Source organism: Plutella xylostella, chromosome 13 (genome assembly GCF_932276165.1).
Source record: "Plutella xylostella chromosome 13, ilPluXylo3.1, whole genome shotgun sequence".
In the NCBI taxonomy this organism is placed as follows: domain Eukaryota; kingdom Metazoa; phylum Arthropoda; class Insecta; order Lepidoptera; family Plutellidae; genus Plutella; species Plutella xylostella.
This window is the reverse complement of record NC_063993.1, coordinates 10,094,716-10,166,804: the sequence shown is the minus strand read 5'-3', so window position 1 is coordinate 10,166,804 and position 72,089 is coordinate 10,094,716. Positions and strand designations below refer to the sequence as shown.

The 72,089-nt window shown below is 40.6% G+C and overlaps 2 protein-coding genes across 2 annotated transcripts; both read right to left on the bottom strand.

Annotated features, from left to right (window-relative positions):
- Positions 1–18,123: 18,123 nt before the first annotated feature.
- LOC125489356 lies at positions 18,124–18,972 on the bottom strand. The gene has a single exon (XM_048625051.1). The coding sequence runs from the start codon at positions 18,970–18,972 to the stop codon at positions 18,124–18,126; it is 849 nt and encodes a 282-aa protein (XP_048481008.1).
- A 3,770-nt stretch (positions 18,973–22,742) lies between these two features.
- On the bottom strand, positions 22,743–69,871 carry LOC105385244 (LIM domain only protein 3). The gene is made up of 7 exons (XM_011555593.3): positions 69,494–69,871; positions 37,378–37,460; positions 29,803–30,034; positions 28,444–28,569; positions 27,791–27,932; positions 25,504–25,677; positions 22,743–24,206 (listed from the first exon to the last, which is right to left on the bottom strand). Exons 2-6 carry the CDS (start codon positions 37,421–37,423, stop codon positions 25,534–25,536), a joined length of 690 nt encoding a protein of 229 aa, XP_011553895.1. The 5' UTR covers positions 37,424–37,460; positions 69,494–69,871; the 3' UTR covers positions 22,743–24,206; positions 25,504–25,533.
- Between the last annotated feature and the right edge of the window lie 2,218 nt (positions 69,872–72,089).

Below are 72,089 nucleotides of genomic sequence, written 5' to 3'. Positions count from 1 at the left end.
TTATTTCTCGTGTGTACTTTTGGAACAGCCTGTAGCTATTATCTGTGCTTAAGGCTAGAAGTCAACGGAAATGGCGGCAAATTGCGCAATTTATTATAATCCTCCCGTGTTTAGATGTCGGTCAACCGGCTGCACATATTATTATGATATGGATGGATAGAATAACATAAACTTGTGTGGAGCTCCACAAACTATAGTGCACCTCACATCAGTTGGTGCGTTGCGAAGCGCTACGTCACGTGCGTCGTCCCAAAGGATGAGATGATGATAACATAATTTTTGAGCGGCTAAGCCGACTTTAATAGAATACTTGGGATAACATTAGGTACCTATGCCTATGACCCAAAAAAAGGAATCGATAATCGGTTCAGCAGTTTGGAAGCCATGATGATAATAATATTGTTGACCAAAGTGTCCCCTTTCTTTTGACATTACCTACCTTATAGTAACAGTGGCGGAAGTGCCGACATCTGCCGACGATGTCATCAACAAAAGTAATTAAACTTTACATGTTATTTTAAAGGTACTTTTACTGAATTATTATCAAGCAAATTACGGTTCTTACGTCCAGTTTATAAATGACTCTCATGTACATACATATTATTATGTGGTCTGTGCATCTTACAAATAATACAGAATGATTCTTTTATAGGTGCACACTGCACATCCTAAAACAAGTCACCGAACTTTTCATTCTAAAAATGATAATGGAAAGAAAATTATCAAAAGTTGAAAGTGCACTTTTACAGTGCTTTTAATCGAAGTCAGAAGACTAAGGTTACCGACATCTCTGTCAAAATATGCAAGCTGAAGTGGTAGTGGGCTGGTCATATGTGCCGAAGAACCGATAACCGTTGGGGTGGATGAGTTCTTGAGTGGAGACCACGAACAGGCAAACGCACCGTGGGACGCCCTCTTCCCCGCTGGACTGACGACCTTAGGCGGGTAGCCGGTAGTGGTTGGATGAGGGAGGCCGAGGACCGAGTGTTGTGGTGCTCCTTGGGAGAGGCCTATGTCCAGCAGTGGATGATTATTGGCTGATGATGAATCGAAGTTATAATATGCACGTCATTTAATATAATTATTATAAACATTACCCAAGTCACGGTCGGAGCTTATTTCAGCGCGACCTTTAACGAGAGCTTAAAGCTACATTAATACTAAGTACCATAATTATAAGCGGATAATAAATCCATCGGTAATGAGTTTAGCATGCGAGTCGGTACTAACTCGACTAGCTCTCACCATCGCACAATCCTATTTATACAGGGTGGCTTTTATCTGTGACTTAACCATTTAGCAGGTGACTCTACCATTAAACTTTACGCAACTTTCATTATAGGAGCAATCCTGTAGCCGCGAAAAACAATCCTAATCCTAACTTATATTACAAATGCAAAAGTAACTGTGTCTGTCTGTCTGTTACTCTTTCACGCCAAAACTACTGATCGGATTTTAATGACATTTGGTATACATAAATGGTCTAGACCCTGAGAAAGAACATAGGCTACTTTTTATCCCGAAATTCCCACGGGAAAACTTTTTAAGGCGAAGCGAAGCTCGCGGGAACAGCTAGTAAATAATAAAGAGGTGGTGGTGGCTCCGTATGACGGATACATTCACCAGCGGGTCTATCACTGATAAAACCTCACTCTGTATATCCCGTCTCATTCCCAGAAACCAAACACTGCGACGAGTATATCTAATTGATTGTTATTATCCGAGTTTGCTTAATTAAACAGACACTAGACGCGTAATGCTAATTAAGGAAGGGGGGGGGGGGGGGGGCACGAAAAAGAGGCTCTCGTGTCGGGTAGCCGGTATTATTACGGCCTTAGATTAACAATATACAGATAAGATGGAGTGTTGTGTCAAAGAAACGTCTCGATAAATAATACCCCACTTATACCACTGAGCTTTCATTTTGAATTAGTTCGGTTAAAAGCTTCGTGACTTAATACATTGCATGGTACAATCATTTTCATTACGTTGAACTTAAAACGGTTTGACAGTAAACAAATGCGGACAGTCTTTAGCTTAGCCTTTGCACTGACACACCATCCAGTCCGTACATTCTTAATCTAAGACCACGGCAAAGGTAAACAGAGTGGGGCGCTCTCAAGTTTCGCGTTTAATTAGACAGACGCGGCCGCGGACGGGCCCTTATTAGTATTGTCTACGGGGGCCCAATTAGCGCCCCCACAGGGCCGGCTTTCATAATCCGCGCACTCGTTCTCAGAATAATGACGCCCACCGTATCAGAAAAGAGTTATTTATCGTTATTGTAACTGAATTCTTTAGAATAATTTAAGTACTTACAATTAGGTATATCACATGCTCTTACGGTGAAGGAAAACATCGTGAGGAAACCTGCACATCTAGATACTTACTAGATTGTGTACCCTAAGTGCATTTTACTCATTCAAAAACAGCGATACGGCTCGCTACCTATCACGTGAGTACAGAATTTACAGCGAAAAGCGGTTGGCTTGCTTGCGAGAGTTGCGAGTCACCACTGACTACCCTTTCGGGGATTACCGTCGTGAGCAAAATGTATGTAAGTATGTAACTGAAGTTTTTTCAAATATTGAGTCAAAGATCTATTCATTTTGCTCTTGGAGCTATACAATAGGATTTTATTAAGTTACCGTGTTACATAAATTGTGAAATATGGAGGTTGTGTGTGTATTTATATTTATAGTTCATGCTGCAATTAATTAGTTCCGGCTAATATGCAGTGCCCAGGCACCTGGCAGGTCGTGTGGGGCTGCTGGGGGCGGAACATCATAAAATTCGCATTAGCAAAACGCCCTCGCACTAGTTCGCCCATTACTGAACATTGTTGCAAACGCTGTAATTAAAATTATGTCTAATGGACTGTAATTATAAGAGAACCCGGTTGTTTACTGATGTCAACACAAACGATAAAGAAACTTAAAGGACAACAACATAATATTTACGCTTATTTAATTTACCTGCATACAGTATACAAAAAAAAACTGAAAAAAAACCGCTGCATTGTTCTGAGCACTTGAGGAGGGTGCACTCTCTCTTTGACCCAGAAAATTGCGTATGAAAATGCAAACGCATGCGCCGCCGCCGCGACTTCGCGGCACTAATAACTTTTTCTTGAAACACTAATGAATAGCTTGTTCCTTATTACGGGGCACGTTTCACCACTTGAAGGCCGGCGGGGGCGCGGGGCGCGGGGGGGCGCGGGGCGCGGGGGGCGCGCCCGGCTTACAACTTACCATTAAGTAATTTTCATCAAGATTCATGTTTTACTTAATGAACTTCTGTTGCGAGAGCGAAGAGAATGGCGTTTTCTGGAGAAACGCTGGCTGTGCACCGGCGGAATTAAACGCGGGACCGCGCCGCGATCAAATTAAACTTTCATTGCGATCTGTCGCGGAAATATTCAATTACATTTTCTAATTAAAAAGTGTCATTGCGATTAAGGTGACATGCGACCGTTACCGGATGCCTGCTCGCCGTATGGGCTCCCGGCGTCGCCCGCGCCCGCCGCTAATGAAGTTTTTCTGCTCAAGTTCTAACAACTAATTGTTTCTTATCACCGCTCAATAGGCATTCTACCGCTCGTTTATACTGAAAACGCTATGCACATGACATTTAATTATAGAACTTCGCTGTACATTTTGTACTTAACGATATACGTATAAGGAATTAATGTAATTGACACCAGTTTAATGGTGCATTTATACGGGGCGGGTGATTACGGCGGCTACAAGAAGTGCTGCAGTCGAGTCGGTACTGCGCGGAGCCAATTTAAACTCGTCCTGATCTGGATTAAGCGGGCCGACTCCACCACGCTAATAATGACGTCCTCCCGGACAGCTGTCATTGATCAATACATCAACGAACCCTTAAGAAGTCCACGCGCTTTCTTGTGCATCGATTTTTTGTGAACCACTTATTTTTTTAAAGCTGTTCTTCATTAATGTTACAGCTTGCAGAAGCAGGCTTAAATCTATATCGCATTTAGATAAGAGCTCCCAATGTTGAATACCATCGGAATAAATTAAAACGAACTTAATTCATTTCAACTAATTAATTGCGGAATAAAAGTGTTGATGATATTTTTATGTGGCAACAAAATGTCACAGAAACGTGACGCTTCCACGAACGAACGGGAGACGCGCAAATTACTTCGCGTAAACATTTCTATGTAAAAATAATGGCCAACTAGCGATAATAAGGGCTTTTTATATTGCCATAAATTGGTGGTGCGCGGACGCTTATAAAATTTAACGACGAGACTGTAGGCTAGTTGCGTCGCGGCCAACGTATGTGTTCCGCCACTCGCTGTCAGTTAACGGGCTTTTTGCATTTATTAATGGCGCTATCGCCATTTATGGTGGCCCAAATCGACTGTGATTATCGTAACATTATAATATGCGATGTGGATATTGTTATCTGCGATTCCGTTTCGAGTGATTTAATTTGTGATTCGAGATAAAGTTTATGTCTTGACAGCGTCACGAGTTAACGAAGTGACTGGGCCACGTTGCGAGCGTGTCGGGTGGATTGTTTAATGCCCAGTGGGAGGCGTCGTGACAGTATCTCGCCATTCCTTCATTACACCTATCAGCGCATTCACTCGAGGAAATGCTGCACTGAATTTGTTAGGTGTTGTCTGACGCGGGAAGAACGCGGCGTAATAAACTCGCTAGTAGGTTAAAGTTTACACTTTAATACAACATAATATTGTCTGAAGAATTCGAATTAGACGCCGGCAGGCTGCGAGGTAGGCGTGGAGTAGCTTAATAACCCAAGTTTGTCGCGGACCCCACACCGTGTTAAAATTCCTCCAGGAACTACCGCCAGCTCGTAATTACGCCGGATACCGACATTATGAACTTAATTAAAACTGTAAACGCGGATGCTATTGTTAAAGTTTTTTAATTAAATGACGAAAGGAATTTTCATTTGAAAACTAGTGCCGGGTGCGAACGATTTCAGCTAGCCGCCGCCATGTTGATTCAAAAAGCAATTTCGAATCGCCACATTCTAAATTTGAATTATGTTTCACATCCCGCAACTGTCATCTGTTATGTAACTGGCTGTAGCTGAACTTTCATAACGTTTTTTAAATATTTAATTAAAATTTACTTACCTACCTACTTACAAAGTCTAAATGATGAGGACAGACCGTCTCATAATCAGCATGAACATTATACAGAGATAAGTAAATGACACTTCTCTGAAATTAAAAGCGATAATAATATCTTATCGTTATCGACAAAACTAATGGTATCTGTATGTAAAAGCTACTGGAAATGCTTTTAATATTTATTACCAAACTAACAGGTTTTCATTTTAAATTAGAATATCGAAATATTTTACTAAATATTAGTAGACAGGCGATTCTCAAAAGGATTTGCGTAAAAAATGCTTTTATTTTTTGTTTACTGAAAAGTGAAAACCAACTAATGGACGTGGTCTTGCTACATTAAAAATATCCTTCTAATCTGTGAGTCGATGTATCTAAAACATTCCCGATGCGACCCGCGGGACGGGAAATGGGACGTCTCGCCCACTTATGACGAGGGCCGACTGCACCAACGCTGGCTAAACTAGATTTGTAAAAACGCATGTTATTATTTTAACCCGCACTAGGCCAGCGTGGTAGACTAGGCCTAAACCCTTTCTTCATTGGAAGGAGACCCGTGCTTCAGCAGTGGGAAGGTGATGGGTCGTGATGATGTTATTTTTTGTAGGAATGATCAGTATTGCATCATCTATAGTTTTTAAAGGAATTATCTTTAGCCTAGTGATGAATATAGTTTAGATGATTTTCATTAATTTCATTATCAACGCTCCGACACTCCTACCAGTACAAGTAAGTAGCACTGCTTTGTAGTCATCGCCGCGATTCTTTATGTAAGTAGGTCATAAATGTTGGTTACAAAATTCTGTAAAATTTTGTTTTAAGTGTGGGTACTAAAATATGGATCGTAATAAAATTAATTGATTTTTTATTATGCCTATAAAAATACTCTTGCATTTTACGGTATTTGCAGTGACACTTTCCAAGAAATAATAAAGGGCCCTGAAATTATTTTATTTTTACAATTTATACCGCTCATTAAGTTCCTTTATTGTTGATTGCAACATTATAAGCACCTTACATGTCGTATTTTTAAATAATTTACAGTTAATCGATACCAATAAAACCTAAAAGACCACTCTTAAAGAAACTTATTATAAAACCACCACATACATTTTTATAATACTCACGAACCATAGAATTGTTCAGTAAAAGAACATAATTTGCCATGAACAGACGCGAATATGGAGCCAAAACCTTAACCTCGGTTTAAGTAACTGCTCAATCAGACCCGGTGAAGTCGGGCCTGCGAGCGGGGGGTGAATGGTATTTATTCAGCATTAGAAAGCAGGCACTCACCGCTTGATGCGCCACTGACATATCCGTTAATGCTTTTTCCATTTCCACTATACTCGCCCTTTCCGAGTCCCTGGGGGGTTACTCTATATTGACGAAAAACGGACGGGAGTTGTCGAGCAATCGGCACGTTTAATACCTACAACGAGATAGAGTCGTGGCTAGAGCAACGCTCCGAAACTTAGTTTTTCGTCATATAGAGTGACCCCCTGGTAGTCCCTGCTGGTCCGAGTGGCTTGATCCATGTGAGTAGAGTAGGCATTAAATATTACTTTCTCTGCAGAGGGTGTTATAAGTTTTACGTTTTTGTATTGGAGATTTAATGAACTAGGTTGGGGTTACTAAAATATTGTGTTTACTTGGGAAAGTTTAGTGCTAGGTGTGGTGCGACAAAAAGTTTCAGCGTGAGAAAATTGTGTAAAAAAGAAAACAGAATTGATCATACAATTTTATTTATTTGATACTTTATTGCACAAATATAACATAAGTGTACAATAGGTGGACTGAATTCTAAAAGCATTTATCTTCTTCGTCTTCAGCTTAAAGCAGTCCACTACTGGACGTAGGCCTCTACGCTTCTGGATATGATCTAAGTGAATTTCTAACGTAAGCGTCCTATCGTACCTACGTATCGGCCCAAACGGATTGTCATAATTGTATGGCAAACGTTTTTCTAGGACTCATGTGTGAATTTCTACGAATACAAAGATTCCTCATTGCAATGCGACCGTTGCGTACGATTTCGAAAAGTGGACGCTAACCTCTAATAGGTAGGTACTATTTCATGTGACTTAAATTAAAAATGTAATGAGTCTTCAACGACTTATGAAAAACTCGTATCACTACAACACACCCCGTACTAGCTCGAGCACGTTGTTTATAGTTTAATTAAGCTGGGAAAGTTTTTAATTCCGACACTTCGGATAAACAAAGTCGAGTTAAGCGTTCGAGTGCACCCAAATTACACCGGTACTGTGTATCAAAGCAATCAAAACTGTGTTTGGAAAAAAGTAGCGCCCCCTTTTACCCCCTGAGTACCTCCCTGCACCGGCGGGCGCCTGTTGCCTTTTTGATTGTGCATTCACATAATTCGCCCCTGTTTATAGGGTAACGTAACGTACCTAGGGACACTTTCGACTACCCCAACTTTGAATGAAGATATCGCAGCGTACAACTAAGATATTAATGTGAAATTTACTTTATTCCGTAGGATATATAATCTATTATCACTAGTATTTTTGCTGGAGCTTTGGTGTGGCCAGATTTTTTTAAATTAAGATAAAAGAAAAAATGCTTGTTTTGACCCAAGGTACGTTACACGTTTGTACCTTGGGACACTTTTAAGTGTACTTTGGGACAAATTGATCTATTATATTTTTGGTACAAAAAGTCTTGTAATCATAGTTATTTTATAACTACATTGACATCAAATTATCATTAGTTTTTAACGAAATTATAGTTTGCGATTATGTATGAATCTTATGTTACAAAATTTAACATTCACTTTATAGGAATATTTTCTCCTTCTCTTACTTTATGTACTGCTTGTTTCAAACGATCCAGACTTACTGCAACTCTCTTATTTCCAGTTTTACTCTGCCACTAATAAGAACAGAGATTTATGGCGTTATTTAGAAGTTAACAGTCTCCATAGTATAAAACCATAGGATACAGTGTCCCAAGGTACAATTATTATCGTGTCCCAAGGTACAAAAAAGCAATATTTAACAAAAATTTCAATATCTTTATTTTTATGTTAGGAATCTTTTAAATAATTTCCGTGACATAAAATTAAATAACTAAAAATATATACGTGACATCCATGTCTCTATTTTGAGCATGCCTCAATGAGATAAAGAAACTCAAAAAACTATACAAAAGCAAATTTTGACTCTAAAAAACTTTATATTGTCTTCACCACACACTCAAAACCGGTATGATCACGAGACTTACTAGTTTTGCCAAGCGAGTAAAATACTATGCCTATGGTAGAATTTTAATGTGCTTATTTGTCCGGTTTTTTAAATAAAATCAATGTCCCGAGGTACAAGCGTCCCAAGGTACGTTACGTTACCCTACAGTTAGATCGCTGCCTAGATTGTTGCTATTGTGCCGTTTTTTTATTCGCGCGGTTTCGAAGGGAGCTTTAATTAAAAGTGGCCGGCAAAGGTTGTTCCGAAGGTTTCAACTACTCGCGTGCTGGGTGCGAGTATTGCACGCTTTTCATTCCCAATTTTATCGCCCCGAAGTTATTATTAAGGGCACATAAATAAACATCGAAATGTCGGTATCAATATCTTTGTTATGACGCCCGGAAAGCTATAAAAGCGATGGGTAGGTAATGAAATAACTTTGTTATTGGGCCCGTTGTGTAATATCTTATTTAAAAGTTTCACCTTATTCGAAAATTCTCGTTAGCCCTCCCGCCGCGCGACTATTCATCTCCCCAGCGCATTTAATACATTACTCACGGCTCAAGTATCCGATTATATAACACGCAAAATTTCAATTACAACTTGTAATTAGTTTTTCGAGAGTTTTTCTTTCAGGAAAGGGGAGTGTAGACGGAGGAGCGAGCGAGAGAGGCGACGTGCTGTCTCGCTCGCGCCTGCAGCTGCGGTGCTGAGTAATGTCCACGGCACTTATTTGATTATTTTTATGCAATCTGCGCGGGAAAATGAAGGATTTATTCACTGCATGCCGCCGGTGTTAATTAATTTTACGAAGTCCGAGCTGTTTTCCATCTAGTTCATTACTAGATTAACACTTCCAGTGAGATTAGGTGGGAAGGACAGTTTAATTTGCGAAAGTTTTTAATTAAAATTGATGGGATTTTCTTAATCCTTTTCTTCTCATTTCCTGGTAGTAAAGTGCGTGTGTCGAAGGGCAGCGGGCGCGTCCGTTCCACAGTGGACGCAGATTGGCAGCGCCGCTAATGCACGGAAGTGAGGGCACGCGAATTAATGGCAAGAATAATGGCGATCCCATTATGGATTGCCGCCAACATACTTTAGCCATGAAAAGAACCGAAAGTTACATTTGCGATACTCTGAATACTGAGCACCCCCCCCCCCCCCCCCCCTCCACCCCTCGGGGGAGGAACAGCGTATACGTGGAGCCGGTAAGTGGGTTCACAAATAGTTTATGTGATTTATTATTTCTTGAATAAATGCGCCGCGTGGCTTATGAGTAGGTTATTTTAGTTTTGCATTGAGTACATTTCTATCTAGAATATTCTATAGGTATAGGTACGTATACATAGCCACTGCATCTGGGCCTATTGCATTTCATAGGTTTTGCATAGTTAGGAAATATAATTATTATCATCTACATAACATAAGTTACATTATCACGTCTCATTGAGACCAATATATCATTGATAGTAAAAAAAAAATGTGTATGTAATTATATCGCAGTGTTAACAATACCAAGCTAAACTAGACTTCTCTATGATTACAATATCATCTACAAAACAGAGCCTTAATCCATTTCCAAACATAAATAAGCAGATCTAAATTTTAAAGGTGTAAGACGTCTCTACCCCACTTCTGTTCCTTTGTCACCGCTCCATGTGAAAGTTTCAGAATGGAAAAGTCTTTTTAAACTGCTTTCAAGAAAATTAAAGCATTAATGGCTGCTGTGTCTAGAAGCAATCTTAGGTATGTTCACTTGTACTTACTCATTTATATCTCCATAAAACGAAGAAGGAGATGGTGGGACGACCTGGACAATTTTAGCACGGAATGGTGTGAGGAGGCCCAAGAAAGGGATATGTGGAAAGTTCAAGGAGAGACCTTTTCCCAGCAGTGGGACACTAGAGGTTGAGAAAAAAAAATTGTTCGCGACAATCGATAGATAGAGTAGATAACTCGCGAAGGTTCTGGAAAATTCTATCACTTTCCAGTAGTTTCGATAAAGTTCTAGAAGGATTAGTATGGGTGCAATAGTCTACAAGAGTCTGGAAGCTTCTAGAACAATAGTTAGGGAATGTTCCACAACGTCCGCGAACTTTCTAGATGCTAAGTTAGGTACTTATAGTTACTAGATAAGAATGGAATGTTTATACCTACTTAGTAATAATAATAATAAATAGTGTGACCTCGGGTATCTCTGGAACTTTCGGGAAGATCGCTCGCCGGCCTATATAAAGCGAGGTGTCCGGCGCACATTAAGTTCAGTTTAATAGTAAGACTCAAACAGTAAACATCAAGCTCGAATAGTGAACTTCTCCAGAGATCCTCGAAGTGAATAGTGAAAGTAATACTGGTGTTTTCTTTTAAGTTCGTACCATCCGGCATTCGTTATAGTTGTGAGTCGTGTCGAAGGGGCTCACATTTATGGTCCTTCTGAGCCGGATAGTTATAGTTGAGCCGGCATTCGTATTAGTTCGTGAAATGACCTTACATTTATGGTCCTTTGTGCATCCGGATTGGAAGAAAAGAAGATGCCTGTAACGAGGTCTCAGAAGTCGTACGCAGTGAAGAGGACTACGGACGAGAAATCTGCCGTCTCCACGACGAGGTCTGCAGATGTAACGGAGTACGCATCGGCATTGGGTGCAACCACAGGAGGTACACCAGGTCCACAACCGCCGTCAGAGCCGACGACGGAGACGCTGCACCCTCCATTGTTGCCACCCTCCCCTATAGTCGTTGCCGGTGTCACAACTGCCGTTACCCCCACCGCCGCAGTCAGCGCTGCCATAGATAGTGTCGAGTCAACATCGACAAATCAAGGAAGATCACGTATTTCGTGTTCATCGCACTCCACTGCTTCTCGTGCACGGCGAAAAGAATTGGCCCAGGCTCGATTGGAACTTCTCGAGCGACGAAAAGTGGCGGCCATTGCTAAAGCTGAGGCAGCTATGTTTGATGTCGAATTGGCTGCAGCCAAGGTTGCCGTGCTAGAAGATGACTCGGAAGAGGAGCAGATAGAAGAAGAGGATGAAACCATCAAAGTGGCGCGCACATCCGAGTGGGTGCGGAGAAGTACGCCCGCACTCTCACCGCAAGACGTCGTCGCGTGCCAAGTCCTGCCTGAGCCTGCGGGACCACGATGCTATGCTGCACAAGCAGCCATGATTGAAGAACGAGGAAGCGCATATCATGCGCCAGATATGCCCACTAGCGTGAAGGCTAACGAACCTTTTGTGGTGAAGCACGACTATGAGGAGCTCGCTGCTGCCATAGGTTCTGCTGTTGCACGTTCCATGCAGCATACAAGTTCGAGAATAGTGGAACTGCCATACTTTAATGGTGCATCAACAGATTGGTTGCCATTTAAAAGAGCCTTTGAGGAATCTGAGTATCAACTCAGTGAACAGGAGAACCTGGCAAGATTGCGAAGGAGTTTGCGAGGCCTTGCTAAAGAGGCAGTGCATTGTCTCTTTGTTGGAGCAACAACTGCGCGTGAAGTCATGGAGCTTTTAGAACTTAGATTCGGCCGTCCAGAAGCAATCGCCATGGCTGAATTGAATAAGCTGCGCAGCTTACCGAAATTATCCGCAAATCCAAGTGATATCTGCGTGTTCGCCTCGAAAATTATGAACGTGACGGCAACTATACGAGCACTTGAGAAGCCCCATCATTTGTATAACGCGGAAGTCGTGCGGGCAGTCGTCGAAAAGATGCCGACTGCTTTACAGTTTGAATACTACAGGTTCAACAAAGAACAACCAAAAGACCAGCCGAACCTAATCACGTTAACCAACTTCTTCAAAGTTGTATCCAGTGAAGTTGGTGAATTTGCTTCAGCTGAAATAGTTACTGCTGAAGACCGGCGGGAGTTACATTTGAGAAAACCACAGCGAAGTTATCATGACACAGACACATCGACGGCGTCTAATGCAACCACTACGTGTCCGATCTGCAAACGGGACCACAGCATCACCGATTGCTACATGATGAAGAGAGCCAGCTTACAGGAAAGATGGGAGCTGGCCAAAGCACATAAGCTTTGCTTCCGCTGTCTTAAAGTTCGACGGTACGGCCACGTATGCAAGTTTAAGCCATATGATAAAAATGGGTGCCAATCATCGCATCACCCAATGTTACACACGGACACAGTAAAGACTACACACAGTGTAACATCGCAAGTAAACACAGTGCGAGTAAAGGCAACCACAGAAAAAGTGAACCATGTGTCAGGAGACTTATCCTTTGACCCTGAATCGGAAGAAGTCATTGTCAGCCAACCTGTGGTGGAAATCTTGCCCTGCCTTCTCCCGCCTGAACCTGTGGAAAACGTCGTCGCAAGCAGAGTTACGCCTGAACCTGCGGAAGTAGTCGTGGCCGGTGAAAACCGGCGGGAGCCACAGCGGAACAAACCGCTGCAGGGAAATAGAGTGGCTCCTGTAAATAGTGTCACATCGACAAGTGAGCCAGTCAGTGTTGAAAGTAAGGGGCCTACACTGCCGCCCCCAGCTGAAGTCATCGGAGCACACACACCATCCATAGACACGGCCAAAGATCTTAGTCTAAAGAATCGTGAGATGAGTGTGAGGGCCATGGAAAGGGTGAATCTCTCCCAAGAATTCGATAGTCCGACAGATAGTGAGATAGATCGGCATGCGCTGCCGTTTCTGGCGGACAAACCTAAGGGTTTACCGGCGGGAGAGACCGAACTGCTTTGGAAAGTAGTCTCCAACAGCAAGTGTGACTTGGCAGTTAGAAGACTGGATCTCATAGACAAGAGATTAACGGACAAGTATTGGGCACGATGGATGGAGAAGTATGTGCGAGATTCTCAGCAGCAAGGAGACGTTATGAATCCTGCGGGCGCCTACCATAGAGATGACCGAGGAGCTGCCCATTGACGAAGATGTCGCGACCGCGGATAGTTCAGCTACAAGAGCTGCGGCGGGAGTAATGTTCGCGACAATCGATAGATAGAGTAGATAACTCGCGAAGGTTCTGGAAAATTCTATCACTTTCCAGTAGTTTCGATAAAGTTCTAGAAGGATTAGTATGGGTGCAATAGTCTACAAGAGTCTGGAAGCTTCTAGAACAATAGTTAGGGAATGTTCCACAACGTCCGCGAACTTTCTAGATGCTAAGTTAGGTACTTATAGTTACTAGATAAGAATGGAATGTTTATACCTACTTAGTAATAATAATAATAAATAGTGTGACCTCGGGTATCTCTGGAACTTTCGGGAAGATCGCTCGCCGGCCTATATAAAGCGAGGTGTCCGGCGCACATTAAGTTCAGTTTAATAGTAAGACTCAAACAGTAAACATCAAGCTCGAATAGTGAACTTCTCCAGAGATCCTCGAAGTGAATAGTGAAAGTAATACTGGTGTTTTCTTTTAAGTTCGTACCATCCGGCATTCGTTATAGTTGTGAGTCGTGTCGAAGGGGCTCACAAAAATGAAGGTAGATATATTTGTTGAGTTACAAGTGGGTGACTACAGGATCATGATAAATAACGAATGCAGGATTTCTTCCGGCCAAACTATTTACTGAATTTCCAAATTACATTTTACAAGTGTGTTATAAGTGACGGGCGCGAGACGATTAGCATCTACACATTGATGAAGTTACCAAAAGGCTTACAATGCAAAACGTGACCAAAACATGTGTCGCTACATATTTATCTCCAATTCGCCTGCCGGGTATGGAGATTATGTAACAGACGCCGCATTAAAAAGGATTATACCTAACAACTGCTTTTCTGTCAGGCTGTGGTGGAAAGGTAGATACATAATTAGGTAGGTGGTGGATATAGGTAGCCTGTACCTACTAACTTACTAACTATGTCTAAATACCGACTGTTATGGCAAGAGATCTATGACTAGAAAAGGCCAATTTTTGTTTACCGACGGTAATGATCATGAACCAAGAACTAAGACTAAAATAATACATCGTTCAAATACAATCCAATAAACCAATATGAGTAACCCAACTTCAACATACAGGTACAGTCGAAGCCAAGCAACATCCCACCGCATTATCCATTAGCAGCGTTCTTAAACCTTTGTCAGAAGAGTTATATCTGCACTGACGGTTTATATTTAAGATGGCGTCAGCTGTATACCAATTTCTTTATATTCCCGAAGATACCCCCTCCCCCCTCCCCGCAGAGGCAGCACTAATTGGCAATTTGTACCATCCTCAGGTCTACATAATGATGCGTTCGTTTATTTAAATGATTCGACGGAAACACCGAGTTGTAGGGTGCAAATTGGCGGCTGACGACATGACGTGGAAGGAAACGACGTATCGCAAGTTGCAACGTCACTACTGATTTATATATATATAGGGTGTTGCAAAAATGGTTATTATTATTATTATTATTATTATTATTATTATTCATTATACTAAGTCGAAAGGAAGTGGGGGTGACTAAGGGGTTCATTGTATACAACTTTTGTTCTACGACTGTTAGAAATTTGCAAGCAAACTATCGCTTTTCCATAGTATGACCAACAAAGTAGGTGTCTAGGAAATTTTTAAAATACTAAATTTTATTTGCAATGCCCTCTTGATTCGAATCCACCCCTTTCAGCTTAGTATAGCATTTTTGGAACATGTATTTCTATTGAGCCAGTCAGCGACATTTTGTTCCATGCGACGTTTTTTTGTGATTCAAGTTATAGCGAACCGTATGTGCTATCGAATCTGCGTAATCGCTGTAACCTCATGACGGCCGCCGCCAGATGGCACCTTTAGGAGTTAAATCAAACTGTAATGGTGCATTCGATGCTCGGTCCTTAGGTTCGTCGACTCAGGCGGTGTAGGAACCCTATTAGTGTATCTAGAATTTTAACTGACTTGCTGGATTTATAATAGGGAATTTGGGCTTTTTAGGGTTCCATCAGTTTCGTCAAAGTATAAAATATATAAAATATAAAATATTAAGGTCTAAAATATTCGAAATTTCATAAAGACAATGCATGTTTAGAAATATTTTCGCGACTATCAGGTTGTTGAGACTCGGGGATTGGGTTGCGAATAATAGATTATAAGTCCACGTAACTATATATTTATTTAGCACTTGAAATATGGTTAAAAGTTAATTGGTATGCGACCACTCACAACCCGGCCAACCCGAGACTGACTTAGATTACTAAGGTGCAAAGTAAGCTGAACTATATCGTGCTAGGTATACATTGTAATGCTAATTGCATTATGCTAATTGCACTAGCATTATTCGCGCCATTTTGGGCGATGATAATTTCCTCTGACTTGCTGTATGATTTACCCATTGTATAGGTATTGTTAATTTGGACAATAAGTACTGCGAGTAATCAATCCGTGATACAATAAAAATATTTGCAAAGACTTATGTATATAAAGTGTATTAATGCTTATACGTAACCTACTTATTCTAACTGTAAAGGTGCTATCATACTACTAAGCGATACGTAGCTATGCTAGCTGTTACATTGATTGTTAACTAAATTAAAGGTATATCGCGTCGCTTAATATTATCGTAGCTTTCACTGGACGAAATAATAAAACTAAAATTCTTAGTAAGATAGTGCATGTTATAACAATATAATCGAATATCATCAAAAATACAAATATGAAATACAAATACAAGGTATTCTTATTACTTATAGTCCATTGACTAACATCGCGATTCATACTTGGCCAATAAAAACGATCTTGTACCAATTTTCGTGTAGTCCTGGTTCCAGGGTGACTTAAATTATGTACTGTATCAAAAGCTATACGTCGAAACTTCTCAGGTAAGTACGGTCTAATTCTGTCATTACTAATATTGCAAAAAATAAATGAACTACTACCAGGTAGTATTATTTTTTTAACTGCAACGTCAGTGTCATCAGAATTCAACACTTGTAAGATATAGGTATCTTGTTGTTGTTCCCTAGCGAGTTCCTCGTAGTCTATAACCGTGGGACAGCTAATAGTTGCGACGCGTGATAACGTGTCCGCAACAACATTGTCTTGCCCACTCACATGTCTGATATCTGTGGTGAACTCACTGATAAACATTAGGTGACGTGTACGTCTAGGTAACTCTTTCTCGCTATTTATTTTACTAAACGCGAACGTAATAGGTTTATGATCTGTATAAACTGTCAGCATTCGTCCCTCGACCATATTCCGAAAATGACGAATGGCTAAGTAGATACCTAACAACTCTCTATCATACGTGCTATACTTCCGTTCCGTCTTAGACAAACTTTTTGAGAAGTAACCTAAAGGTAACCAAGCGTTATCAACACGTTGTTGCAACACTGCACCCACGCAGGTGTCCGAAGAGTCGGTCATAAGTGCGAGCGGTGCATCCGCTACCGGGTGAGACAGCATGACCGCATCGCACAAGCTCGCCTTACATTCCTCAAATGCTAGCTCAGCGTCTGGCGTCCAAGCAATAGGTGTTTTGTCCTTCTTTTTAGAGCCATGAATGAAACTAGTAAGTATCGATTGAGATGAAACTGCATTTGGTATATGAGACCTATAAAAATTAACCATGCCCAAAAATCGTCGCAATTCATCGATGTTGTTGGGCCGCGGAAATTCGTTAACGGCTTTAACTTTATCATCCAGTGGACGAATCCCATCTGATGTGACATGATAGCCTAAAAAATCTATCTCTGCCTTTCCAAACACACATTTTGTCATATTTATAGTAAGATTATACCTTTCGAACTGCTTAAATAATGACTCTAGATGCTTACGATGTGTAGCTTCGTCAGGCGATGCTAAAATGACGTCATCGATATAGGAAAAGATACTATTTTTACAATCAACGTCCAGATCCTGAAAAACAGTATGGTGCATGAATCGCTGGAACGTTTGCGCGGCGTTACGCAACCCAAACGTCATGCGCGGGAATTCAAACAAACCAAACGGCGTGATTATTGCAGTTTTCTCTATATCTTCTGGTGCAGTGCTAATACAGTGATAAGCCCTATTTATATCAATCTTAGAAAATACTTTCTTACCCGTTAGTATGTACGTAAAGTCAGATAAACGAGGTATCGGGTATCTGTCCGGCTTGGTAATAGAGTTTAGTTTCCTATAATCCCCACATGGACGTAACTCCCCATTTTTCTTGGGTACCACATGAAGTGGACTGGCCCAAGGGCTCTTTGAAGGCCTACATATACCTGTTTCCTGCATAAAACGAAACTCCTCTTGTACTTTCTTATATCTAGATAGTGGTAACGGTCTAGCTCGAGCGTATACTGGAGGTCCAGTTGTTTCGATGTGGTGAAAAACACCGTGTGTAGGTACTTCCTTATACGATGCAGGTTTAGTAATATTTACGTACTTACATAACAAATCATGAAATGGGTGCGTATCCTCCACTGTTGTCACGGTGGGTTGATCCACCTCCACTATACTGGCAATAGATTTCAATTTTGTCAAATCATCAATTAACCTAGAGGAAGATAAATCCACAATCAAACCGTGGTGAGCCAAGAAATCTGCTCCTAATATTGGTTGCGTTACCTCCGCTATAATAAATGTCCATTTATACGGTCGACGTAAACAAAAGTCCAATATCATTGTTTTTGTACCGAATGTCTTTATCACACTACCATTTGCTGCATATAGCTTATATTCACTACAATCACTCGCGAAATGGTTATACTTCGACACAGGTAACACAGATACGTTAGCACCGGTATCCACCAAAAATTTTAGTCCACTTTTTTTATCTCTAATACACAGGCGTTTGCTGATTATACCGGTACAGCTGCTCGCCTCTGGCTGCACCGAATCTAGTTTTTTCCTGCTTCTGACTCCTGCTGCTTCTGCCATGCGCAAGGCTGAATGCACTTGTTGGCCTTTCCTTTGTACCGGAAGTGGTAGAAGCACATCCAGTTAGGGTCTCCTCTCCTTACGCGTTCAGACCGGTCGCGACTTCGTGACGCAGAGCGATGACTCTTCCATCCGTTACGACCAACTGACCTGCCTCTTGACCTCGACGTCTCCATGTTGTCCAAGCGCCGCGTGAGCTGAGCTATCTGCTCAACGAGGGTAGCCTGCGTGGCTGATGAACTGGGTACGGCACTGCTCCGCATACATGACAGCTCCTGGATCTCAGCAAATCGGGTCGTTTCGACTACCTTATCTGCCATGCCAGCCAGTTTCTCTAGATCTTTCACTTCACTCACCGTCAGAATTGCCTGTACTGCTGATGGTAGATGCCCCATCCACAGCATATTTAATGTTTCATCATTGAATTTTTTCTTTGCCAGGTCTCGCATCCTCCTGAGTAGTTGGGAGGGTTTCTGGTCGCCTAGCTCCAGTTCCTTCAGCAGCTTCTGGACCTGTCGAACTTCAGACTCCTCATAAACAACGAGAAGTCGAGTTTTAAGCGCTTCGTATTTCTTTGTGTCAGGATGTGTTAATACAATATCACTGACCTGCTCGACGTGCTCGCGGCTTAGCTTTGCTATCACTAAGTTATAGCGTGATTCGTCGGCCAGCTTCTGATTGGCCACCACCGCCTCGAATTGGGCAAACCACAGGCGTGGGGACTCCTTCCAGAAGTCCGGTATCCTGCTGGACACCGTGATCTGCGCCAAAGCGTTTTCACCGGCCGGAAGTGACGGAGAAGGGTTCATGATTGCACTTTATCGATCGCGGTTCACTTCAATCGTCGGGGTCACCAATGTTGAGACTCGGGGATTGGGTTGCGAATAATAGATTATAAGTCCACGTAACTATATATTTATTTAGCACTTGAAATATGGTTAAAAGTTAATTGGTATGCGACCACTCACAACCCGGCCAACCCGAGACTGACTTAGATTACTAAGGTGCAAAGTAAGCTGAACTATATCGTGCTAGGTATACATTGTAATGTCGTCCCTACAAGGTGAAAGTACTATAATTTATTATGTCATTTTATACGTGCTTCAAGCGGCCAGTAGGTTAACAGTATTTTTTCATCATTGTGTAGACTACATTGTATAGAGTATAAGTAATATTAACTACTGTACTTATGTAGGTGCATATAATAATTTTTATAAAAAAATACACACAATTAAAACAAAAATGATTCGTCACAGACGCGCTCTTGGCCAGTTATTTTATTGGTTTAATTGACTTTCATGTTTTGTAATTGATTTTAAATCTGACAATAGCCGATGCCTATCTCAGCTCCTTTAATTAAACTCACTTGCCATTAAAATGGCAAGACATCCATTAGCGTGTGAAGCCAATTATTCTGTTGTCAATTAATTATGCCATCGATGACGTGTTTACAGAAACCGGCCGTTGGATTCATTAAATTAATTAACCTCAACTTAATATTGTGCATTTAATTAAAATTACTTCGTTTAGTTAATATAGGTCAAATTAATGAATAGGTTATTGTATAGATGCATAGGCTGGGTATTCCACCAGATAGAATGTTTAATTATTTAACAAAATGCGGTAAAACGTATGTATTTGTCAACTGCGTAAGAGTTCATTGTAGTGGCAAAAATTTACGACTTTATGTATTACTAGCTGTTCCCGCGAGCTTCGCTTCGCCTTAAAAAGTTTTCCCGTGGGAATTCCGGTATAAAAAGTAGCCTATGTTTTTTCTCAGGGTCTACCATATGTATACCAAATTTCATTCAAAGCCGTTCAGTAGTTTAGGCGTGAAAGAGTAACAGACACAGTTACTTTCGCATTTATAATATCAGTTAGGATAGAACATATATACATAAGTATATTGCACTCATTGAAGTAAAATTTTACAATCCTAACTAAAATAATGTGTGTTATGAGATTATGTAAAGTAGGTATTAAGTATATTAGCGAGATATCTGCTTCCTGGCCAGCTATGGCCCGGGACACAGGTATGATGCTGGCCAAGTAGCTTTGAAGAGTTGGAAAACACCACTTTAACTACAATTATGTCGAGTCATGGTTTTTATTTAATATTTATTATGAAATATGCCTCAGTAACTGTATTATGGTGAAAATACTAGCAAAGGTCGCCTAAAACCAGAAATAGATTTTGAACTTTGAAGGTTTTTTAATTGAACTTTCTTCTCGATTGGGGTCGATCTATTTCAAAGTTCTCTTGAAGCAACTTCGTCCCGCCCGGTCCGACTCGGAGGGTTACTCTATACTGACGAAAAACGAACGCGCAATCGGCTCGTTTAATACAACGATATAGAATCGTGGCTCGTGCAGCAGTGCTCCGAAGCTTCGTTTTTCGTCATATAGAGTGGCCCCCGGCGGCGACGCGTCACGGCGTGAAAGTCGATTACCGCGGTCATTAGTCACCACTGCGACTAATTAATACAACGTTTTGAATAAAGCCGGATAAGGCGAAGAAAAATCAGAAATTTAATTAAAAAAGTTTAAGTGAGTTTTCACGGGAGAGCGTACGCGGCCGGCTTCCTAACTCGACCAATCCGCGCCGGGGATTCTTTGTACGCTGTTCTGAACGTGATATTAATTGCATGCTACAATTGTACCGACTATTTCTTAAATAAGTTTCAGTAATTATCAAATAAATGTCTCTAATGGTCAGGTTCTCACTTGAGAATGCCAAGTTAAACCCAACTTAAGTTTGGGATGCGCCTCTGGGGTTTGCTGAATTGTCGCTAAGAAATACTTACATATTATTATATGTACCTACTTACCTAGATTTTCTTAAGTGGGAATTTGGCCTAAGCGTGCTAATTGTTCCTATGATTTCAAAATATTGTGAAGGGATCTTCACAAGCAACCAGATAACTCAAGTTAGTTAGGTACTGACATAAGAAATAAACAAACATTGAAACACAACGCAACAAGCGACGAATTATAAACGAACATAGTCACTGTCAATAATTTATGATCCCGAGAGGTCTTGCCCTTCTATTCCTGCATAATGCTACAAGTTTACAATGTCATTAATTGTAAATTATGCATAATCTGACCCCACTTGATCATGCGTGCATTTTATGCTATAAAGTTTCCTGTTCAGCTGTGTAATTAAAGTTACTATGTATAAGTAATTGAAATTGTTGCATTTCTTTTCACGAATTTCCAAACTTCGTAGAAAAATAGTTGTTAACAATGATTCCGACAACCTGTCAGTTTTCTTTATCCTGTTTTTAACACCCAGTATATTCATCAAAGCTTTAATATAAAATAAAACCCAATACCTACTTAGTTAATTCACGGCAGTTTCTTTGTCCTGACGCTGTAACAAAGCTAAGTAACCACAAGAACTAAGCCAAATAAGGGAGAGTAAACATTTCAAGGGCAACGAAACCAGATCGTCCTGTTTTTAACAAACCATACATTGTGGAGAACTGGCGAAATCCCTCTTCGTCGCTTCGAAACACCATTAAGGATGCCTTAAAGGGATTCACACCCTTCATTAGTCAGATTTGGTTCAGCTACTGTGGAGTGAGTGGGCCAGTTGTCGCTTCTTTTAAGACGAGTGTGTGGGTAGGTATAAGCGGTTTAAACGTACGCAACGGACGCATCGCATTCAATGCTCTTTATACAGGGTGTTGCAAAATTGGTATACTAAAATCGATCGCGAATTTTCAAATTCTGATTTCAGTTTCGGGCTTAGATATACCATGCTGCACATGTAGGTTTCGGCTTAGTATACCCTTTTTGCAACACCCTGTATTTATAGAAATACACAAAAATACTTCCACTTCATCGGCATTGCCGACGCCGTTTCTCAGATTCTGTTTGTTCCCATACGTACGATAGGTGGACGCTTACCTTTAACGACGCGTATACATAGGTATACATAGCTGTCAAAATATGCAAGCTGAAGTGGCAGTGGGCTGGTCATATCTGCCGAAGAACCGATAACCGTTGGGGTAGACTAGTTCTCGAGTAGAGACCACGAACAGGCAAACGCAGCGTGGGACGCCCTCCTGCCCGCTGGACTGACGACCTTAGGCGGGTGGCGGGTAGTGGTTGGATGAGGAAGGCCGAGGACCGAGTGTTGTGGCGCTCCTTGGGAGAGGCCTGGACATAGGCCTCTGTGTGTGTGAACGAAATGTGTTTGTTTGTCAATTAGCACTTCGTGTAGCCATTCTTTCACTAGCCTTACGAGGGGATAGGTTCAAAAATGAATCAGGATTAATCTTCTAACATGGCCTCTAGTACGGGATTTTATTGAAAACTAAAAAAGTTTGCGTTTTCTCCTGTCATCTGCATACATTATCTATCAAAAGTTTCCTGTAGAGGCGCCACTTAGTATGTGAGAAAACGTAAACTTTTATAGTTTTCGCCAAACCATCAAACCTGTACTAGACCCCCAAACTGAGCTTTCCTTTGCATGATATATTTAGAAGTTACCGCCCCCGTCATAAAATAATTAACACTAATTTGTGTAAGGCAATTTAATAGGTGGTTTTAAGTAAATGAAATAAAAAACAAGTTTGAATCATTAAATAAATATATTTATTTACACAAGTATAACGATCAAATGATGAAGCGTGTTATGTAATTCTGTCGATTTCGATGAAAGGTTCAAACGTACATATTTTACAATAATTTCGTTCCTAATTACAGTTCAAATTTTTACATATAAATACATCATTTTATAGTAGAAACTTTTATTTTACAGCGTCTTAAAAGTAGGAGAATTATAGCATCTTCTTATACTTACAACTAGATTTAATTTTATTATCTTTTAATAGAAATAACGTATTTAGCACGAGTTTGAATTAAGATCGGATAGAAGTTGTGGTCGTATCCATACTATCCATATCCAAGTGATCCAAGCTATGGCCGAGAAACATAAATATACGCGCAGTTAACAAGTTTATGTCTCTATCATGTTATTAACTAACCATTGCACCTCATCCATGTACCAATATTACTAACTACCCACTATCTACAAACTGAGCGCGACAGACAACACTAGATGGCGACACTCACGCCGCCAACTGAACAAAACACGGCGTCTGTGTAACCACAACTGAACAATTCAACGAAAAAAATCATCTTTGGTACAAATAACATAAAAAAACACTAACCGATCCAAAAAACAGCGCTCAAAGTTCATACCTTGTATGATAACAATAATTATCTTCACTAACTGTACATTTTTCACAACAATGAGATCGAATTCACTTACAATAAACAATAGAATTTAGTGTCTGGACTTGAATCGTTGCATCAGAGAATTTAGGCAACGAATTTGTAAACAACAACTTAAAAAGGAAATATAAATTTACATTAGTGTTATCATTATCACTTTAATTTAAACTGCAGAAGTAAAGATAGAGTGAGACTATTTGCAGATAGCAGCTGGAGTGTGTGCCGGCGCGCTATCTCAAAATGTAAACAAGTTTTCAAATCGTATACATAATGGAAATATCATGTTCTGACACCGGTATCGCAATCCGTCCGGACATTCTAAAGTGCCCACATTATACCCAGAGCTAAAATAAAGCCTGATACACATCTAACCACCGACTCGGAAATAGCCTCAGCCACGTAACCACGCGATAGAGATTTATAGCATTAAGATATTGAAACTTGAAAAAAACATAATAAACTTTGATAACTATGGGATAGGCCTATGTCTAAAAGTGGATGATTACGGGCTGAAGATCAATACAAGGTCATACTTGACTTCGGATTTTAAGTTTTGAAAGCTGTTTATTCATTATTATTTTAATCTTCAGGATTCGGTGGTTAGACATGCATCAGAAGTGTTTAGAGCGAATCATGAATAAGATAATCTTGGCTAGCCGTAAATAAATTCGGTGTAGATTTGTGGTTTAAATTGAAGCTATCGTTATAGTGGAGATGGTGAATGCGTGATGATGAAGTATTGTGGCGCCCGTCAACTCCCGACCGCCTGCGGGCCGCGGCCCTTCTAGTGAGGCTTTACCTGTGGACAAACAAAATTACTTAGACAAGTCCATAATGAAGTTATTGAAGACTGGATACATTCTGCGCTGAATAAATTAAGTAACTAAAAGTAAAATAAAAACAGAATTTTATTTTGACATGCAGGGATTGCAGGGCTTGATTTGTTATTGAGAAGGAAACATCTGTAAAATTTCATCAAATATGAACATTTTGAAGTCGACACTCTAAACTAATTCTTGCCGTTAATTTTAATGCAATATAGAATTCCTTTATCCGATAGGTATTATTGAAAAGTCACGACGCACACGATCACGCGGTCGACAGTTTTATCTCGAGATAACGGAACTGGGCGTCGTATTTTCATCCGGAGCTGCTTACCATAGACCATAAAGTTGGTTTTTGCCGCCCGGACTCCGGACTTTCAAGGCAGTTACGGCAATTTATTAACATGAGCATACATGGAAATGAACCCTTCCCAGGTTTGGAAAGTAGCCAGCTAATGATGAAATTGGTCAGGATGCGTCTATAGAGTTGGCAAGACCACTTTATACGGACTAGTATTATCCCAGTTTTATTGCCACCGATGAGATTGCTTCAGCTTCTTTAACAGATCTCTACATTTTATATTCGTCAATAAAATCAATACGCATTTAATTATTGCGAGACAGAGAGATCATCAGATCAGCAGGAAGTAGACTCTGATTTCGAATCTTTATGCGGTATAGCACCTATTGACCTGTCGAGAAGTTGTAAATGTATGATTTCAAATCCATAAGATAAAGTGACAAGTCAACATGGAGAAAGCGGTTGGTATATGAGATACTCGTATTTAATTAGAACTTCTCCTAACGTCTTCCGATTGATCATTTCAAAGAAACCCTTCAGAAATCTTCAACTAGTTGATACTTATTGCGTAAGGGATTTTGAGTTAGTGATTAGTTATAAATACAACGTCTTCTAACTCATGGATATTGTTATTAAGTCCCATGAATATCATTAACACATCTGAGCTTTTTTGCCACCATAAGGAAGCTGGAGATAATTTTTGCCTATAAACAATCCTTCCTCTTCTTCAAGTGCCTCTCGGTAGTACAAGTAGTGTTGGAGGTTGGCGGTCAGCTCTGCATACTCCTCTCTATTCTTCGCCAAGTGCATCAGCTGTTCTACGCTGGCCACTCCAATCCATTCTCTTATGTTGCGGAGCCACGATTTCCTCCTTCTGCCCACGCATCTTTTCCCCTCTACCCTGCCCATAACAATGACCTGAAGAAGTCGGTATCGATCGTGTCGAGGTAATAAAAATAGTAAATGCTTACCGAAGCGAGAAGTCGGCGCGGCAGTGTCGGTCATCGCGCGGCGTCGCACACGTCGGGGTCGGGCGGGCTGCCGTAGCCGCTGGACGCGTCGTCTGCGCCCGCGCACCCGCCGCCGTCCTTGTCCGCCGCCGCCGCGCCGCCCGCGCACGCTGCGTTGTAGCCGCCGCTTGGGGACTGAGGGGGAGAGAGGGGGGTTAGATTTGATCATTGTTACTGAGCACTTGGAGAGGCATAGGCCGCTTAGGTCCAGCAGAAAGCTTGCAACAGTTTTCTAGCTCAAATTACCTAATGAGGGATGCTTAAACGTTTAAATTGAATGGGTAGACAATAAAAAAACCTTCAGAACCATCTTGTGTAAAGCTCTGCTCAAATTTTGACTATGTAACCTCACGTAAATGGTTTCCATTATTTATATGAAGGACCTGTCTTGTACAACAAAAGCACAAAGCTATATTGAGGAGTAACGAACCAATCTTCCTACCAAGAAAACAACCGATGTAATAAGTAAGGCAAGTTTAATGGTGTAAGCGCAGAAGGGAGCGTAAGACAGTCCACATTAGCGGGCCGTCAGCGGCCGGGAAACGCAATCAAAAAGTCGATTAGAAATGTCGTGCGGTTGAATGGGCTCCTTCAGTCGCGCGACTCATAAAATGAAATAGATTCCCCCACATTCGCATTCCGACAAGCGTTCGTACGAGAAAGATTAATGATCTTATACAAAAGAAACATAATAAAGTACAGATAGAATCTCCCACTAACAGTGTCCTTGTGGGAGTTATTTACTTCGCAGATACGACTTTTTCACGTCGCCTTTATTTGGCATGGGGCGTTTTGAGAAACGAATGGACTCGGGGAGGCCTTCGTCGTAATAAATACGTAATTGCGGGGTAAAAAAGCCATTGCCGTGTACTTTCGTGTAAAGTGTTGTTTTGTTGCTAACAGGCGTGTGTACTGGTAATGAGCGAGTCCGTATTAAATCGATAAATATGTAATGGTGTAAACGGTGGTCTGGGCCGCAGTTTGCGGTGTCGTGACTGAGTAATGAAGTAATGGACACCGGGCGCTGGATGGTCACTTTATGAAATGATATTTCGGTGCCCTACATCGCTAACTACAACTCTATCTGGTTGCATTAAACATGCTGATGCCATGTGTCAGGTCTCCGAAACTTCATAAAGCAAGAGGAGCTATTGTTAATGCTCGCATTGGACCACGTGGCCCACGGCTTATAATACGTGGTCCAATAGCAGCCAGAGGCGCTCTCTGGGCCACGTTGTGGGAACCAGCAATGTGGACAAGACTTGGTAATTGTCGGTCTCGCCAAAGGCCTCTAATTTATGTACAAAGGGATTTTTAAACGGCCTAACAGCTGTCTTTCCGCTTCTAAATGTCATATTAATGAGTGAGCGAAGACGGATCGAAAGACTGTGGTTAGACAAGTTTTTTTGTCCTTCGGATTGTACTTTTATACTTACTTTTAAATAGGTACCTACTGAATGAATTTTAAATATTTCATAGAAACTAAATACGTCATTTCAGAAACCGGAAATAGGACAAAGGCTGCCAATTATAATCTCCGGTGGTAGTCACATGAACCAGTGTATTCTCGTGTGAATATGCTATTAATAATAATCCCTCATATTTAAAATAGACAAGATAGGATCGATATAACCAGTCTAGACTGATTGCAGGCTACGAATAGCGATATGACCTAAAAACATTTAGGACACGAATAGGAACAAATAAATAACTCAATTCTGGTAAAGCAATAACATAATTGTGTCATTATAATAATTTACTATAATTAAGCTTCGTTTGTAAGATTATTGTAAGTAGGTATATACGAGTAGGATATATATAGTTAAGCTTTATTCCTACATGCCGTCGATCTTAGAACGCGAGAGTAGAACGATGCGTTGCAGTATCCCTGAATGAAGTCAGCAGATAGCCTATTCCTGGTGCTCTCATGCTTGACTCTTCTGTCCTACATGAGAAACAACACCTGACCTGCCTTCTAGCCAAATAATTATAGCACTTGGGCCCTCTAGTCTGAGATTACACGTCATTAAGACTTGCCAAACCTCGTATATCTAACAGTTTTTAAGTGATGCGCTTTACAGATTACATTTCTCTGCATAGCCCCACATCACTCCCAACTTTGGTCCTTCAGCCCTTCTCTACCCAATCCCCATAAAGGTGAGTACACACCTGCAGTCCTTCCCTCCCAACCTTGGTCCTCTCATTCTTAAGAATCTTAAGTATATCCCCATAAAGGTCTCGTACACACCTGCAGGCCGCTGACCTGGCGGCGGATGTGCGCCAGGCCGCTCGGGTTGGCGGCCATGCTGGCGAACACCAGCCGCTCCTCGTAGTCGTACTCGCACAGGATCTTGTTGTCGCACAGGTAGAACCTGTCGCCTACGCAAAACCTGTGAGCGGATAGGGAGGCGTTAGAATTGAGTGTGTGCAGCTTCCGCTACACGGGTTCGTTATTGACGTAGGTAAACGTCACTATATCGCGATTCGCCATAATATATACGATGATGTGATTATTGAAACGCACATTAAACAAATTAAACGAGTTTATCAAAGCCGATAACGAAAGATGGTGCAAGGGAATTGGATGTTGTTCATTTGTTTTAAAGATTTTGAGAGTTGTTGGTATTATTTTGTCGAACGGTATAGCATTAGGTCGTGGATGTGATAACTAGCAGCTGAAGGCTTTGCTGTACTAAACGGTATCGGTATAGAAATAAATATGGACACTAGACAGTACAAAATTAAATGTCAACTTTGCAGCTAATGAAGATAAAACGCAGATATTTCCAGCTAATAAATCCGAACGCTCTTTTACAGAAACCTATTAAAATATACCACATGCAAATTGAGACTCAGCTATCGGCAAAGTACCATTTATAGAGCTAATTGCAATTTACGGACCTGTGATTGCACTGTTGGCAGGCGAAGCACTCCAGATGATAGACGAAGCTTTTCGCCCTCATCACCATCTCGAACGCCGGTATCACCTTGTTGCACGCCACACAGTTGCCGGTGGCGCCGAATAACCTGGTAACAATCACAATAATTAATAAAAATAAGTATACATTATGCTCAGAAGGGAGTAGTAATATATGTGGGGACATCTCAGTATCTCACACGCCACCCGAGGCCTAGCTAGGCAGAGCCAGTGTTATGGGTATCGGACAGCTGATATACAAACACCAAATTTTAATACCCGAGTACAATTTATCTATCTTTAAACAAATGAACCCCGGACCTTCGACATGCCAATAATAATAGGTGTACCTAGTGGATAGTGACTCACTAACTACTACACCATTCGGTCGTCGAATTATTACTCATAGTTACAGTAACTAGTTATATTTATTATTATTAATCGTATACCATAAAGCATGGGAAGCAGTAAGGCTTTACGTAAATTGCGATTGAGTGTGGCAAATTGGCTTTATGGCGGTTTCTCACATGCTAGCGGTTGAGGGAAGTCTAATTTAGATTAGGCGGTAAGGCTTGTGGGAATCTATTAGCAGTAAAATATGTTGGTAGTTAATGCTTTTTATGGCTGACCCACATCTCAGATAAGGATCCTAGTAATACAGATGCTATCATAATAATCCCTATTTTTATTAAGTAAGTAAAGTATCCAATAAGATGAACTTGTAGTGGGGGTTAGAACCATTTAAAGAAACATTTTGCAGTATCTTTAACGTTGAAAATTTAATTTCAGCTTTCTAAATACCCACAGGATACCGAAAACTGCAAAACGGGTCGAAATGTCTCAGCGGAAATGCTAAGAAAATTGCAACGACTATTCAACTTACCTTTGCCATTAAAGACCTTTGCCGTACTTGAAACAACTCTATTGACTTTGGTTCCACGCTTGGGGGATTTTAGCTACCGTTTTCGTTCTTAATAAGATGGGTACTAAAATGTTTACTTAAAAATCTACTTGCGATAATAACATCGAATAATAATTACAATAATAAGTGTATAGAAAACATACAGTAGTATGGAAAAGTCATATACGCAGTTCATTTAGTTCAAACTGCATAATTATCTATTTTTCTTGATGAAAACAATCTACTTATGCACGCTGTCATCACCTTCCTCATACTGTTATCTGTCTGTCTCTAAAATCCTTTGACGAAACCCGAATACCTAGTAATGGCAATTCTGGATGAGGAAATTGCATTGTCATCGCTTCTTGGTGAAGGGATAAAGACGTCCTAAATCACAATTAGGTACCACTTGTTTACAATAAAGAAGTCTTAACCAACTCACCTAAGATAATCCCGCTTGCACAGCATCAGATCAGCCTTGTAATAAAGCTTGGACCCCACCTCGCCGAGCCGGCAGTCGCAACAGCCGCATTTCAGGCAGTCCTCGTGCCAGAACCTCTCCATGGCCTTCAGGAGGAACCTCTCCGTGATGACCTTCCCGCATTGTGCGCAGAGCCGCGCGCCGCTCGTGTTGCTGGTGACGCCTAGGGTGTATTTGTTTTCGTCTTGCTGACCTGCGGAGGAGGGATGTGATTAGTGTTGGATTTTAGGGTTCCGTAGATCCTGGCGAAGTAATTTAGGGTTCTGCCGTACGGTACGGAAAGGTAAAAACGGAATCCTTATCACTTTGTAGTCCGTCTGTCTGCCAAGTCATTTTTATATTATCTAGAGTTCGAAGGAATAAGGCAGGAAAGTACTACAATTAAGTGTATGAGTAAATGTATCAAATTGATTTAAAAATCATGTAATTACCTAAATACCTATCTCTTAAATTAAACTGCAGCGGTGCAGCCTGCGGGGAATCCAGTGAATTCGACTCGAAAAACTCGCAATCACTTATGGAATTTTAAACAGAATCTTTGCTCATTGAGTGTCCAATTAAGTCGAGTGAACTTTTCGTTGGAGATTGTTTAACGAAATGCCTTCGGTTTTACTTTCGTCGGAAACAGGTTGGTGTCAGACGTGCAGGAGACGGGTTCTCACGCCTCGATCACGACGGACGTAATGAGGGGAATTACCCGCCGATATCGTTTAACCAATGGCTGTTAGTCTGTAGACACGCTAACCTACTTCTGTTTTCATCACAGAGAGGGATCAGACTAAGTATACAGTTTAGTTCAGATTTCAATGTGTATACTTAATTGGTGGTAGTGGCCCAGTAATCTCGTGGTAGTGGTCCCCGTGCCTCATTACCCAGCCTCTATGGCCGTGCATTGCATGCCTCAAGTAATGTAAAGCCAAGGACAAAGTATTTAAAAGTCCAAGTCGACGGTAATCCCATCAATTATAAAATAACTTTTCCGCTCGCCGTGACTAAAGCCCGGCGAACGTTGATGCCGAAGGAAATTACACAAAAGTTATTTTTGTTTCTAGAAATTAATTAGGTGTAATTATTTAGCCGGCAGGGGACGGCGGTTAATTTAAATTAAAGCTCGAAGTAATGAATTCTTGTTTCGCTGCGCGGCGCGCGGGCAAATTGTTCATAATACGGGGCTCATTACGGCATTACGCGGTGCCGATTGTGTCTGCCGGCAATTGTTATCAATTAATTCAGGCAGAGTCGCGACCGTGACCGTCAACTGACGCCGTCATTAACAAGGGCACCCTGTATACCCCTCTCCCCTGTACCCTACCCCCTCTCCCCTGTAATCTAATTACCACTATTACTTACACCATCTTAATAACCATCTTTATGTTCCCGTCGCTGCTCCCAATGATAACACACTGGTTATTACAAAACCACCAAGTTATTACCCCGATTGTTTATACGAACCTTATCTGAAGAAAAACAGATCCCGTATCGAATCGCGATGGGAGTATAATTTAATTGGTGGCAGAAGCAAACAATCTGTATCAATTTATCGGCGTACACTGTCAATATAATAGTGCTTACGTCAGACCAATCAAGGAGGCAATTGACGGGGAATACTCGTAACTAGCTGGACGTGATGTCCGTTCACGTTACACTTTACTGGAGGGTCACTCTATACTCTATACTGACGAAAAGCGAATGAACGAGAGGTGTCGTACAATCGGCACGTTTAATACGACGAGATAGGGTCGAGGCTTAGTTATTCGTCTTAAAGAGTGACCCCCTCTGCCCTGTTTAATGAATGACAAATAAAAATGGACCGTATCGTAAGTTGCAGAAGACGCTAAGCTCAGAGGTCAACTCATTCGTCGCAGCAACTCATCCCGATCGATCACGCGAGATAGATCGCGGCGACAATAAACTTAATTGGACGATATTAATGACAGCTCGTTAATAATAAATAATAATAAAATAATAAAGATGACGTACGGCCTCCGGCGTTGCAATTAGAGGCCCAGCGGGACGCGTCCAGAGATACTCACGGCGATAAATACGACAAATTATCGTATTAATTGTCGGGTCTTAGATATCTTACACCACGCAATTTATACTATTGCTGTTGCGAGACTGCAGTCTGCCGTTTACTGCCTCGACTGTAAGGATTTCTTCTCTCGTGCCATTTACACCGACGTATAAATTACCAGCACGACGCTGACAAACAACTCAACTGTAACCTTTAAGTGGCTATCAGCATACGATCATAAAACTAAAACAGATTTCTCGTAACGAAATCGAGTGGGTAATATATGGTAATTATCGCGTAATTCGCCGCTGAAAGTTAATCGATTCACGGCCGTTTTCCTTATTAATCAGTACCTGTGTTCTCGGAATATGCGCGCGGGTGTTTTCTCGGAGAGGCGATGCTCAGCGCGTACGCGCCGCGTTGCAAGAATGTGGCGTATTTTTTCTCGCACTCTTTACCGCGACGTTTATCCATTTGTGGCCGCGCATGCTCTTAATGGGGTAATTATGGAGCTCTGAGCACGCCGCCATGCCTCTAATGGCCGATAATATCGATCGAACGTCTTTAAATAGTCAGCGAATATCCCACTATGTCAGCAGCGCGACGTCCGGTCTCATAATGACCAATTTGTATCCACGTGACGCAAACACATTCCTGGGTCCCCTTATGGAAGCAATCTTGTTATTGTCTCTAATATCGTGGCCGGTACATAAATATCGGAGGCGGCGGAATTATTTTCATTTTATTACCGCACGGGAATTTGATAGAGACTTGGCTACCGAGCTGCTCGTATTAATTTCGCGAACACAGCCGGCGGCCGGCGGCCAACGTATTAAGGCGCCGAAATGAAAAGAAACCCGGAAATGGATGAAAAGTAATTTATTTTGGCGCGACAATGTTGCGGCATGTATCGCACGTACCTACGGCAAGGCGTCGGAAGCGCAGCCTCCCCGCACCCCGCTCTACTTAAAATTAATTTTCTAATTTCGCCTCGAAATTACTTCTAAACACGGGATCTAAATGGAATCTGTAATGGTCTTTTGTTCCGAAAATCCGTTCACTGAAACTCGTTTAGAGTTCCGACTATGTGTGAGTGGGGAAGTTATCTATTCATATTCACACTTCACATCATAGCGTTGATTAGAATCTGTTGGGGAATTAATTAAAATTTTCTAACTAGTTCATAACATTTACATTTCCTCGTGAGAGCGTGAATATTTTTGCAATATTTTAGCGCATTTTGATGATGCATAGCATAGTGTGTTATAATTCGACGGTCGAATGGCGTAGTGGTTAGTGGCCCTGACTGCTATGCCGAAGGTCCCGGGTTCGATCCCCGGCTGGGGCAGATATTTGTTTAGACAGATATTTGTACTCGGGTCTTGGGTGTTGATATTTATATTTAATATCTATCTATCTATGTATTTGTGTAGATATATCAGCTGTCCGATACCCATAACACAGGCTCTGCCTAGCTTGGGGTCGGATGGCCGTGTGTGAGATGTCCCCACATATTTATTTATTTATTATTTATTTATTTATAATATATACAGTGTACGTAGCCATGTAGAGACAACACAAGGCACACAAGGTAACATTCCTCTGATTCAATTAAACGGCAGGTTATTGTAATGCGCCCGCATCGCAGGAACGATCGCTCCAACAATTTACAGTCAGTGCTTTTCACAATTAACGTCGACTCTTGACGCATAACTGTGCAATATTATCGCGTTTTAAATGTGGATCGCCGCCCCGAGCTGTGTTTCTGTTTTTTGCCGTAAAAACTAGAATTGTATGACTAATGTAATGTGCTTAGGTAATTTATGATGGCAGTACCAAGCTACCAAGCAATACTCCATCAAAGTACTTGTACTAATTATGAAAAGTTATGCATTTATTTGATTACATGCAGGCTGTATAAACATGTATGATTATAATCAATTTCATAAAAAGATTAGCATTCTAATGTGATAAGCATCGCGCACCAAATTACCTGTTTATATTCTATAGAGCAACTGTAATGGATTTGTATAATTACTGCGGTTGCATGTAATAGGCTCGGCCGGAATAGTTAACTAAATTCACCGAATTAGTTCAGTTGTGCAATGAAATTGATACTAATATTAACTGCCAAATATGGATAAGCAAATGTTGGGTTCTATCAGATATTGAGGACAATGCAACGAAAATTAATTAAATTAGATCATATTGAATGGTTATATTTCAAATTAGATTAATGCAGATTTATATCCTTCGCGTCGTATCATGAAACTAAGAAGGAATCCAAATGAAAAAAACGTTAAACAGTTTACTAATTTAATTCTAAACGCGATTTTTGAGGCCAAATCTGTCTTTGTGCCCACTTCTGGTAAAAGTACTTAAGTATTTAGACTCAACAATACAAGGTGAACTCCAACAAAAATAATAAAAAAACCGTAGGCTCGTAAGGAAACTTGTTCAGTTTACCCACTTAATCAACAGTTAAATTTTTCGGATATATGCAATTTATAACTTTAACCTATATAAGAGAGATACAAGCTTTTTAAATAAACTTCTAAACAAGTGCCCGCGTCCCATCCCTAGGGCTCCACTGTGTACCCAGCGGCCCCGGTCACTCATTAAACATAGCTGATTGTGTCGTTACGATGTATCCATTATGCGGGCTGTAATTAGATTTAACCAAATGCGGGCTTTTGCATTAATAATGGCGACCGCGCATAAAAACGCACAGGATGCAGCCTAATTGCTCCGTAATTCGAGCAGCGAGGTGGATGTCGGCGAATAATTAAAATGCTTAATTAATTATTTCGTTATATGAAATATACGTTGATGATGACTGTCTTTATACGACATCCTGATTCTGAATAACTTTTCTTATACTATAGATGTAATTGTATATATTGATGTGACTTTCAAAACATTATTATTTCAATGGTTTACTATAAAGTTACAACAATAATAATGCATGCAGCTTTTAGGCGCCATGTGAGTGCAACAACACCGCCCCGCGCATCCGCCCGCCCCGGCCGCCCGCCCTCGGCTAACATTTCCGTTATTAAAAAAGTACGAGACTTTGTCATCAGAGAAGTTAGTTTTTTTTAATTAAAATTATGAAATTGATATTGCCTTCACGGCGCGCCCGACTCGCAACCTTGTCAAAGTTTAAATTAATTTTTGAATAAGCCTAATGGCAATGGTAAATTTATTATTTGTAAGGAACAAGATTGCTATTCGAGCAATTATGATTCCAATTATGGGCGATGGATTAGAGTTTAGAGGGTAATTGTTGTTGTCAGGTTAAACGTTTTCTTTCGAAACAATAAAATTTGCCGGAAGTAAAAAGTTTTCTGAAAATCCGTTCCGTATAAACTTTTCCATATGTAGGTAAGTTAACTTACCTATACATAACTATAATACTTTTTTATTCGAAGTTCCTAGTGTTGTTTTAATTAACCTAATATTGTAACAAGTATTAAAAAGTATAAAATATTCATTTATTGATGTACCATTAAGCATACAAATCTATAAAATGATCGTTTTATGTAAAATAGCAGTGTTTTAAATGGCTTTATGCTAAATTTGTTTTGAAACACACGTAGAAGGCAATGTTTAGTTGTTTAGCTTTGCCATGAAAATTTTCCAAAGACGATTAATCAATAAAAAATAATCTTTATTCGGAAACATGGCCACACCCCTTGTTTACGAAAATGTTATGAATAATAAAGTGAAATTAGCAACAACAATATTCGATTGTGTAAGTTAATTAAAATGGAGAATTAGCGAGCGTATCATAAATAATACCGTGAGAGGCGTGCGGGGGGCGCGGGGGCGGCGCGGGGAGCGGGGCCGACAGACATAAGTGGGCAATAAAGTTCAGCCAATTTGGAGATTCGCATCTGGAGGCTCCTATTAAAGCCCGAAAGTTAGTCCTTTTCATCCATCACTCGTAATACGTGTGTGAGTTATTGTATGAAAAATTGGAGAATAAATTGAGTCGCTGCAGCGGCGGCGAGACATAAATCCCAACTGAGCCCTCAATATTGTTTTAAAGGGGAACTGGCCATAAATTTTATCAGGGCCGCCCAAGCCGCGGCCCGCCGCCCGCCCGCCCGCGGCCCGCCGCCCGCCCGCCCGCGGCCCGCGTGCAATTTTCCGCTGTTGCTTGTGCATTCGCCGCTCGTGTGTATTCCATTCCTCCAGAAATTGAAATCTTCCCCATGACTAAGTAGCTGCAACTCACACTCGGAGCTGACTATCGAATCACGTATTTTGATTTGCCGAAATTATTTAATGGAATTCGATCGAATTAGATTCTCAATTTAGTAATGTGCGCGGCGCCGCCGGGTAAGAGGCCATTCGATTTTCCATCACGTCGGATAGCTTAATAGCGTAATGTAACAACGTAAAATACGATTTTGATTACGATAAGGCTCGTGAAGTGCTGCAAGGCCGGAGGACGAAGCAGGGACACAATAGGGGACCGATAATGCTGAAATAACTTGAACAGCCATATTAAATTACGGCATTTTTGTTATCAGACAAATATGTGTCGCGATCCGGGCCTCAGTGTGCTGTAATTTTCATGGCTCACTTCAGCCGCCTCGTTATGAATGTTACAGTGCGCGCTATCTATTTAGCTTTTATGGGCAGATTTGGCCATCGCGGCTGCTTGTACAGTGAACGAAACTTTATGTGAAACTTGCAATTCAATTTGAGCTCTTACGGTACACGGATTAAGAACGTTACATAGACAAAGTGTTATGCTAGTGAGGCACCCTCTGTACAACGCGGTCTCCTCATAACGACCCAAGATTACAATGTAGGGACACAATAAAAAATCGCTTATTTTTATCAATACGATCGGACGTTGGACATTTCGCATAAATGTGATATTGCAATCCCCGTCCCCTTTTTAATATCGCGACGGACTTGTGTACGGTTTATGGGCCAACCCTTTTCCAGTTTTATTCGGGCTGTTTGTCCTAATATGAAAAATTTATGTCAGCATAGCGGGGCACTGCTTGCCTGTGTATTGCTTGATTTATGTGTGAGCCGCGCTGCACGACTACATTGGCTGTGTTTAAGCGTTTTTAATTGTTTCGCTGTAATTAGGTACTTGTACGTGAATCTTATTTATTTGGGTGGTACCTACATGTATATGTAAATACCAACCACCCTAAATAACAAGACTTGCTGGTCTAAACACAGGCACATACAACTCTTGCTGCTACAGTAGTCTTCTCTCCACCAATATCGTAAGCTGTCTCGATGAGAAATACTCAATTTGCTAATATATTTTAGTACGGTCTGTGGAAATGAGCCTTTTCGAGTGACGAAGGTTAACTATAAGTTCTATTTTGTTATACAATGTGTGGTGCACCGTGGACACTAAGCTATTTTGTCTGGCTAATCCAAACGTAGTGTTGTTTTTTCTATGGCTAATCCTTTCAACACAGTGACAAACCCTAGACGCGCCTAGCTTTTATCACCACCACGTAAGAAGAAGAAGCTGAGTGACTCACTGGTGGCGGTGTCAGGCTTGTGCATCGCAGGCGGGTCTCGGATCATGGCGGCGGTCACGCGAGCATCGCACTCCGGACGATATCTGAAACAACATCGCACAACGTTAGTGACGTCATTATGCGATACAGTATACACTGGCTATTGACTGATACAGTATACGTCCAAGGATCGGATAACAGGCTAACAAATGTATGCTCTAACCAGCCTCTAACTGATACCTGAACCTAGCATCTTATATGTATACATAGATATACGGCAGTCTATATTACTTAAAATTTTATAGATAATAAATAAGGATCCGAAAGTATCGAATTGTACTTTAAAGTTTATTGTAAAGTGTAAAGGTGCAACTTGGGCCGCACACCGCCCACAGCTCTGTATCTACAATATTCCCGTAACAACAGAGATAGCCGTCCAATTTCACGTTCAAAGAGTAGTGAGTAAAAGCCCAGGCTAGAGGGACGGCGGCACACGTCTCCCAAACCTCATTAGAATAAACGATATCCCCTTCTTACGTCCACTCCATACGAGACCTTATTACTCCGACAAACTGCCGTCAAACGGTCTCCCACGCCGCCCAATCAAATACCAACCTAAACCACCTGCGCGAAACGACGCTTTTCCTATGACTCTATTATTTCTACGTAACCCCGCGCGATTTTCCGCTGTGAGGCACAGGTTTAGAGTTGTATTTCAAACGGGGGGCTAGAGAAACAGACGCGCCATCAGTGCTAGATTCTTTGAAGGTTGAAACGTCCATACAAAGCTGTAAATTGAAACCCGAGGGAGGCACTAGCAACTCTGCGACTGCATTCCGTGGTTTTTAGCATACTGACCTAATCTGGCGGCTGATACAGATCGCTGTCACTAAATAGGTGTCACATTCTCTTCTCTACATGGTGCTACATGTGCTGCTAATATGAGCCAGCCCGTTCAAAACATTCCTCGCCTAATACGAACATTAAACAAAGCGTGAATAAAGGGCAGCGTAATACGCTGTTAACGTCCACAATTAACCCTAGAATCATTGTCTTTGGGTCCTTTGTCGCTCTGAAAGTGTTAATACACGCAGAGACACCATTATGAAATCCCGCAAAACAAAGTCTGTTCGACAAAGGCGTAAAAAGCTGCCTATTTCATGGTCGTTAGCGTAGTTCTGAGTTTGGGACTGCCTAACGAGGGCCATAAAAGGAGAAGCTCGTTCCACGACTGCATTCAGGCTCTGTGAGCTAACTGCCTATAGATCTATAATGGCCGAATGACGGACCTTGAGAGCCGAACTTCTTTGGGCAATTAGTGGCTTTTATTCGCTCATCGGTCGCACCGCCGGTCGTCGGTCGTGCAGTCAGGAAATTCTATTGGATTTTAGACGACGTAAGAAAGATAGAATAAGAGATAAAAAATTGTAATTAGAGCATGTAATAGATATAAGATTGCTATAAATACGTCGCAAGTCCACTCTCGTCATGCCATCTTGTTTTTTCATCCGTTTTTATAGTGGTTTTGTTTCATCCTCACCCATATCGCATTAATATTAACGCGATCCGTGATCAAACGCTGTAAAATGTAACACTTTTTATATTAATGAGGATTTAGATGAACGCGCGAATGTTGCGTATCGATGTTATTAAACTATAAAAAAAAGATTGCCTCGTAAACTATAATAATAATAATAATAATAATACATTTATTTTCAGATAACAAGATCCATAGTACATGCAATGTCAATCAAATTAAAAATAAAATTATAATTAAAAATTAAAATTAGATCACAATAAATCAATAAATTAATTAAAATTACATCACAATAAATCACAATTAGTATAATTCATACAGTATATTAATCTATATCGGATCAATTCTATTTAACTATATTTAAAACAAAATAAAAATAAATAAATAAACAATGTCACATTAATAAATAATAAGGATAAATTGTGTAAAATATAAATTGAATTGATAAAAAATAAAATATTAAATACAATTGATCCGAATAAAACAATATAGCATGTCAGGGTAACGTAGCTATGGGACGACTCGACTTCCCACATACTGTAAGTGTACCAATAATGACACTTACCCAGTGCTTCAGTATTGGGCCATCGAGCCGCCCCGCGATGACTGCTAGGATGTTGTTGGTGCTGCCGCGCACTCTGCTCAGCAATGAGGCCGTCCTTTTTCTGACAATGGCATGGAAGCCGTCCACGCGCGCCTCCGCGAACATGCCCGACGCACTACAGTGTCGCGGCAGCCCCAGCAACATCCTAAAGGCGTTATTGTACTGGACGCGCAGGGAATTGATAGCCCTTTGCGTGTAGTTGACCCACAGGCTACACGTGTAAAAAGATTGGCAATATGCCCTAAATAGGGTGACCTTTACCTCTCTTGTACAGCGTGCAAACCTGCGGGCCAACATATTGGCACGGACTGCCAACGCCCTACGCTCCCGCTCAATGTCCTCATCATCCTTAAGGTCATCTGTCACAATGTGCCCAAGGTACTTAAATCTAGTTACGCGATTCAGTTCATTTTTACATAATAAAAAAGACGGTATCTCCTGAGGTAACTTATTTTCAGTTTTAAAAATCATTATCTCACTTTTTGTTACATTGTACTTGAGACCATGTTTTTCCGCGTACTGTTCACAGGCTCCAAGTAGCTTCACTAACCCACCTGTCGACGGACTCAGCAGCACCATGTCGTCTGCATAACTGAAATTGTTGCAGCTTTTGCCGTCAACATAACACTATACTAAACTATATTGTTTAGTCATTCATAATACATTTCGATATCTGCCGAAACGCGCGTGTAAAATAAAAATAAAAAGCTGGATCCGCCATCAAACTGGAGCGGAATGAAAAAAATTGCTTTTACAACCGCATCGAATCCCCATCAGCACCTGTTACAAAGGCGGCTATCAAATTACCCGCGACACCGCCGGCACATCTCCCTCCATAAATACCTACGATATTCGTTATGCATTTCTCATATTCATGAATCCGTTTTATTAGCTACAATAAAATATGAATATCTCAGAATGGATACGAGAGAGCGGGCCAATCTAATATGGATTGCTCTGCGCTGGATCCGCTCTGCTGAGGAGGGGGGGTGGTCGCCAGATGTGCTCGCCACACGGCTCCGCGCCTTCCACATGCTAATGAGAAGAACATCTTAGACACCCCTGAACAATGATGCTTGGAAGTAAGCGTCCACCTTGCGACATTGTGTCGCGCATTCAGTACCTATTCTTTCTGTAGAAATTAACACAAGTCCACTTCATGGGCACTTATGAAAATCGGTTTGGTCCAATACGTACGATGCCGATAAATAGACACTTACCTTTACAGAATATCGTGAAAACACAAAAGAAATCTAAGTCCCACCACGTGCTGACGGCTCGGCGGAGCAACAATCAGTCAGCTGACGCGCCCACAATGAGCGGTCCGCGAGGCGGGAGGCCGACAAAGCGCCGATTGTCCCGCACTCTCGCACTAAAACACCAATCTAAAGGCTCTGTCACACTAAACCAGCCGCAGAAAAGGGCAGCTCCTCCGTCGACGTGTCAAAAATTCAACAGAGTGCCGGGATAAGTGGAATGGATGGCGGCGGCGAGGGACCGGATAAAATATTCTACGTCAAATCGTACGTCAGCGGCTCCCGACTTGTTCCCGCTCAGAAGTCTCTTATTTATCCTCGGCGATGTCAGCCGCAGTATTCTTTGTACCACCAATTTATTAGGTTTTATAATGGGGGTACTCCGAACTTAGCGCCATATAGCGCAGGCTTAGTGGGAGCGGGAATTTATGGGCAGGTTGTAACTCTGTCGATGCTTTTAGCATCGGATGATGGTGCGAACCCATATGTGTGTAGGGCTGAAGCAAAGCCCATTAGACGTAATATAGTCACTAATAATGTGGCAACCCTTGTCCACATTAGGTACCTACCGGTCAGAACGCATTAAAACTAACTCGCGAGAAGAGAAATCCATTAGAGGTATTCGGAGTAATTTAGGGCGCGACGGAAGCCCATTTAGGCATTATTGGGGTGGCTAGTGGCGGCCGTGTCTGCGTTATGATTGTGTTATCGACGCGATCAATTAGGCAACGTTACGTTAAAATTCACCGCAGCCATCTATTACGTGAACAAGCGGTTGCAGTAGCTTAGTGTGGATGAGACTTTTAAAAATATAACTTTTTACTTCAAATTTGTTTGCGCACAAATAATTATTGTGGTGCTTAAATAACTATAAAGTATATTTATACAGGTTCACGTAATAAAAACAACTTTTAATAGTGACGAAAACCGTAAAAAAATTCACAAAATAAAAACACAAGTCCGTGTGGACAATTACGCCGGCTCCATACGTTGGCCCCAACGCAGGTCCCAACGCTACTCGTCCAACGTATGGATCTAGAAAATTGCATTGGCCCCAACGTTGGGGCGAGCGTTGGTAGTTGGCCGTCTTGTGTCGGTTTTATCAAAGGAATCTGCGCCAACGCTGGCAGTCACGCCCACACGTTGGCGCTTTGCTCAGTGCTCTTGCAACATGCAACGAGTGCGGACGTCAAGCGAGAATGGATTTCTCATCCACAAAATCATCACCTTTATGGAAAAATTAAAAAGTTACAGATTTTATTGAACTTAACAACAAGCACATCCAATAATATGAGATGAAACTCGAAAGGAACATAAAAATCAAAATGTATTAGCTGATGCATGCGCAGCATTCAACAGAAGATGGGCATGATCTTCTCAATTGAAGATTCAAAAAAGCGGGAATCATTAATGAGCACATATTTATCGCCTCAGAGCAGTTAAGATTTCTGTATCGGACATCTTTACGTTGGCCCTGCCGGGACACAACTAGTTTATTAGCCAACGTATGTACGCCTCACCCAATTTGCAGTCCAACGTTGGTACGAGCGTTGGGGCCAACGTATGGAGCCGGCCTTATAGATAGTCAAATGCAACGTCTATGAAACAACCCGATCACCCGGCGAGATCAAAGCGGCCCGACTCCGCTAATAGAGTTCATTATTCACCGGCAGCGAGCAATTAAAGCCCCACTAATCAATCTCAAACTTCACGACAGAACTCTAATCAAGAAAACTCCTACCCCGTGAAAGCTCCTAACAAAATTTAACTTAATTAAAAATGTAAATGAAATTCCTTGGCGCTTCCACAAGCAGCTAGCGCGCTGGGGCATTTGATTGCAGCTAAAAGGTTTGGGATTAGTGCGCGAGAGAGCTTTCAGTGCATTTGTAGAGCTTTTAAGTGGGAAGCTTTCGCTTAAGATACTTACAATGTAAATGTGCCTTGAAAGTGTACTGTATCAATTATAAAGCAATAATGCCACCCTTTTAGGTTTTAAATGCGTGCAAAGCCATTAGTGGGGATTACGCTGAGTGCATGTTGTGTAGTTAATTAATAATGAGGCAGAGCCGGTAGAGATAAGCAGCTATTCAATTAGGGATGGATAAATGGGAGCTTTTATATGAATGGTAAAAATGACCAGGAAGGGTCTATGATCATTATTCCGCTTCCACTAACTACAACAAATCGTTTTTTGAATACAAATTATCTCGTTTCACTAGATTCTGATGTCGCTATCCGCATCCCATTGCGATTCTGAAGCGAAGGGGTTGGGGTGGGGGAAGGTCCGGCGAAGGAAGTTCGGTGTCCGGAAATAAACCGTCCGTAAAATTGACAATTCCGAGAGTCCGGGAGCCGCGCGGCCGACGGCACCGGACCGGCGCGGACGGTGCCGTCGCGACATCGTCACTCGTCTCGCGAGTTGTCATCGCATGCCGATTACACAACGCAGTTAAATAAACCCGACGAAACAGGGAGGTCACTCTCTAAGACGAAAAACGAAGTTTCGTAGCGCTACTGCGTTAAGCACGACTCTATCTCGTTGTATTAAACATGCCGATTGCACGACAGCTCTATGATAGAGTAACCCTCCAGAGGTCCGATCGCGCACATCAGCGCGGCGCATGCCATCTGGCGGCGCGCCAACGCAATCACTGTTATTCACTACTCAGCGAACAATGCTGCACATTACACTCCATTGATCTGAGCCATTGCGTGCATTCGTAACAAAATAATAATTGGCACGTCTTACGCCCGCTTGGGGCGGCGGAGAGTCGAGAAGAAATTGGGTTAGGTGCAAGATGTTTTGATGTACAGCAGAGAGAAAGAACGGCGGCGTAGCGCTCCCAAAGTGGAAGTCAGTAGTCCAAACGGAACGATTTTTGAGGTGTTTTGTAAGCATATGGGCAATCTATAATAACATATCAGTGGTGAGATGAGCCTGGAGGTGATAGCGCACGCAGCCGCGAGCTCGCACAAACCTTATTACCCGGACGCGTTCTTCCGGCGGCCGGATAATGAACCGGACCGCTCGCACCCTCGCGTTTTGAACTGCGATGATCGCGACGTTCATCCGTGAAATTGATTCTCGAGAAAAGACGAAAAGATAAATAAAAACGAAATAGGAAAACACAAGCTAAGATTTGGCGTGAAATTGTTTTTCAGCGGCGCCCGGCGCGGCCGGCCGGGAATTTCCCAATTACAGCCGGCGAATGTTCTTCATTATGTAATTCCTGAAGACAGGATGCGAAACTCATTATGGAACGTAATCTTTCACGACATTGATGAAATGATTTCACAGAATTGTCCATAATAGATTATTATAGGGAAAGTGCTCAAAAGTCGCAATTAAAATGATGATCTAATACTAAAGATGGTTTGATGAGGGATGTAAAAAAACATAACACTAAAAAACTTCGATACTAATCGCTAGAATCATCACTTTTATGTTAAAATACCTACACAGAGACAGTAGAAGAGACACAGCCATCAAATCTCGTAATGTCATATCGATGTAAGGATATGGCCCGATTTAGGATACGTTAAAAACAGTGTGACATCTCATCAACTACGTGATCCATTTGCCGAAGTAAGAAGCAATCTCATTCAATATCGAAGAGTACCGCCCCCGCTAGGGTTGCCACTCCACGATACAAAGTACCACCGACTCATGGAAACCAATAAAACTTTACATTCTTCTTTAACTACTTTCCCGTAGTTATCAATGCGTTATAGGAAATGGGGCATAAATATACAATGGCTTATAGTTCGCAATTTATAGCCACTTTATTGCGGGTACCTGCCGCAATTATTCAAATGCGAATACCTAGTTAAGTACAACAACTAGGTATTAACATTAACCTGAAAACGAAATTGAGTTGTATCTGAGAAGTTATAGAACGTCGTCGTCGTAACGGGAATTGAATTCGTAGAGCGGGGCTATTTATTTTGTGTCATTGACAGCCCTATTCGCGAGTGTAGCTCTCCCGATTGTATTAGATTCGGGTGCCCTTTTATACATATCGTTCTTTTGCTTACGAAGAGTGGATACTCCCTCTGGACAATGTCGGCATGATAGATGACTTTTTCACATTAAACGTAATGGACAAGCGTTTGTTGAGGCTAATGAAAATGTTACATTAGTTGAAGTTAAGTGCGCTTCTTGTATTGACAATAAGATGTATAACTTATACTTAGTGGGTGCCACGAAGTAATGACAAAGAGTACTTATGAAACTTTGAAACAAAGGGTCAATAAATATGGGACAGAAATACGTAATGATTTGGTTGTAAGATGTTTTTTTTTCATATTTACGTTAAGTACTTACATAATTTTAGTTGACTTTTCCATTGATGCTTTGATAATTACCAGGTTAACTTTTTAGGTCTAGTACAAAAAAAACAGAGATACCTTACAAACCAACTCCACGAAACTCGTAATATTATCCACACCATTCCAAAGGTTATCATGCAATAAAGCTAGTAGGTACAAAAGGTATGAAATCTTCCTCGTCCGTAGTGAAATTGAATATTTATCCGGGAAGTATCTCAATTCGGGAACAATTCCACTTGGCTGTATCGTAAGATTCGTGAGGCAGGGGGGTCACTTTACGTTACGAAACGCAAAGGCAGAACTGAGGCGCGATCACAGGATTCGATACTATTTTCGAAACTACACTAAGGGTCACTTTTACCAAACGCTAAACCGTATATAAAATAGTATTTAAATCAAATTTTGTACTAAATGACAGACGTATGACAGGCTACTAAATACGTTTAGCGTTTAGTGAAATTCCACCTAACGTGACAAAAACAAATGTCACTCTAGGAAATAACAAACTTGCCTTACATTTTGACAGTGACAGTTGACGATACGCAACGTAAACGGAGGTTTCGAATCTTATAATCTCTGCACAGAACACTGCTGCGGTAACCACGACTCTATCTTCTTTCTCTCTCCTCGTACCGATTGCATGACAACTTGGTTCGTTCGTTAATTTTTTGTCAAGATAGACTAACCCTTTGAGGAGGGGACAGGGTGGCCGGGTGTAACGTTATTTATTTCTTCTAAATAAATAACTTACATATTAGTACTTAAATAGTTAACTTCATAATTTAATTGTAAATTCCCTTTTTAAAAGTTTCGATAACTTTATTATCAACGTCGATAATTCTTCAAATTATCGACGCGTTCCCATCCCTAGACAGCGAAGCGGTCTTTTGTTCTTGTCCCCACCTATCGCGGCAGCCCCACTCGGTGACCACTGGCTCTCGATTTTTCGGCCACGGGCTACGGCATCGACTGCGCGTGACCCTACCTCACGGCAGTCCTCTAGGTGCCTAGCCTGCTCTAAAGTGTCGAATGACCTAGACTTTACCAGTGGTACCTTGTGCGTGTCTTCCCCAATATCGGGGTCCAAGGTCCACGCTACTACTCCAAGGTCCACGCTACTACTCCAAGGTCCACGCTTACATCCACGGTACGGTTTACCGACTGCACGGAACTTCTACCTACTTCTACGGCTCGCCCTCTACGCGCTGGTTCGGCAACCCCCTGCCTTCGTGTTGCTGACCACGCCGCGCAGCCGAGCTACACGCCACGCGCACGCAACGGCCACGTGACCTGCCTGCCTACCTACCTGGCCACTGGAGAAGAGGACTTCCACGCCGGTCGCGTTATCGGGATTCCACGCCGATACTCTTCGACTCAGGGGAGTCCCTATCCGTACCAACTGAAAACTGACTGATCGTGTAGTGTAGGCCTAACCCACACTTGACCTCCTTAATAAATTTGTGTCAAGCTAAACCCTGGCTTCTCATTTCTACCTCTCCGTTAGCTAGCCATTTTCATAAGCGCGACACTGGCGCCCTCCACGTGGTTCTAACGGTCAGTCATTTCTTGGTTGGTAACGTAGCTTGTTTTGTGTGCGTGCAACTTGTAAAGACTTCTTTTTGTCAATTTATGTTATTCCCGCTACACCTCGTAACTGTGGTACTGTGTTTTTAATCTAGTGCTGTAGTTTATTAAAAACCGATATCGATAATATTTTACTTTTAAAAATATTTATTTGATTGTTACCTTTAAATTTTATTGTTGTTTAACACAGTACAATAGTTGCATTTTATTTTCAGCTGCATCTTTTATGTTTGCTTATGTTATTTACTGTGTACTTGAGAAAAAACTGTCTACTTTAATTGATTTTGTAACGGAACGGAATCAATGAGTTAAGTAGATCTGATCACACAGTAGTGTTAAAAATGACGCTGTTCGCTTTAGGTTTAGACTTTCGGATAGGATCAATTTTTTATTAACTATTTAAAATAATTGACATCTACCCTATATCCCTTGTTTTAAATTTATTGACTTAAAATCGTTAACTTTCTTTTATAATTGTACCCTCACTTTAGAATATTTTCTTCATGAATAATGATTCTGCTTGAGTTAGCAAATTATTATATTTGCTGCCTCTTTGAATGAAAGGTGGCCTTATTATTCTCTAAATCTATGATAAGGCTTATTATGATTGAAAGTATGAAAGATTTTTGCAAGAGAAGTATGAATGTGTATGTAGTTTCTTTTAGTTATGAAGAAGTATTAGTTAAGCTGCGGATTTTGACTTTTAGGAGGTCAAAATCCTTGGGCAGAAAGGGGGGTAATGTAACGTTATTTATTTCTTCTAAATAAATAACTTACATATTAGTACTTAAATAGTTAACTTCATAATTTAATTGTAAATTCCCTTTTTAAAAGTTTCGATAACTTTATTATCAACGTCGATAATTCTTCAAATTATCGACGCGTTCCCATCCCTAGACAGCGAAGCGGTCTTTTGTTCTTGTCCCCACCTATCGCGGCAGCCCCACTCGGTGACCACTGGCTCTCGATTTTTCGGCCACGGGCTACGGCATCGACTGCGCGTGACCCTACCTCACGGCAGTCCTCTAGGTGCCTAGCCTGCTCTAAAGTGTCGAATGACCTAGACTTTACCAGTGGTACCTTGTGCGTGTCTTCCCCAATATCGGGGTCCAAGGTCCACGCTACTACTCCAAGGTCCACGCTACTACTCCAAGGTCCACGCTTACATCCACGGTACGGTTTACCGACTGCACGGAACTTCTACCTACTTCTACGGCTCGCCCTCTACGCGCTGGTTCGGCAACCCCCTGCCTTCGTGTTGCTGACCACGCCGCGCAGCCGAGCTACACGCCACGCGCACGCAACGGCCACGTGACCTGCCTGCCTACCTACCTGGCCACTGGAGAAGAGGACTTCCACGCCGGTCGCGTTATCGGGATTCCACGCCGATACTCTTCGACTCAGGGGAGTCCCTATCCGTACCAACTGAAAACTGACTGATCGTGTAGTGTAGGCCTAACCCACACTTGACCTCCTTAATAAATTTGTGTCAAGCTAAACCCTGGCTTCTCATTTCTACCTCTCCGTTAGCTAGCCATTTTCATAAGCGCGACACGGGACAGCCTGGTTTATACCCAACATTGGATTTGTAAATGTGAATGTTGCATCGATATGTGGCTTCTTTAACCCACGATCGAAAAGAGATGTGTGTATAAGTTTGACGTGTCTGTGTCAATGTTAGTCCGGAATGTATGTTTATGTGTGCGTTTTTTTATATTAAAAAAAAAGTAGTTGTGTAATATTGTATAAACAACATACTTAATAACTAATATTTTATATTTCCTTAATGGCTTTACAATGACCCACTGTAAATAAAGAGATGGATGCAATATGATAATATCAGCATCCAATTTTCCAATTAGCTAGCTTTATTTATTCCGTCATGTATAAATCTGTATTAGATATTCATTTTATTAACATAATCAAGTCGTAACATTTTGATATTCATTATTTTCCTGTCATAAATATCTATAAAATGTTTTATGGATAATGAGATAATATTTATACTTAAATTCATACGAGTATGTAAATAATTTTGCCCAATTCAAAAGCAGTGTATCCTACATAATATACCCGTGTCCGAATAGAAATTTAAACAAGTGAATGATAATAGCCGTTGCTACAGTATATAAAAATGAAGTAAAAATTTAGGCATATTTTTACTATAACCTATAATATTAAATATTTACAGCTTCTATTAATAACAGATATGTATGAAACCTTACTAAACCCGCACTTTGTTTACCCAAAGTTTCATAAGGGAGCAATTACAGACTTAAACCAGTTTAACCCCGCATATGTCCACACTTACCATACGCAACATGCAACAGAACTCGAAGCTAATTTTAACTGACCCCGTAACCCTACGCAATCCGTGTTCACCATAACTGATTAACATTAACTGCACAATAAGCCAATTTACTACAGAACCAGTCGGTAAAGGTGCGTTCATAATTGACTACTTATAATGCCGGGACAGAATTATGAGAGACTAAAGGTGAGTTCACGACTTTGCGGGATGCTGAGATTTCTAAATAATTGTTTTAATAGCAGTTAAATGACATTATTTAATAAATTATTTATTGCAGTTGTAAGTGTGAATTTAATATCGTGAGATTTTTTTAGCAGGAGATATATTATATATTATCAACCGTAGAGTAGTAATAATTGAGTATGATTCAACAAGATTTTAGCGTAGGAAGTGTTTCTTTTAAAAAAAAATCTTTGAGAATGGATGGGGCAGAAAGACATACATGACAATAATATTAAAAGATTTATGTTTTAATATAAATGGCTTTTAAAAGTATTATTAAACGCAAGTTAAACGCCAATAAGCATAATGAATTCAACACTGATTTAAAAATATTTGCCGACAAAGGAATTTATTTGCATGCTTGCCTTCTATACTGAATAATTAAATACACTTAAGAATCCATTTATAACTACAATGTATGTAAGTATTTAATCAGTTGTTACTACTATTTCCTTAAGCGGGGTTAGATATTACCGACTAGTTACTTATTTATGCCTATTATATCTAAACCACTTAAGCATTGTGCTCGTTAAGCTAAGTAATTCAATAAATTAAAATCATACCGTGCGAAGTATTTCAATTAAATTTTCCATATCTATAGGCAATTCCAGGAACAGTGCCAGTCAATCCGTTTCAACGTTAACCCAAGTTCACGCGAAACTGTCAATTAATTGCGCCGCTGAAAACCAGCTGTAATTGCAAATGGCGGCTTAAACCGACTTCATCAATCTAATGAAATCGCAACTTGATCGGCATCACACTAATGGCATACCCCGCGAGTAATGCATCGCCAATTAAACGTTGAGCCAACGTTGACCAATTATGCGTTTGTTGGAAAACTGACGCCGCTCTGTTATTAGAAACAGGAAAACGCGCACTGCCTTATTTTCATTTTTGCCGGTTAATTAGCAGGCCTGAGTGTATGCAAACAAACTCCTTACACGGTGATAGTTAAGTGGGTGAAGTAATAATCAGCAATCGGAACAGCCGAACAAAGCTTTTAATTAAATGTCAACCGAATGGCTGTTGCCATAGTTTCGCTATCTTAAATTGGAAGGCATGTTATTGGCAAAATTACAGGCAGGCGACACCAGACCGGGCCGAGCAGGAGGGTTACTTTAGCTTTACAAAAAATGAACGGGGCAACGAGATAGAGTCGTGCTTAGCTCAGCTTCGCTTCGAAATTTTGCTTTTCGTTAGCTAAAGTGACCCACCATGGGGCTGTCATCGTCGCCGATCGCCAGACGATAATGTCCTTTAATTAACGCTCAGACGCAGCAGATCCGCCGATTACGCCGTTGTTACAACGTTGGGTTTTGCAGCAATAACTCGCAGCGACTGTTGTAAATAAGCGTTCGTGATCGTCGGCTAGGTATTTTAATGAGATTTAATAGCCAGCAGGCGGCGGCGCTCGCCCGCACTGTTACAATGTCGGATCTTAACGCTTTAATTGGTTTCCAACATGCTCAATACCTTTAATGGTTGTTTTTGCAACATGACACAATAGTCAATAACGAGCGACTCGCCGACACGCGCTCTATCGCAGATCGGCCGCGGGATACCGATTGCTTATTCATGGATACAGTAGAAAATTTTCCATTTCCTCGGCTAATTTATACGGCGAAACTCAAAATGAAATTGCTTCATTAGGTATGACGAGGTGGGTTGCTAATCGTTATTTATTGGCAATAAATTGTTGTATTCATAGTGGTCGGAGCGGAAGGCGCATAAATTCGACAGGCGAGTGGCGGCCGACACCTGTGATTGCATTTACAATGCTAATTCTCGACACAATATAGCGTCAGCGATCTCGCAATCATCGCGATGACACCGCCACGCCGCCGACGCAGACACCACGCGAAAAATGCAACCAACGCGCCTCTGTTTATGTCACGTTATTGTGTCGAATAGAATGTGTCAAAAGATTTAGAGTAGAATTTTTGTCTCCAAGACAAAATAAAAATATACCTGCTCATATTTAGATAATTTCCGAACACTACTTTACTCTCCCTTTTAATATTATCATTTATCAGCACCAACAGCGATGCAAGCTGCTTCGAATATCAATTTCGCCACCAAAATCTTGATAACGCTTAAGCCCGTCGATACACAGATGATCGATGACAGCGTTAAAACACATCATTAAAATAATGAACCGGGATCGGCTCATTATGCCGCCGCTAGACGCGTCGCGATAGGCCCGGATTATCCGCCACCATCCATTATCGGGCCGTTAATTGATAATTACTTTCTTCCATTAAGTTGAACGAAAAACTCGGTGATTAACTCCGAATTGCTTTAACGAGCACAATGGCTGGCTTCAATTAAAAACCCTTGTCGAACGCAGTAGTAGGCGAGGGACCCGCCGTATTCGGCCGAATACTACTAGAGTCATGTAGGTAATGTTTAGTTATAGTTAGGTAGGTAATGTACCTACCTAAGTACAGTGCGACAAACTTATATCTGTTCCGGTGAGAGCGAATTACATTGATCCATATCTCATTATTTACAAATGAATTATATATTGATATAGATTAGATGGGTTTATTAAAACCACAAGAGCGAATTACCACTACTGGAAAACTTAAAATTGTATTTATTTAGTTTAGTATTGCTATCGTAATACTCTGCTAACAAAAATATATCGTGAAATGAATAACAGCAAGTTCGATATAACACAATTCGCGCAGATTCGGGCGTGTGTGGGCGCTCCCTCGACCTCGTATACACGGAATAAGGAATCACCCGCGTGCAGAAACTTTTTAATTAAATATTCACCAGTTTTGTAATTAAGACGCGAGTCTGGGGGGTCACTCTATACTGACGAAAAACTAAGTTTCGGAGAGGTGTTGCTCTCCGACTCTTTCTCATTGTATTAAACGTGCCGATTGCACGACCGATCTCATTTTCGTCAGTATAGAGTAACCCTCCAGCTCCACAATGGAGCCTCCCGACAAACGCGCTTTCGAAAGAAATCTCAGATAAACAAGTTCCCAATAATGCAACTCTGAAGCTATTTGATCGAGAACCAGATAAGGAATTCAATTAAATTGTTAAATTTTGGCACATCGTAATGTGGGAGCTTAGAAACAAACGTAACGGGCCCGTGTACACTTGTGCGAAAATAAACAATTGTCAATTTTGATAAAATCTGTATTACAGTGGCAATTGTACTAGTGTATTCGCACCTGCTTAATTGTAAATTATAACTATCTAACGACATTGCGTCACCTTATTACCGGCACAGGTACCTCCTTAGCACTTTCATCGGCGCAAACAAAACCATTCAAAGTTAATTAAATAAGTTTCCACGCCTACACGTCACGAACCAGAGATGTAATTATTATGAGAGGCGAGCACGAACGCAGACGAATTAATTTTACTCAATGACATCGCCAAACTGGTGAGAAATCCAATATCCATATTCGTTTAATCTCTTTGGTCTTGACTGCGATCGTTGAGACGTTTAATTTGGTCCGCGTGTCGGGTGGAGATCCCTCTCAGCCAAGTATTCCTCGGGACGCTGCGGGGAATGCAAATAGCGCACATGTCCGGTGGTGATAAATCGCCGGCGTCGCCCCTGTTTATGAGATATTTCATAAAGCGCATAATTTGAGATCCATTCATCACGGTGAGCGCGCATCGGCAGATTTGGCAGCTGGTGTGCGCGCGGCCTAACGGGGTGCGCCCGGGAAATGACGGAGAGTAGCAGCCGCCCTAATGCAGTCTCCGGTACCAATGTGTCTTAGGATTTCGGAGCTAAGAACTATACTATGAAAAGTTTCCATAAAATTATAATGATCATGAGTAGGATACAGAGCTGGCGCTTGCGCATAAATATTATTGTTTGAATTAACAATATAAGGTACTTATTTTTATTTATTGTATCAACATCAAGAAGGGAAAATCATGTTAAATACTCCCATGGTAAGGGCAATGGTTAGCACCTTCAATTTGCACAGCGACACAAACCAACACTTCAATTCACAGTTATTAGCAACGAAATACACAACCACGGCGTTTTGAATAACAAGCTCATGTCAAGAGCACGAAAAACGTAGCGTTTAGCGACTCACAATAAAAGGAAATAGACTGTTGGGTGCTAATGGCCTCCTAGATGCTTGCAAGCTGCTGTTTTGACGAGCCAAAGGCATCTAAACTTTCACGTTTTTGAAAAAAACTCGTGAAAATTAGCATAAGAAGGCAATTGATGATTTACAGACATTTTAAGAGTCAAATGGCAATTGTACCTACAAGATTTTGGAGTTACATACATTCAGGTGCTCGCTACAATCTTAGACAAAAACTATCTCTGGCTGCAATTCATTGTATTTGCGATCAAGTTTCGGGAACTAGCTACTATGTAGTGCCTACTAGGTACTAGGTAATCATAGCTACCTGTAGTTAGTTGAATAGCTATCAATCAGAATGGATCCCAGACTGTGTCGTGGGATCGCTAGGTGCGAGGATATGAATCAGAAGATGGGTCTCTTCCTGCGAGCGACATTATCCCATCTGAGCGGAGCTGACTGCTATGTCCCCGAGTGCTTCCCATTGTTAGCCCAACTCCTTCGACATAATGACATAACCACCCACTCAGCCGGCAGAGAATCAGTGCAGCTAAAAAATAACAAAGTAATAAACCCAATGAAATTCAATACATTAATGTGTATGACCAATAAAGTTACATTTTCGGAATCCATAAAACAGCTATAAAATAAATCTCTTTTAAATTGCACATTAACGCGATTGAGTTTAATGTGATCAGTTTTATCAATATTATATATTTTTTGTGGGATAATAAATTGACTAAAAGTTCGGCGAAGTGGGTGGCTATTAAGGCGCAGCACACCTGTGACTCGCGCGCGAGCCGACGGCATCGCGCGACCGGCAGAGACTCGCGTGCGACCGCGTCGCGCGACCGGCGGCGGCGGGACCCGCGCTCCATAAACAGGCTTCCGTATATTTCAATCAGAGAGCTGTCAAAGCGTTCTGACACCCTCATCCCGGCGGCTCGCGCGCGCCGAACACTGAAATTGGTTTTCTACATTCAATCCATACAAAGTTTAATGTTATTCGCTCGCGATATCACCGGGATGCTGCCGATGTTTACCGTCGCGCCAAATCATATTGGATTTGCAAACTTTTGTTTGCCGACTTTATTTCATTTTGCTGTTAGCTCGGGCTGGGAGAATGTAATTTTAGATATTGTCCTCTCCTTTTCTATGCATAAATAAGACTTTATTAGGTTTGCGCAGTCTGGGCGAATGTAATAATTTTGAAAGGTTCTTTTCAAGTCGGTTCTAAGTTACAAATTAGCCGCAGCGATGGCGGGCGGGAGCGGCGCTAGGTCCGCCGCGGGCGTTTATAAATTGAAGGGCTGTACCTGCGGCTTAATACACCGCCGTTTCCTCTTCATTTCCGGCCCGTGCGCGCCGACCGGATATTGCTTTTAAGGTTGCGCCACACGCCAGCCAGCCTGGCCAGAGCACTACTTACACGCACTTCACTATTAGTTTCAGTGCTAATATTATTTCTATGTCTAGCCGACGGACGATTGCAAAAATATAATAATTATCATTTCAGAACCTTCACAAGTCTATGCGGAAACAAACTTATGTTTAACTTAGACAGCAATAAATAAAAATAAGAGGAGTGGTTTAGCACAATCCCTTGGAGCTGGTCCGGAAATTAAATTTTCCCTTAAGCTTAAAGTTTAATTAACTAACATCACGCGAGTGCGATGCAGCCCGCTGACCGCCGCGCTGCGCCTTAATGAAAAACGTTTACTTTACGGAGGGAAATTACTTCAAAACTTCTTCTCCTAGTATTTTTTGGTTATATTGCTGTTATTGTTTGCGAGTAAAATTAAAAATATTTCAGAACTACACCGACAAGATGAAGATAATGGTCACACATGACGCAGCAACTCTCCATATCTTTACTAATTGGAAAGCTTTTTTTAACAACCTTTTATTATTGGCCGTCTGAAAAAATCTACGCACTTTCCAAGAAAATCAGTCAGCCTAGAACAGCTTCGCGGCAGGAGCGTGCAGCGTGCTGTTCAATTAGCAGCCCGCCGTTGCCGCCGCCGCCGCCGCCGCCGCCGCGACTCGCGACCAATCACCGGATGCAACGTTTTTGCAATTCCGAGTGACAACGCCGCCGGCTTACCGCCAGTACGGATTCGGCCCGGCCACTGTTTTTCCGAACCAAATCCCCCAGTTTTTAATGGGAAAAGTGCTCCGTTTATCTGCGATAAAAGATTCCGCCCGCCGACATTATTGCAATAACGGACGGACCGTCCGACTGACGGTTTTTCATTAGGATCTAATGAAAATATCAACAGAACCGCGGCCAAACAATGCAATGTAATTAACTGGGAACGCTCGGCCACCCTCCGCTGTACAGTCGATCACTGGAAGACGTGGGAACTCTTACATTTGAAACCACTTCTAGTGCAGAGAACACAAAAACTAAATTCATCAAGCAATGTAGTTTGCCGTGCGTTTTCAGCGGTGACTGAAGTCCGTCAGATATATTGCGAGGGTCAGAGGTATGTTTGGGGGAAAGGCATTAATCTTGCCGTCATATCTGGGGCCAGGTGGCGCCACCTCCGTCCTTTGTCCTCACTGCCGGTGACACGTGCTGTATTAATTAGTGTATGGCCACACGGCGGCCACACTGGAGCACTAGCCACTTGCATCGGACTTATAATTTCACACAGGATAAGTGTGCAAATCTACATTAAGTAACCGCTAGAATGCATCTTGTGTGGATTTGCGCTTTGGCGTTCTTCTTTTCTCTCTGAGATGCATAATTTTCGTACAAGCACAGAAATTGAACGGCTTATTTTGCAATATTGTTTTTTAATCAATTCAATTATCAACAGAATTTTAATTTCATAAAATTGTATGAGTAAGTACTAAGGTAAAAATACACAGGTAAATTATCGAATTCGATTCAAATTAAAACTGATTAACTATGATCAAATTAAAACTGAGTAAAGATTTTATTACAGATTGAGAATAAAATCTATGTATTGGTAGGTAGGTAGGTATTGTTGAAATAAAAATATGAATAAAAGATAGGTACTTATGTGACTAGTTTTCAGTTCTGCTAGCAACAATAACAGACCTACTAACGATCTCCACATGTCGTGTTGTGGTGCTAATGGACAAAAACGTCTCCTTCACAATCAACACAACAATTCAACATAAAAAGTCCCCTACAATTATAAATTACCCGCAATTGTACACCCTATGATTAGTGGCACAAGCGTGATATCTACATAGAATGTGTACCGATTTCGATACTAGAAGAATAAACGCTGAACGCACTAAGTATACGTATGGTTTCAATTAACATGAGACTTATTTTATTATGCAACTTTATAATTGTGTAGAGTTGTTATTTTTTATTGTCTAAATGTGTTCCACATGCAATCACACTCTATATGTATGACACGGGTTCCGCTCATCTCGCATAATCTTTATTGACCAAAACTCATTTCGCATAACTCGTATGGTCTAAACTTTTTTGGCCGAACCATCACTTTGCCAAGACTTATGTGGCATAAGGCTCGTTTCGTCTAAAACTCTTTAGGCACAATCTTTTAACACCTAAGTTTCGTTTGCTCAAATTTATGTTCGTCTATACCTATGTATAATCTTGTTTCTCGTAATGTTATCTTAATAAATAATATATTAAGTATGTAGTAAATGTACAAATTGTGGTATTTTTCTCCTACATCCCGAAAATCACGATATTGTATGATCAAAAAATCGAAAGTTAACGACCAATACAATTATTACAAACCCCATGAGATCGAAACCTAAAAATAGGTGCGACGACGAGCAAAGCGAGGAGGAGCGTGTTAGGTGCACATGTTCATCAAAACCAAAGCGGAGCGCAGCGAAGCGGAGCGGAGCGTTTTCCAAACAGCGGAAACAATACAAGGCACCAGTTTGCGCTATGTAGGGAGACGCTCCGTCAAAGTTAAAGCCAAACGAATATTATTACTTTGTAAAAACCTAATAAACCTATGCCATAGCATTATTAGGCTATTCAAGATTTGGCCATACCATTGTTAGGCTAAACAATGTTATGCGAAATAACTTTTTACTAAACGAGATTTATGCCATACGATTTTCGGCGTAACGAGACTTTGACCAAACGTTACTATGCAATACGAGATTAGGCTAATAAATCTTATGCCAAAAAAGGTAGAACCGTATGACACGGTTCAAATATGCCTGTCTTCATTATGAATTCATTTATTTTACGCTCTTTCCAACGGCGGAAACAATTTAGAATATAAACGCATTTTTTAGATTAGCCATTTTAATTAAACAAGCTGCAGTTATATGACTGGTCAATCTGAATAATGTTTATCAAATTCGCAAATAAATAGATATCTATCTATCCTAAATAGGTAGGTATGTACCTAAGTAATAAAGTTTATTAATTGGCGCACTGCTTTTGCGCAGGTATTCATTTTAATATTAAATGCAATAAAAATCGACTTGTTACCCGTTTCCAACTTAAAATAACAGTTCCAATATTATAAAATTTGTATATTAATCAATTATCTTTTGAAATATACAGACCTACTAATAGTTGTGTTCTTGTGTTACTTTGCTTTTTACGTGTTGGCACACCACGCCGTGTGTGTTATCGCATCGCATAATGTGGCCGCCGTTTTAACTAAATCACTTCCATTACTTTAAGTAGGATTCGATGTAGATGTCAAACAAGATGATAGCATCACAATTTATTTTATTAAAACAACCAATCTAGTAGAGCGCACGGTAAGTGATGGCGACAGGGTAGATGAATAGATCCTATTTTTAGATTTCAGACTGTTGGAGAGACATATAATATTCATATTCACATACCCTATCATTTATACTTAGGTTATAATTGAATTTCTTTGTAAATAATTAATGTGTGCACCTTTAGAATAGGTAGAGAAACAATAGGCATAACATCACCATAAATATTTCAACACGTGAAACCACTTCGATCAAAAACTAAGCCCAAAAACATTATCATTGACACAGATTAAGAAATTCCATTAAAAACTCTGATGTCAACCAAGATTAACTGTCGTTTCTTTAACACTGACGTTTATTAGGTAATAAGTTACTACTCAAATTTCATATTTTACTGTTCACTGCCGACCCAATAGACCGAGAAATTACACCATTCCACTAAACAAGGCTAACCATTTTATAAGTTTACAACCTTTTTTACCATCGTAAAAACAAAATGCAGTTATAATTATGTCCGAAGTACCTAATCGAGTGTAAGAGCATTAATAACAGGTTTTGTAACTTTAATACCGTGTCAATTTCTTCATAAGAGGGGCTGTCAGATTTGAATTAATGTGACAAGTTGAATATTATAATGCGATGGATTCGGGCCGCGATAGGAGCGGGCCCAGTTCAAGCCTTTCTTAAAACATCTACCGCGGCTTTTCGTTTATATTTCATTAAACGAAGGATTTGGGGTAATAAATTACAGAATTATATTAAACATATTATCGTGCCATTAAATTAATTAATCCCCCATTTTAATAAACATTTTAATAATTAAAAAATAGTATCTCAATGGATTAAAGTTGAGTTATTTTTCAACGGAATTTAAGGAGATAATTGCTTTTAAATCTTTAATCTTATGTGATAAATTATATAATGGATTTTTACTATACTTTATTATTATACTTAAGTCTGAAATAACAGCGAACTCATTTATAAGATTTCGTACCTTGTATAAGATTTCACCAAAATCAGGATCTTTAACTCCAACGTAAAAACTGTCCTCTTATACGGGTGCGAGACTTGGTTTGTGCGTAAAGATATTTCCCACAAGCTTCAAGTTTTTATAAACAAGTGCTTGCGACAAATTCTGGGAATATTTTGGCCACGAACCATCAGAAATGAAGACCTTTGGACTCTCACAAACCAGAGACCTACGCATTTAGAGATCCTCGATCGAAAATGGCGCTGGATAGGTCATTCGTTGCGGCAGGAGGACTCTCGCCTCACAAAGCAGGCCCTAGTGTTTGCCCCGCAAGGAAAAAGAAGGATAGGGCGCCCAAGAATAACTTGGATAAGGACATTAGCCCAGGAGATCAAGTCGATCAACATGAGCTGGCCAGAAGTTGTGGCTGCTGCCTCTGATCGTCAGAAGTGGAAAGCTGTAGTTGCGGCCCTATGCTCCACTAGGAGTTAAAGGACTTAGGAAGAAGAAGAAGAAGAAGTATAAGATTTCGATGAATTGAATATCTACACATTGGTAAATACAATAATTTCAAAAGTTAACCCAAAATGCTATGTTCTTACTTATTTCTAAATTAAATACCTACACATCCAGGCAACACTTGTACAACTACAAATCCAATTTTTTAAACGCTCCACTGAGATTGAGTGTAAATTACGGTTTTCTCACCCAAATAAAACCCTTACGACTCCTAGAATCCCTTTTAATACGATAATAGGCCTTTATCTTTCCTCTGCAGTCACACATGAGACCCACTTGCTAATTGAATTTAAGGAATAAAATCCAATCGCCCCGATTCTTTATTATTCAAGATCCAATTTGGATAAGGCCAGATCGGTCGCGGGGAGCGGGCATTCGAGAATGAAATTGGATTTGTCACTCAAAACATAAGGCTTCTTAACTTTAGTAAGAAAGTATAACAGATGTAGACATTTTCTTTAAAGTCGCACGCGGCGATTTAAATTGTTTCGGTGGCTGTCGGCGAATTTATTACATTTATTTGTGTTCTTAATTTCGTTATTAACCCACTTTAGTTAGTTATAACAGGAAGGTTACTAACCGAACAATGCATAGCGCAGATTTGTTTGTTTTTGTCTATAGTTTGTAGTATTAGGGGAAGATGGGGAGATAAGGGCTGGTTCACATTAGCCGAGCGACTGCAGCGAGAGATAGCGACGCACACGATCAACCCTCACACCGGAATAAATTGAATGTAAATATTATTATATGACTACTTCTGGGGTGCATAATGTTCGGCGCACTATCTGTGTGGCCCCGTCTGTGGTTCGCCAAATTGGAAAAAATACAATCGAGGGGACAAACCTACGGAACAAAGTTTACAATTTGTTATTGGATTTGCTGTGACAAACAGTTATTTATTTACAAAAATATCGAGAAAGCACTCATCAAATGAAGATGAAGTATTCATTCTACGATCGTGGAAGACCATTAAATTAATAAATTGATTATGAATTCTCTGTGTGGCCCGACGGACGCAACAGCAAACATGGCTGCGTTTCAAAATTAATGGCAGGTAAACAAAGCCGGCCATTAGCGGCGCAGTGATTGGCATCGCAAGATCAACCCGCTGCGGAACTACTGCTCCAAACAATACCTACTCACATTATAAACATAGGTACATAAACAATTAAGCATACACCCCTTATTATAAAACGTAGATTTAAGATACTGGTTTAGAACCGGGTTTTCGGGTCCAGAGGTTTCAAACAATACAGTAGCCCAGTTTTAAACCAGAACAATCTTTGGTGTGCTTTGGTCTACTTCTATAATACGGCGGATAGTTATTGTGATCACAATTGTAATTCCAAAAAATACGATAACGATATTAGTCAGAGGTGACTCGCAAGCGATCCACCCGCTTATCGCTGTTAATTTAAACTTGAAATTTAGACGTTTCACGGTTTTGGAATGAGTACAATGCAATTGAGTACACAATGTAGAATCTAGATGTACCTACAGGTTTCCTCCCCATTCCTACTACTACTCAGAATATTAACAAAAAACAAATGTACTTATCATCGCTATCGACATCGATTTCATGAGAAATGTTGATTGCTCCTACAATAGGAAAGTACTTAGCAACAAAAATGTTACTCAGCTAATAAGAACGGTGCTTCACAATGAATATCTGTTTTGTAGACTCTCATTCCGAACGATAACAATAAAAATATTGAAAAATGCTGGCTTTTCATCGAAGCTTATGATGTTGAAGTGGAACTTGATTACTGAGTTCATGAACGATTCTTTGCTTTTGCCGACTTACACATAAATATGTATATTTATATTTGTAAGTATATATATATAATGAGCGGAATTCTTCCACAGAACATTTTTAGTCAGTATTAGCTACTAACCAAAATCTGAAAAAATGACGTCCTACACAGAAAATGTTAAACAACGTCCTAATTTGTTAGTACTTAGGTAGTTACTTACTTGGTTTCTTACTTTCGTAAGAATGGTTATAAAAATAAGTTTAAAACTAACTATTCGTATATTAAAAGGAAATTTCCCTAGGATGTATTGTGGCTTTTTACCCGACTGCCGAAGGAGGAGGGTAATGTTTTTTACCGGGTCTTTTCCCATCTCTCTTGTCTGTCTGTGAGCTCAAAGCACCCGCGACCGGCGACGACACAACGCAACGTGTGGCACGACGGCAACGGCGACCTGCCCTAATTATTGCGGTGTTCTCCACGACTCGGGAAATAACTGATGACGTATTACTTTCGATTTTACGTTTCCGTTTCCCTTATGAACCCTTGACGGAAAATTAGGGGTGTTATAAGTTTAGTGGTTGAGTTATTCCGAGTGTTCTTAGCCGTGTTTCATGAAAATTGGTTTAGCACTTCATAAGTTGCGACTTTTACTTTTAAATGTCGGAGGTTTTAACGTTGGTTACGTTATCAACACCAAGACGGTTTCAATTATTTACTTTTCTGTATTTTAGAGACCTCTATGAGTGAGAGAAAACTGTGCGGCTGAAGCCGCTACAAAGTATCTTATTCGTGTAAGTTAGTGATTTAACCGTTAATAAATTGCAACTGTAAATTTAATAATTGCTAACAATTAAGACAATTTATTCTATCAATCATATTTACAGCAGACCACTTCTTAAATAAACTATAATTATTGCACACGCAATCTAGAGCGAATCAACGTCAAACGTAAATGCAAACTTAACAATGGCGGTGGCAGCTGAAACTTTATAATTAAACCAATAATTACGGTAATCTCTACACAGATTCACGGCACGGCAAATATACGTAGCTGGGGGCTTACTTTGTTAATGTTTTAAGTTGTATAGTACGACAAACTTATCAGTTCCGGTGAGAGCGCACTAAATGGATCCATATCTCATTACTTACTGATGAATTGTATATTGTAAAAGATTAGATGGGTTTATTGACACCGCAAAAGCGAATTAACAATACGAGCAAACTTAAAATCTTATAGAATTAAGAAATATTATATATTTATGTGAGCTGTTACCGGAACAGATAAGTTTGTGGCACTGTAAAAGTTTTGAAAATTAAAGTTTTTTTTTAATTCGGCAACTATGAGTTTGTGACTGTACGTCTACACGAATCTGGAATCATCATCATTCAGTGTCAAGAACATTTTGAATCAGAAAATCATTTTGATAATGTAAATGTAATAATGTTTCCGATAGGTAGGTACACATGAGCGTCTGGACAGCATGACATTTTATGATACAAATTAATTTTTATTTAACACGTAACGATACTCGTGATTTATCTAGTTTAAGCTTCACGTTCGCATCCAGAATTCCAGAGTAGGCCGCCTCAGAGGCTGCAAGTCCTCACGGCAATATTACGGCCCGGTGCCGGTAGTGTCGCTGTCGGCAAAAACCGATCCGTCGCATCGTGTTGACGCGCCTTAATTAACGCCCCTCCTCCGCGCCCCTCCCCCGCGCCCCTTTCCCACAGGTTGGCAATTGATACCGCCGTAGGGTTGCCAACTCGCAAAGTTAACTCGGCTCACGGTGTTTAGGGTAATTTAGGGTTAGATAAGGTTGTGTTGGTTTAATGGGTTGTTTGGTAGGTTAGGTAGTTTATTTGGATTTTGTGGCGTATTGTGGTGACACTACCAGTTAGGTAAATAACTTTTTTGACTATAAGTGTAGAAAATAAAATACTTACGTTATTAATTAATTACTTATTTAGTTTCATATTTTGCGCTTATGACAAATATCTGTGTGTATGTGAGAAACTTTCCTTATACCTAAGTATAAAAATCGACAACCCCATATTTTTTCCGCAACTCTCCTATTATAATTGCTTATTTCATTACCTACATCAGTAACACTAGCAACATGTGATTGATAAGTAAATACAGTGGAATGCGGGTAGCAGGCGCGATCCACACTGGCTCGGAAATGAAATAGCCACCCATATCTGTCCGCGGAGCGCTGGGCCCGCCGAGTCGGCGAGAGTGTGGACGCGGCTTTAGCGAGTGAGAATGTGAACGTGGTGGCTTTAGGGTAATGTTGTAGTAAGGCTAAACCAAATTAACCAATAAAAAAAAACTTGTATTATAAAATAATAGTTATAGTAGGAAATTTAGATAAGTACTTATTGACTTAAATTTTATTATGCACAAATAAATTATCACGATACACTATCAATAATAATTATTCAGTGTAGTTGCCTACTTTATTTATCATTGCTTACATAATTAAGTTTACTTCTAATTACGTTGTGGGGTATGTTTGTATGCAGATTGTATGTATAATGTATTCACACCGTAAAACTCATTAACTAAGGAAAGCAATTATGTTTAAAAGCGACGAAGATCATGAAACAGCTCAAAGATTAACTTTAACTGCCTACATAATTTAATTTAATAATTGTTTAGTTGTTTTATAACGGATGTTTGTGTAGACGAAAGCAGTGGGATATGAATTCGATCCGGCAAATAAAACACGCATGTTGTTATAAAACAACTGAGGTAGGTACCAATGCTGAGAATAAGTAGATTTCTGCTAATACTATAAATTTTAATGAGACTTTAATTAAAAGTAAACAAGTAGATAGAACCGGTAGGCAAATTATATGAACAGGTACATATAAAGTGGTATAACGTACGTATATTTAAGCAGTTTATGTATACGTATGCCCAAGGGTGCTCATGGCTTAGTATTAAACTGCTACCAGTTCCGAGAATGATACTTGCATTACAAGATTAAACCGACCGTATAACTCACGACATTCCCATTTCTGTACCAATGCAAGTCTTAAAGCCACTTAATCCGCACAATTTTCTACAACATCGTGAGCCCAGCGTTAGAGCGATCAATCGCCCGCTTCTGATTGGCTGATCGTTTCATTAGCGTCAACAATAACCAATCAGAGTGTCGTGCGCACGCGCAGCCGACGTGAACTGCCAATCATAAGCCACTGCATTACTTCAATCAATCCTAATCACGCGCTACCGTAAATAAAAGTCTTCCGATAGTTACAGTAGTTCTTAATTGGTTTAATTTGAGAGTGTAACTGAATGAGGTCATTTGCGTCGCTCTCCGGTGATAAGACTAATGATGTGCGTGATTAGGCTTATATGTGACTGATTTAAGCCATTTGTTTTTGTTTGGTTTACTTTAATTAATGTTTGTTGTTTTATGTAGAGCTGTAGAAAATTACAATAATAATTAGTCGTATCGTATTGGCTTTGTTAATGTTGCGAAGCCAAACATTTTCTAAAGATAATTTTGTATTAAGAAGATTTAAAGATCAAAACAATAATTCCCCGAACTGAAGGGGCACTATCAAACAAAAAACACCGGAGGGTTAAATTAATTAGGGAGAGAGCGCAAGAATGGAAAGCGCAGACTTCATAAGAAAAGATGAGTTGTTTTTGTAATTCCTTCAAGGAGAGTGATAACGACGAGTGTACAATTTAAAACAAAAGCTGGGACCTTTGTTAGTGTTGGCGAGCCAATTAGGGAATGTAAGGTGGCGGGGGAGCCCCTCGCCCCGCGCCCCGCCCCCGCGCCCCGCGGCGGCGCCGCGACGCTTGTCCAATTAAACTGACGCTGGCTACACACAGCCCAGAGACAAGAGAGCTCGCTCGTAATTGCGTAAGTCACTCCTAAACAATCCACGCTGTTTTTGCACCGTCACTAACAATGGAATCATGTCAGACACCGCAAGAACTTCCCCTAGCACTCCAACACTGTAAGTATTGAGTTGTTAATTAAATTCGTAAGAACCGACGCTCGCAGCTGTATTGCTACAGTAGGCTGGAGTACAGTGACGATGGCCTCTGTTGAGAAGCTTCACAGATGTATAAGCACGTAGCGTCGCCACTGCGCTGGAGTCTAGCCGAGTGCTGATCGATGCCGCGCAGACGTTGCTCGCTTGTTTAATTACAACAATAGTGGCCTCTTATGAGAGTTTGCGCTAATAAGAGCGGCAGAATGCAATCAACATGCCTCGTCGCTCTAATGAGCCGCGGTGCCGGCAAAAACAACCAACGTCGACATTTTACTGAAGATTAATTAGGCATCCGAGGTACGGCCCGGCCGGAAACACATTTTCCTAACCTGTTACCTCGACAGGCGCTTCTCGGAAAGCAGTGTGCGGGAAAATCGACATGCAACTACCCTAATAGCCCCCGACACGGACCGTCCGATATCCTCCGTCATATCGCCGCGCACCGTGTCTCTCTCTCTTCATTATTAAAAGGGTTTTTTTGCTCGTTAGTAAATGTAACGTAACAACACAGGAACTTTTTGCTCGCCATAATTACGTAGCGGTAACCGAATAGGAACCTATTAGCAATACTGTTTAGGGAGCGAATGTCGTTCATTTAAATAAGTACCTTTGATTACGTCGTACCCCATTAAAACTTAACGAGGGGCAAGCCCGGGAAAATAACTAACCCAATTTCCCTTTGCCGGGAAATCATTAAAAGTCTTAAAAGGGTCTTTTCATATATTTTTTGCCCCGGAGCGTACGTGCAAATAAACACATTTTTACATACTCGAACAAACAATTCCCGTAACGAGGAGCGGGTAACGAGCGCCGGGGCGGCCAGCGGACGGGACGAGCCGGGGCGAGCCGGGGCGGGCCGGGGCGGGCGGGCGCGGGCGGGCGCGGGCGGGCAGCGCCGGCGCCGCGCGCTAATTGGAGGGATCAGGAAATATGTCTCGTTATCCTCTCCGCCACCGACAGCGACACCTGACGACTGTATCCTGATTTATTACACCACATATTCAAATTGACAGCCCTAAAGCAGATCCCCGCTAGATTCAAGACGCAACACAATCCTGAAACGAGATCGCTAATTAGCAACTGTCTCTGAGTCTCCTCGCCTCGAGCCAATTAAGGGATCAAGTGAAGTACGCGGCTCTGCTTACTCAAATTCAGTGTTCACATTTTAATAATAATAATATTCATCCGCCATATTTTTAGGTCAGTTAATTTTGAGTTCATTAGTCGAGAGTTAACGAAGTGATACAGTCGCGGCCAAATTATTTTTCACGTCGGCCATTAGGGACCGCGTCTCATTACGTCGGATTATGTGTCAGTTGTTAGAGTTATTATTACGTTTCCCAATTAAGGGTTGTCGAGTGTAATGTGTAATTAATTTGTGAGTAGGGTATTAAAGTCAGTGCGAGATCAAAGAGCTATTCTTGAAATCGATTTCAAACTCGATCGGCACTTTGGCAGATAGAGCGAATGCATCTTTCAGGATGCCTGCATTCGCCCAGTGCTGCTCGCTTCTTTAATATTGCGTAAATCTGATGAATCTGATGATGAGGAGGATGAAAACAATTGTAGTTCAAATCTCGGGATCTAGATTTCGTAAATATGTGTTTTATTTATAATTTTCTGTCAAATGTGACATAAGTAACTGACAGATGTTTGACATATAGATAACCCAATATGCTTGATGATTGTTATACGTTTGACGCATCTGCGGTGGCAATTAGGCAGCTGATCAAGATCACGAGTTGTTAGGATCTGACATTTCAACAGTACCCCGCCGGGTCCGCCGACTACGCCGCCGCCGATAGCGCAAAATACGTAGAATACCACATAATGGCTGCGAGTACTACGGCAGCAAGCTTAATTGTTCTTGACTTAATTAATTTAGCTTTTGTTTGAAACTAGCAGCAAAGTGTAGACGCGGCAATTCTAAATTGGATCTTGTAATTACCCTGCCCTCCCTTTTGGCAAAATTGTCTACTTTCAATTAATGCGACTGGAGCTTTGTTAATTGAATCAATTATAATTGGGACACAATATGAAGCCTATTCGCATTGGAACAATAAATTACAATGATTTAATTAATGATTTGGCGTCTCGTATGTGAAATGAAACACTAATTGGTCGGGATAAGATTCAGTTTCAATAGTGTGCCTGTTTAATTAAATACAGTTGATTGGAAAACAGATTAATGATATTACATCTTATGATTGCGGTTTTAATACCTAGTTTTGAATGTAAAGGCACACGTGTTCCTAATTATTAATTTTTAAATACATTAAGAACCAAAATATTTTATTTTTAAACAGATTGAGTATGTTGGTTAATTGTTAATTAGTTCAATAACAAAGTTTACGCAACTCATTAACTATAATAATTATTTGAATGAATGACTTAGTTCAATGTCGATAAATAACTTTAATACTTGTTATGGCAGTGAAATCGATATGAAAAAATAACGATCCAATGCGATAACCTTTATCTTTATTACCACGGATGCTTATTAGAACATATTTTTCCAAACATGCCCTACTGATGAAATAACTTGGGTGGATTTGATAATAGGAGAGTCGGATGTAAGCTGCCTTAACTGAAGCACCCTTGAATTCATTAGGAAGGAAGTTAGTAAACATAGCCTTAAGTAACTGTGTGGGTAGTTGGTCTTTATACCGAAGGTACTTGTATACGGGTTGTGGCAAGTATAGCCCAGCTACCGTACATTAGCAACTAACACTCCAAAAGCAGTGTCGCTTGCCTGACAAACAGCTGTCAGATTCTTACAAGTTGCGTCAGATTTGACAATGCGACTCTGTTTAAGGATTGCTAATAGATAATGTTCGGTGGTGGTAGCCCCACATGCAGGTTACTCTAGCTTCAGAATACGCGGATGAACGAGAGCTTCCGGAATTTCCTTTTCCGTAAACAAGAGTGGCCCCAGCGCATTCTAAGCGTGAATGCGCTGGGGCCACTCTTGTTTACGGATCTATCTGTTTTTTGTCTAAATCGATTTAGCAGTGAGTGTAAGTTACATTGTTATTGGGCGAAGGCGGTACGTATGGATTTAATTAATTGAATAATAAATTTCAACATATTGATTTAATACCAACTTGGCTGCAAAATATACTTAAATATTGGTTTTGAAATGTGTGTGTGTATGTGTGTGTAAAGTACATAAAACAAGCCATTACTGCCATGGTCATAAAAAATAATAAAATTTGTATGTCGTTAAATTATGCCCTTACCATGTTATGTCTGTGCCCTTACAAAGTATAAACACCTCACTGATAACTAAATCGTATAGGGCTAGTCCTATAAATATATATATTTTACAAAATTATCATAAAATATACTTAAATAGTTTTAATGATCAGTGTGTAGAGCAAACACGTAACACCGTGGAGCTACTTAGTTAATTAACTTGATACCATCAGTTTATACTGGATAGCGGGTAATTGCTTAATTAATCGAGATACATCTGCAACCGTTAATTAAAATATAAAAAGAATTAGCTTTATGCTGTCTTCTGAGTGTTGTTATTCGTAACTAATAGGTATAAATGGTTAGAAAATTATTGTTTTACTTTTATAATTTTTATTTATTTACAAAACACCAATGCGACATTCTTGACTTAAATTGCTATAAATTAATACCTATATTAATATAATACCTATATTATACGTAGGTAAGTACTTATTTATGTTGTGTATTATTTTGCAAATCAGAATGTCCCTAAGTATAGTAGGAACTTATGCTTACTACCTATTTAGTTAATTTGATTCATATCAGTAAGTAGCACTTATAGGATACTATAGTGATTTTGTAGTTAGAGTTGTTTGTTGATGTTGTACCTAGGTAGGTATTATGCTAGCGTGCCTATACGCGGTAATTCTTAGCTTATTATCATATCTGAATTAATCAATTGCTACTGATTAAATATTAATAAACCGATTTGCATGTAATTGTAGAAAAAATGATGTTTAATACAATTTATACACGGTAAAAAATAATAATGATCGGTTGCTTCATTGTGTAAGGTATTTTTATCATTTTGAAATTTCAATTTCAGATGAGTAGGTAGGTAGTTAAGTACCTACTTAATTATAAATAAGCTTTATAACCATTGCATGTGTAATTTGTGTATGATTATATTTTATCACTAGGCAAAATTTAAAAATAAATAATTTCATTGATGTAAGTAAATAGTAAGTAAGTACCAAATATAATATGAACATGTATATACACAGAAAATAATATTTATCTTACCTTCAAAAAAATCTGCTGTGCGCAAATATCAGAGTCAAAGTTTATCCACAGTGCACTGAAATCGTGTCTATAAAATCCAATCCACTAAAACCAGCACAGTCACAGTAATTTGTTCAGCAAAAAGTTGCAAAACTTAAATCAACAAAAATATTCACTTCGCGCGAAAAATGACGACTTCCGGAAAAACGTTCAGCAACGCAGCTCAAGCGGCCACCGCGAGCTACCGGAAGCTGTTAGTTTTTTAATTTTCTGTCACAGATTAAAAATTTCGAAGTTATCTCCGAGAGCGCGTTCGAAAGTTTGAATCGAATGCGTAGTGATGGGACGTGCGAGCGCGACGCTTGCCGGCGACGGAGTGAGCGAGCGGCGCGGGGTCGCCCCCAGCGAGCGAGCGAGACAAACAACACTCTAATGTAATGACTGGGGTCGGGCTTTAATACCCTAATTGAAAAAGTATACTCAGACAACAGCTTTTAAGTGTTATTACGGAACTGATTCCTGAAATTTTAATGCGAGATAACAGAAATGCGTGGGTTTGCAAAGATGTTATGATGTCAGACACATTTACGGAGTTGTAGCATTAGTTAAGGAACGGAAGGTAAAGTAACTTAGCTTTAAGAGAAAATTAAATCTCGCTATTATAAATTATGCATATGTAAGGATAAGTATATAATTATTAGGTATAAGTATTATTATGTTTTATGAATACCAAAGGTTGTAAACGTATATTATAAGATAGTTTATCTATGTTATAGTCGTGCACCCTATTTAATTAAACCCGAAGCCGCAATATCCTCCAAGACGCACAAGACGTAGATACAAAACTAACCCCAAGCCCCGGCACCTGTCAGCCCCACGTAGCACGTTCCACCGGAAACCCAAAAATCGAGCACGAAAGCAATCAATAAGCACATCTTATTATCGGCCCGATAGATATATCACAAACACTACCCGCTGGATCGAGCCTAAATTCAATTCCACCCTTTTTCGCGCGAAACCAATCTTCTTTACATTCCCTCGCCGACAAATTTATACCCCTCCACGCGTCCCCCCTAATGCGATCCGCAGATCCAATGCGTAAATAATTAAGTGACTGGTGGTCAAGTCGGTCCAAGAAACGCCGAGGAGAATTTAATCCGCCGGCCGGCATTGTCTGTGCAGTATTTCATTACTGCTTTTCTATTAATAAATCAGTGTTCGCCCTCGTTTAATTACGGGGTCCGTTCGTAAGATTACACTTTCATCGAAGGTCTAATTAGGTGCAGCGAGTGTGTGCTGTATTCTTTGTGCCACACGCGAGCATCCAACTTCGAAATTAACCAACTTTGATTAAAATCGACCGCGGGCGATGCCAATTTAAATTTTATTACGACGGAGTAATGTTGTGTGCGGTAATTAGAAATAGCAAGTTTAAGTGACTATTGAAGTAGCATAAGAGCGTAGGTTTTAGTGTTTGCTCGGGAAATTGATCAAAACCGTCTTAGCAAGACGCTTGTACAATGGAAACATCGATTTGTTGTGCTGTTCACTTTGCAATTTCAATGCGATTTTACGTTTCTAGCAAGAATCGTATTGTTTTTTTTTACTTTTTAAGACTTAATAAATACCAGCTGTACTTACTAAACTATACTAAATATTATAAAAATCTGGTGCACCCTGGCTTAGAATTTTATCACGCTGATAATAAATCCTACTAGAGAAAAGCTTAAGCTAAAGTTTGTCATAGTGGTAAAACATTTCATATTTATTAAAATAAGCTATTTCATATGAAAATTACATAACTACTTAATCCTAACCTCAAACTATTTTTCATGGTCTCACTCAATCAATAAAACACGTTTCGTAACCAAACAAAGCCATCGTCTTTCCCATTCCGAAAACCATAGACAAACACAACCAAAGAGTTCCGTGAACGGCGGTTCTCGGTAGCCCAAGACCTTTTTTAATTTCCTGCCATACGGCGGCGCTGGCCGTTTAACTTATTGCCACGGTTAACGAGAATACGCCAGAGAAATTGAAGGATTTACTCCGACTGGTGTTACCAGCTTCGTAAGACCAAGTTTGCCTGATTTAGTGCAGCCGCTCTGAGGCAAAACTTAAGTGATTACTGTTACATGGTGGCAAATTGATTTCTTTCATTATTGCGTGTGAGATTATTGAGCGTCCAAACATTAATATTATTATTGTTAGCTTTATTGGCGTGTAGACATTTTTATGATAAATAATAGGTAATAGAGAACTTCGTCATATTAAATCATCATAGAAACGTCTAATCATGTTAAAATTTAAGTATCAATGAAGTTTGTAAAATAGTGCCCGATTGTCTGTGCCCTGCGCACTCCATTCCGATTATATTTGTACACATCCATAACTGTATCTGTTGTAGAATATACAATGACTCAATGAACTAAAAATTTACCTGTTACTACGACTTTGCCTGTAACCTGGCCACCCCAGGCGTCCCTTTATTAAACGTACGGTATTGCAGTCACCAGAGTGTGCGTGGACTCTCCCAAATTACATTTCACCATTTCACATAAGTCGTAATATCAACAGCGAACCCGGGCCATGTTAGATTACTTTCTGTTCTCTTCGA

What these genes read in the sequence shown, in the direction of transcription:
- LOC105385244 (XM_011555593.3), bottom strand. Translation starts at nt 37,423, where the DNA reads ATGATCCGAGACCCGCCTGCGATGCACAAGCCTGACACCGCCACCA. An exon ending in CAAGCCTGACACCGCCACCA is followed by an intron (nt 30,035 to 37,377) that starts GTGAGTCACTCA and finishes CCTCCTCCGCAG; the next exon opens with GTCAGCAAGACGAAAACAAA. An exon ending in GCCAGGTCAGCGGCCTGCAG is followed by an intron (nt 25,678 to 27,790) that starts GTGTGTACGAGA and finishes TCTCCCCCTCAG; the next exon opens with TCCCCAAGCGGCGGCTACAA.
- LOC125489356 (XM_048625051.1), bottom strand. Translation starts at nt 18,972, where the DNA reads ATGAACCCTTCTCCGTCACTTCCGGCCGGTGAAAACGCTTTGGCGCAG.